This window comes from Zingiber officinale, chromosome 5B, assembly GCF_018446385.1.
Source record: "Zingiber officinale cultivar Zhangliang chromosome 5B, Zo_v1.1, whole genome shotgun sequence".
Lineage (NCBI taxonomy): Eukaryota > Viridiplantae > Streptophyta > Magnoliopsida > Zingiberales > Zingiberaceae > Zingiber > Zingiber officinale.
This window is the reverse complement of record NC_055995.1, coordinates 100788902-100860990: the sequence shown is the minus strand read 5'-3', so window position 1 is coordinate 100860990 and position 72089 is coordinate 100788902. Positions and strand designations below refer to the sequence as shown.

At 37.1% G+C, this 72089-nt stretch overlaps 2 protein-coding genes across 16 annotated transcripts; one reads left to right on the top strand and one right to left on the bottom strand.

Moving 5' to 3' along the window:
• The first annotated feature begins 41279 nt into the window (after positions 1-41279).
• On the top strand, positions 41280-61028 carry LOC121985192. 15 transcript variants are annotated; one of them, XR_006113083.1, is made up of 6 exons: positions 41280-41604; positions 47672-47723; positions 49422-54245; positions 54356-54448; positions 55911-56019; positions 56684-57257. XR_006113083.1 is itself a non-coding variant. In XM_042538492.1 (6 exons), exons 1-6 carry the CDS (start codon positions 41410-41412, stop codon positions 56315-56317), a joined length of 501 nt encoding a protein of 166 aa, XP_042394426.1. In that variant the 5' UTR covers positions 41280-41409; the 3' UTR covers positions 56318-56676. The 15 variants fall into 15 exon arrangements, 5 of the variants coding, with proteins under 5 accessions (XP_042394426.1, XP_042394427.1, XP_042394425.1 ...); XM_042538492.1 differs by lacking the exon at positions 56684-57257 and adding an exon at positions 56224-56676 and having other exon boundaries at positions 41280-41515; positions 54199-54245; XR_006113088.1 differs by lacking the exons at positions 55911-56019; positions 56684-57257 and adding exons at positions 59976-60197; positions 60275-60332; positions 60497-61028 and having other exon boundaries at positions 41281-41604; positions 49422-54448.
• Positions 61029-63370: 2342 nt separating this feature from the next.
• Positions 63371-64353, bottom strand: LOC121985191 (protein PAM68, chloroplastic-like). Its single transcript, XM_042538488.1, has one exon. It carries the CDS (start codon positions 64239-64241, stop codon positions 63663-63665), a length of 579 nt encoding a protein of 192 aa, XP_042394422.1. The 5' UTR covers positions 64242-64353; the 3' UTR covers positions 63371-63662.
• Between the last annotated feature and the right edge of the window lie 7736 nt (positions 64354-72089).

Genomic DNA, 72089 nt, shown 5'->3' with positions numbered 1-72089 from the left:
AGCTTTTATTACATTTTTTTTTTGTTCATAACTTCTTCTCTTAAAAGGCCAGGTAGGTTGTGACTACTCCTGCCATAAAGGACATGATAGCAGTAGTCATCATCAACCCAACCTGTATCGACTTGCCCAGATCATTCTGGGGTGGATCAGGCATTATCGGAGGTTGAATCTCCGATGCCTCTTCCGGGTCGATTATTGTCTCTTCATCCATTCCCTCGTCTTCTTCAACATGTTCGTCCGGTTCCATCGGGTCTTCTTTTAGTTCCCCCTCGAGGTTGTTCAGTCCCCACTCGAAGTCTATTATATCGTTGGGGTTGAAACCCATTTCCATGTATTCAGCAAGGTTAAATTCATCCTCGCCCATCTCAGAAAACTCGTTCTCTCCTTCATAATATTCCATAATTTCTGAATCTTCATCTTCATTATCGTCCGAATTCCCTTCCTCGATTTCCTCGAGATCTTCCTCTCCGAACTCGCCGTGTTCCGGAGATTCCGAGTCGCTCACATAGTTGTCGAAGTATTCCAGCATATTGGGTTCATCCGCGAACTCGAGGTATTCGCCAAAATATTCTACATCCTCGGGATCGTATTCGAACGGAATATAGTCCATTTCTACAAGATTTTAAAGATTCATTATTCCTCTTATGTTATAGCCTAAGGTTCTTGTATCTAGGCTACCATTCATGCATCCTAGAATATCACCTACTTATCATCATGCACCATTTTCTAGGGTATAACTTAAGGTATCCTTCCTAGGCTACCATTCATGTATCCTAGAGTATCATACTAATTTTTGCATATAAATAAATTAAGCAACTGTACTTACTTGGAGCGACAGGAAGGAGCTTGATGTGTGTGTAGTGAGCTGGCAAAACCTCGCTCTGATACCACCTGTAACGCCCACCCTTCTTACCCAAGGGCGGCGCTACGATCTTATACTACTTACGTACATGCTTTAGTTATACTATAACAGCGGAAAATTTTAAATCATTCCTTTTTCTTAAATAAGCATGATATCACATATTCTGATTAGTTCGAATGTGCATATATTGATCATATAATTAAAAATATTAATTTGTCCGAATCGTTCTTGCCGAGCCACCACCACACACATCACTATCTGCTCCTCCTGCTGCTCCGTCGTTCCGAATATCCGTCCTCCATATCTGCGGTACAAGGAAAGTAAGCTATGAGCACTCATGGCTCAGTAAGTTCCTTTCCTACTCACTAAAACCGAATTCATATCATTGCATATCAATATCATGCGAGGTATCATAAGCATACGACATACAAGGGTATCATATTCATATTCATATCATAATATCACATGACATTATATCTAATCATCAGATAATTCAAGCACATATGTAGGCAATGCATCATGAATTTGAAAACTTATACTTATAAGTACTTGAAATTAATATCATCATTAGAGGGGATCCCGGTTTGTACCACATACATAATGCGCGCGCTTCATAGGTAGGTCCAAGGTAGCAAGTCTTGAACCCTACCATGCATACATACTAGGCCCGAGTCTTACTCCATCGACCTAGGGCATTCGGAGGCCCATTACTGACGAGGCCCGAGTCTTACTCCATCGACCTAGGGCACTCGGAGGCCCATTCTTGTGAGGCCGAGTCTTACTCCATCGACCCCGGGGCGTTTACGGAGCCCACCCTTGGTACAAACCATACAAAAATAACTTATCATGCATAACTATCATATCATGTCCCTAACAATCTTTCATGCATTCCCTTTTTCATTTCTTTTTATTATGTATAGCATTTCCTATGCTATAACATATCATGGCATATTACATAATATAATTTCATTTCTTCTCATTATGTATAGCATTTCCTATGCTATAACATATCATGGCATGTTACGTAACATAATTTCATTTCTTCTCATTATGTATAGCATTTCCTATGCTATAACATATCATGGCATGTTACGTAACATAATTTCATTTCTTCTCATTATGTATAGCATTTCCTATACTATAACATATCATGACATATTACATAACATAATTTCATTTCTTCTCATTATGTATAGCATTTCCTATGCTATAACATATCATGGCATGTTACGTAACATAATTTCATTTCTTCTCATTATGTATAGCATTTCCTATGCTATAACATATCATGGCATGTTACGTAACATAATTTCATTTTTTTCTCATTATGTATAGCATTTCCTAGGTTTCTTTCCCTTTTTCTTTTATTTTCCTTCATGGCCGAAACCTACCAGTCTTTAAGCTAGGTTTCTTAAGTGGCCTAAAGCATGGAAAGCCTAAGTAAATATCATGGCAAAAGTTACTAAGAACATCATACACAAAATTGGATCATAAACAAGCTAGGACTCTTGTGATCTTACATGTCTTATATCATGTAACTAATTTTCTACATTCCAATTAAACCTGAGAGCATTAATCAACTTTCATATCATAATATCACAGAGGTTTTGAGCATATTAATATTTTTGGTTGAATTTCTAGGGCTAAATACTCCTCTGATCATGCATCATATGTGTATAAAAACATAGGGAAAAACTTTCTTACAAGACATAGAAAAATCATCATGAAGAGAGGACTTATACAAGTATTCCTAGATTGAAAAAAAAAAAACCCTTTTGAATCCGAATTTTCTTAAATTTGTTTCTAGCTTTAAAAATCCTCATAAAAAAAAAATCTGAAAATACATAAGAAGCCTTGTACTACAGGTGAGGGGAAGCTTACCTTCTTTGCTTAAGTTTCCTAGAGTTGAGAACTTGCTTGTGGACCTTTCTTCCTTGCTTGCTTTGCTCGGCACCAATGGAGGAAGAAGTGGCTAGGTCTTTTGGTGGAGAGGAGGAGGAAGAAGAGGAGGCTTCTTCCTCTTGTGTTGCTCGGCAACAAAAAGAAAGAAAGAAAAGAGGGAGTGTCTCGGCACCTCTAGGAGAAGAGGAGGAGAGTGAGTTGAGGATGAAGCCACCCCTCCATGCCTATTTATACTAAAATGAGGGGAGGAAAACTTGACTTGATTCATCCTCCTTATTTATTTCTCCTCTTTAATGATAAAAATATTCTAGAGAAATGCTTCTTGAGTTCTCTCTTTTCTTTCCTTTAATTAAAATTCCTATCTCTCCTCTTACAATATCCTCTCCTATCACACTTGGTTAACATATGCATGCATCCACAAGAGAACCAAGGATCAAAACTTGGTTATGTATATTTTTACTTCTTTTTACTTCCTTTTTCTTTTAAGTAAAAAGAATCCTTTCTTATTCTTAACTACTTAGTCCTTTCTCTCCTTATCAATAATTCTTCTATCCCCTTTGATATCCTATACATGTTCCTTACAAGAGGTCCAAGGTTCAATCCTATTTCTCTTCTAACATATTATTGATATTCTTTTGTACATAATAATTCATATATCACCATATTATGCATTATGCATAAATATTTCATACACATATATATTATCTCATATTCCTTCCTTTTTTTACATTAATTCCATGTATTATAAATATAGATGATTTATATTCTCAACTTTATTTTCTTTCATAAAGTTTTAATCATCTAAATCCTTCCCATCTTAATATTCAACTTAGAATATTTACACTTTCTTTTCACTACCTTCAAACTCTCATTATTCTTACTTTCTTATCTAGGCTTTCTAGGGGTGTTACATCCGACTACTCTAGTTTCCTAAGATTTTGTTGGTGGAAAACAAAAAAATATTATCCAATAATATATCAATGTAAGTTTGAAATATCATATCATACTAACAAATTGCATGAAGTTTTATTGTTACTATTAATTTATGTAATGAAAAAAGAGTACAATTGGAAAAGTTAATACAGATATAAAGTGATTTAACATTTACTAAATGAAAAATATATACAAATTTGTTAAAAATAAAAATATTTTTGTGTTATATTAACAACCCCTAAAAGTATCAATATTATTGATTTGTCCTTACTCCAAGACAACCACATGGTCAGGCAGGCTATAGAATAGAATTATGGCATCATTATTTTTTAATTTAAAAAGTGAATATAATTTGTCAAAAATACGAAAAAAATAAATATCATATTTTCAAATTTATGAAGTGACACTTATTTTTCAAAGATACTCTTCCAATCTTAATCAAAAGTATTTCACTATGCTACACAACTCAAAATTAAGAACTAAAACGATCTCAAAATTTTAAAATAAACATAAGTAAATTCTAAAAAAAAAAAATATTATTATAATCATATTCAGACTTTATGGCCGTTAAGTCAAAAGAATTTATTACTTGATAATTAGCCGTCAATTACTAATCTAAAAATAAATAAACTATTTAAAGTATGATATGAACATGACATATTCTCAATAAATATATTTATTTAAAGATCGACTTCCTCATTTATTTTTTATTTAAATACGAGCATGACATATTCTCAGTAATTATAATATTTAAAAAAATATTACAAAATTTAAAACCTCTAATTGCTAAATTATTTATTCTCAACCAATGTTTTTATAATTAGGTGAGGCAGTTGAAGAGAATCAGAGTAAGAAGGAACTGTCAGCGAACATCAGACTCGGATCAGCCATGCTTTTAATTGTCAGGCCTCAGCTAGGGATCCAAGTGAGTGTTTGTTTGATCGTGAAAAAAATTGCAGTAACTCATAATTAATATTTTTAATAATGGTTTTGATACAAATAGGCTCTGGCTGAGATGATGGATGCCAAAAATTGTGGGGTTGCATGGGACAACTTACTTAGCTACTACATTATGCTACCATTTATAGTTGTAATGTGCAATGGCCCATTTGACTATGTACGTGCAGGAAAGGAGGCAATTGCAGATTGAAAGAAAGAAGAACTCTTTACAAGCCATTTTGAGATATCGCACTGCCCATTTCTGTGCTAGAAAGTTTGACATTATGGTAAGATTGAAATTGCATTTTAGGTAGCAATCTATTCAATGACAATTTATTAAAATAATAATAATTCAATATGAACCAGAATATATAATTAACCATGCATTCAGCCAATGGCAGTCTTCTCGCATGCTAGAAAATTTATCTTTTTGATGAAGTTAATCATCTTCAATATTGAAGGTGCATTTCAAAGTGCTTAACAGCTCAGGGTCCTGAAAACAACTGTGGATAGCTACAACAATATGATAGCACAAATGTGAAGTCTGTGTGTTTTAAATAAGAACCACATTTACCTGAAAGAAATTTAGACACATTAAAAGCTTCATAATCTGTGCTATAGTGGAAACAATAATGTAAGATAAAAGATAGAAAAGGGAAAAAGGACTAAGAACCTTCTGCCATTCAGATTTATCATCCTGTTCTGGAGAGAAATACTGGGAATTGATTCCCATGCAAATTTTTTTATGAAAACTGACTCACTTGATAATCAATGTCTGATACATAAACAATTTTCCTAATGCTATCTTCCCTCTCAGCTCTTCTAGATCTATCATTCATCCTCCATCGCCCCTGATCATAGCCATTCCTCCTCTGGCAAGAATGAAAAAGGCAGGGCATTTCCATCAAAAAAAAAAAAGGGTTTAAAGACTCTGCTGTTCTATATAAAAGCAACTAAGAGAACATGATAGTGCAATAAATTTATATAATTGGAGAGGAAGAAATACCCTTCCAAAATTCAACCTCATCTACCTTCTTTTACTTCTTTAAAACGAGGAGAAATTTCCGATACAGAGTTTAAAAAAATAAAAATAGTAATTTGGAACAGAATAAACCCAAAACCTCTGTTTGTCTCTGACAAACAAAATATTTCTTCGATCGTAGACATTCGAAATAAAGGATACGAAATAAAACATGAATTCCACCCAAAAAGTTCTTAAAAAAAAAAAAAAAAAAATTACTTGGCGATTAGGCTGATTATACGCCGAACAATCACTACTGGAATCCCTACTGCTGCCTAGGGATGGCAATGGATCTGATTCGGATCGATCGGATTTTATATCCTCTGTATTTATACTCATCGGATATAGGATATCCGATGGGTATACCCATACCCATTAAAGGATCTGATTCTATATCCAAAACCCAGCCCTAATCTAAATTCTAGATTCGTCCTTGGATGTGCTTATCTAGATACGGATACAATGTCTTGAATGAAGTTTTCAACTAATAGACTGCTTCTTCCAAGTCACCTTCGGGGTTATATCCAATTATAGTTAGCTTCTTATATTTTTATTCAATTTTTAATTCAACCATAAGGTGATCTAAAGATTCTTTTTCTCCTATATTTCATATTCCATGGACATTTAAAATATTTCCAACTGGGAAGAAGTTTTCCTATGATGGCTAGAACTTTTCTGGTAGCCCAATTCACTTTATGCAAGTTCATGTAAAACGGTATAGAAAGCATGTCTTTATGCAGCAGGGATCCTCTGGTCCAGGATCCCTGGATCAGTTCTGATCCCCTGCTCAGTTATTGGCTGGATGAACTAGATCCCACCTGTTTAACAGGTGAGGTCTAGTTCATCCAGCCAATGAATGAACATGGTCTTTTCTGGTACAGAAAATTCTGGACCAGAAAATTTGGCCTCGTGTTTATGGGGCACATATCCTCTGGACCGTACTTAGCGTCCAGAGGATGGTGGGATCCATGGAATCCTACATCGCTGCTCCCTTGTTCTCGGCTCCACCCGCCTCCGCCTTGCCGAATTGCAGCTGCGCTCAAGAGCCCTCGAGGCTTCAACCCCTCGTCGTAGAAATCCGGCAAGAACCGCAAGAGTGATAAGAGGCCAGGATTCAACGAAGACGACGACGAAGAAGACGAAGATGAAATCGAAGACGAGGATGACAGCGGCGGGATCATTCCGGAGGCGGTGATGAATCGGATGATGCGTCGGATGGGAGTGTCGATTGGGATCCCGCTCTTCGTGGGCCTCCTCTTATTTCCCTTCTACTACCTGAAGGCGGTGGCAAAGCTGGACGTTCCCACTTGGGTTACATAAACATAAGGACAAGATCCTCTGGACCCGTACTCCTCGTCCGCTCTTGGATCAGGAGTTATTCATAGATGGAATTTCTTGAACCCTATCTATATAACAAGTGGGGTTCAAAGAATCCCACTAATAAATAAAATAGTTCATACTTTGGACTGTACTTTTTGTGTTAGGCAACGAAGCGGCTTATCCCAAGTGGAATCTTCTGATCCATAAATTACCGATTAGAAGATGTCCATTTTTTTTATTAACTAAATTGAATGGACCCCATTTATTAACCAATGGAATCCATCTAAATTAATCAATCTCATCCAGTGGACATCCGTAATTTACAGATCCAAGGATCCGTTCTCGGCTTATCCAATTATTCATCGAGCTTTTGAAGTAGGATGGACTTCGATGCTATGCTGTGTTTATTCAGATAGAATTTTCTGATCCACAAATTGTAGATTAGAAGATGAACCATTTTTTTATTGATTAACTTGGATGGACTCTATCTGTTGGGATCATCCAAATCAATCAACTCTGTGAAATGGATCATCCGTCCATAATTAGAGGATCCGTCTCGTGTTTATCGGATAAAAACAGGAAAAAAAAAAAAGGAAAACAAATAATGAAGAAATAAAATGAAATTTGATCGTGAAAATAAAAAATTGATGGCATCAATTTAACGTATTTAAAATTATAAAATTCTTTAAAAAATCACATTTAACTTTTACATTTTTCAAATTTTTTTAATTTTTTTATTTTATAACTCTCATCAATTATTATGGTATTGCATTCCGTAGGAGGTACTAATTTTAGAATTTATATAATATCAAAATGATATTATTTTTTTAATTAACATCATAGTTAGATTTTATGAAGAAATAAAATGAAATTTGATCATGACAATAAAATAATTGATGGTATTAATTTAACGTATCTAAAATTATAAAATTCTCAAAAAATAATTTAAAATTTTATTTATTTTTCATTTTATCCGTCATATTACATACCGTGACACATATTATTTTTTTAAAATTTATACAATATCAAAATGATATTATTTTTAAAATCAACATTAATTTTTAAAATCAACATTAATTTTTAAAATACAATACTATAAATACTATCGCGTACAGCATTACAATACTATTGTTATTTGAATATAATATCATATTGATACAAGGAGAAAGAGTAAAATGAATGTCATTTAGAAAATTGAAAGTTAGATGTCTTTTGAGATTTTAAGGGTCTCTTTTAATCAATTCTTGTCTATTCTATTATTAAAGTAAAACTTAAAAGAAATAAAATTAGGTAAAATAATAGGTTTAAAATGTATTAAGGAAAAAAATAAAATATTAATTTATGACCATGTCAGCTAATCCATTGGGTTGAATCTATTATGTCTTGTTGGTGTAAGATCGTAGAGTTTACGAGTCAACCATTAGGTCATCCTTTAAAGGGAATATTGATTGAAAAACCCACTCTAGTTAGGTGTCAAACTTAATTAAGAAACTGTTTACTGGCTTAAGGCTTAAGCTAGTGGACCACTCTAGTTGGATGTTTTTCTAAATATGAATTCTGAATCTTATGAACTCAGTAAAAAAAAAAATGTATAAGATTTAGTAATATTGAAATTACAACATAAATAGTAAAAAAAATATTAAAACGATGATAATCAGAATAAATGTGATATGAATATGACGGAATCGTCATCGTTTGAGTATTGTCTATGAAGTCTGATGATCTTGAGAAAAAAACCAATAGGTGAATGTTTTATAAGGACGAGATCTGAGACTATCCAATCGTACAGATATCACACCCTATATAAAACAACGAATCATATTTTGTTATAGCCTATTATCAATAATAGAACGAGTTAACAAATTTTATATGATATGGTGTATAAAAGAAAGTCCCGAGGGGGTTAGGAAGTTGAGAGTCAAAAGAACATGATAGTTAAAAGTCAAGGGGGCGTGACAGTCAAAAGTCAAGGTGACGTGGTAGTCAATAATCAAAGAGGGTGTCACAGTCAACAGTCAAGAAAGGATGAGAGTTATACCGTCCCACGTCACAATCGCATAATTCCTGATCGATCACTGCCAGGACGGTCCCCCAGATCTGAGACATAAGACAAGGTTTGGACTAGTTTTTGGCCTGCCCTCCGATTGATCAGATCTTCTCAGCTCAGGCTTTATAGATGGTCCTGGTGTTGGTTGCTACTCGGAAAACCTATAGGTTCCACTGTACAAAATTTTGTACAAAGGTCTGAACCTTTTCCTAGCTACCATGTGTTCTTTTAAATTAAATTTTGGATCGCCTGCGGAACTTAACACGTTTGATCCAAAACTTAATCTATTTGTTCTTTTAGGTTTTGACTTGGATCTCCTGCGGAACTTAACACGTTCGACCCAAGTCTCCTTAAGTTATTAATTCTATTAAATATTAATTTCCATAAAAGGTTCCCAGTACTGACGTGGTGAGGCACATGGCCTTCTTGGATATGGGAGCAACCACCACCGACTAGACAAAACCTTTAATAGAAAGCTAATATTTAATTTCCTAAAATAACTTTAGGTTAACCAAAGAGAACAATCAAATCACAAGGAAAAGAAAGAAACAAAAGAACACAACTTCGAAAAAACATATTCGAAATACTAGAACGTAAGCCTCTTGTATTTGGTATTATTTCCATAAATAACTAGCATGATGCGGAAATAGAAATTACTAGTTATACCTTGTAGAAAAACCTCTTGATCTTCTACCGTATTCCTCTTCTAACCTCGGACGTTGTGTGGGCAACGATCTTCCAAGATGAGAAACCACCAACCACCTTCTTCTCCTCCAAGCAAGGTTCGGCCACAAAAGAAAAGCTTCACCAAGGAGAAAACCAAAATACTAACCAAGCTCCAAGAGATGCTAGCTTTCTCCTTCTTCTTCTTCTTCTCCGAGTAGTATCCGGCCACCACAAGAACTCCAAGGAGAGGGAGGTTCGGCCACCACAAGAGGAAGAGAAGGAGATGATGGCCGGCCACACCAAGGAACAAAAGAGAGAGAGGAACAATAGATGTTGTGTCTCTTGAAGGCACCTCACCCCTTCTTTTATATTCCTTGGCCTAGGTAAATTAGGAAATTTAATTACAATAAATTTTCCTTAATTTCCTTGACATGATTTAATTGAGAAAAATAAAATAATATTTCCCCAATTAAACAATGATGGCCGGCCAAATCAATAGGAAGCAAATTGGACAAGTTTCAATCAACAATTAAAACTTTCCTTATTTGTTTCCGGAACTTTAAAAAAAATAACATTTCTCTTTAAAATCTCTTCATGGTTAATAAAAGGAAATATCTATAATTTTAATTTTATTAACATGTGAATAATTTTAAAGAGAAAATAAAACATCTCTCCAATCTACAAATAAGGAAAGAGATCTAATCTCTTCCTTTAATCTTTTGTAAATCTTTTACAAGAGAGATATTTTAATTTTAATTCTCTTTTAAATTAAATCTTCCACATAATAATAAACATTAAATTTTCTTTTTAATTAATTATGGCCGGCCCTACTAGCTTGGGTTCAAGCTAGGGCCGGCCACCTTAAACCCAAGCTTAGGCCGGCCCTAGCTTGGTTCCCAAGCTAGCTTGGCCGGCCCCCTTTAGGTGGGTATATGTGGGTATAGTACTCTATAAATAAGAGGCTACGATAGGGACCGAGAGGAGGAATTGGTTTTGGTCTCCCGATAAAATTAAGCATCTCATGTTCGCCCCGAATACACAACTTAATTTTATCAATGATAATTCATTCCACTAGAGAACTATCATTGAACTACCGCACCAATCCCAAATTACATTTTTTGGCTCCTTCTTATTATGAGTGTGTTAGTCTCCCTGTGTTTAAGATATCGAATGTCCACTAATTAAGTGAGTTACTGACAACTCATTTAATTAATATCTAAGTCCAAGAGTAGTACCACTCAACCTTATTATCATGTCGGACTAAGTCCACCTGCAGGGTTTAACATGACAATCTTTATGAGCTCCTCTTGAGGACATTATCAACCTAGTATCACTAGGACACAGTTTCCTTCTATAATCAACAACACACACTATGAGTGATATCATTTCCCAATTTATCGGGTTTATTGATTCATCGAACTAAATCTCACCCATTGATAAATTAAAGAAATAAATATCAAATATATGTGCTTGTTATTATATTAGGATTAAGAGCACACACTTCCATAATAACCGAGGTCTTTGTTCCTTTATAAAGTCAGTATAAAAAAAACGACCTCAAATGGTCCTACTCAATACACTCTGAGTGTACTAGTGTAATTATATAGTCAAGATAAACTAATACCTAATTACACTACGACCTTCTAATGGTTTGTTCCTTTCCATTCTGGTCGTGAGCTACTGTTTATAATTTATAAGGTACTGATAACATCATCTTTTGTATGTGACACCACATACTATGTTATCTACAATATAAATTAAATGAACAACTACAAACAAATGTAGATAATTAGACCAAATGTGATTCTTTATTCATAATGAATGTTTACAAAGCTTAGGCTTTCAGTATACACTCCAACAATCTCCCACTTATACTAATGACTAAGCTGCCATATCTTCTACCATACATCTGATTCACATTCCCTCCACATGCCGATCGAAAGCTTTCGCCGGAAGGGCCTTAGTGAAAGGATCTGCCAGGTTATCCGCTGATGCAATCTTGGCGATGACAACTTCTCCTCGCTTCACGATATCTCGTATCAAGTGGTACTTGCGCTCTATATGTTTACTCGCCTTATGAGCTCGTGGTTCCTTCGAGTTTGCAACTGCACCGCTATTATCACAATAAATTGTGATGATCTTGGGCAAACCAGAATCACATCTAAGTCCATTAGAAAGTTCCTGAGCCATACAGCTTCTTTAGCTGCCTCGAGGCTCACATACTCAGCTTCCATGGTTGAGTCCGAAAGCATTTCGCTTAACACTCCTCCATGAAATGGCTCCACCTCCTAAAGTAAACACATAGCCTGATGTAGACTTACTATTGTCCCTATCGATTGAAAATCAATCCGTGTAACCCATGGGGAGCAAATCATCTGCTTGGTAAACTAGCATATAATCCCTAGTCCTTCTCGGTACTTTAATATATGCTTTATGGCAATCCAATGTCCTTGTCGGGTTACTCGATATCTGCTGACCATGCCCACGGCAAAACAGATATCGGTCTCGTATATAACATTGCATACATTAGGCTTCCTACACCGAAGCATAAGGAACTGCTTTCATGTCCTCTATCTCTTTTGATGTCTTTGGAGACATCTCTTTAGATAGAGCTACTCCATGTCTAAAAGGTAAGAAACCTTTCTTGGAGTCTTGCATGCTAAAACGAGCAAGGATTGTATCTATATATGAAGCTTGGGATAGACACAACATTCTTTTCTTGCGATCCCTTATAACTTTGATCCCAAGAATGTGTGCACATTCTCCTAAGTCCTTCATATCAAATTGTTTGGACAACCATACCCTTACGTCTGATAATACCTTGACATTGTTACCAATTAACAAAATATCATCTACGTATAGTACAAGAAATACCACCACGTTTCCGTTACACTTCTTGTATACACAAGACTCATCCGGACACTAAATAAATCCATATGACTGGATTACTTCATTAAATCGGATGTTCCAAGATCTTGAAGCTTGTTTCAGTCCATAAATGGACCGATTGAGCTTACACACTAGATGCTCTTTGCCCTTTTCAATGAACCCTTCTGGTTGCTTCATATAGATGTTTTCTTCAAGACTTCCATTAAGGAGAGCTGTCTTGAGATCCATTTGCCAAATCTCATAATCCATATGAGCAGCAATGGACAAGAGTATCCGGATAGATTTAAGCATGGCTACCGGTGAAAAAGTCTCCTCATAGTCGATTCCCTCTTTCTGAGTATACCCTTTCGCAACAAGCCTTGCTTTGAAGGTTTCTACCTTCCCATCTGTCCCTCTTTTCCTTTTGTAGATCCACTTGCATCCAACGGGTTTTACACCATCAGGTGGTTCTATAAGCTCCCAGACCTTATTAGAGTATATAGACTCTATTTCAGAATTCATTGTCTTTTGCCAAGATACTGCATCTATATCCTGGAGTGCTTCATCATATGTTCGGGGATCAGGTTCATGTTTACCCGGGATCAAGTCCGAAGACTCTCCCAAAAACATGAATCTTCAGTGCCTCACAACCCTCCCACTCTGACGAGGCATCCGTGGTTGTGTATCATGTGTGACACGTGTTGCGTCTCTTGTGGTACTTCATCTTGTCCTGTTGGTACTGAAGTAGACATGTCCTCTCTAAGTTCTTCTAAAGCGACTTTACTTCGGGCTTGTGATCCATTATATAGTCTTCTTCTAAAAGCGGGCATTGGTGCTAACAATGACCTTCCGGTCTTAGGACTATAAAATAAACCACCTTTCGTTCCTTTGGGATATCCTACAAACACACGAACTTCTGACGAGATTCTAACTTATCGATCTGGTTTGACACATGTGGACTACCCCAACCGAATATGTCTTAGACTGGGTTTCGCCCATTCCACAATTCTATGGGAGTAGAAGTGATTTAGAAGGTACTAAGTTCGGAACATACTCTGCTGTTTCAGAGCATATCCCCAAAGCGAATTTGGTAATTGAATAACTCATCATCGATCTAACCATCTCCATAAGAGTCCTATTCCTTCGTTCTACCACACGTTGGGGTGTTCCGGTGCAGACAATTGGGATTGAATCCGACTTCGATAAGTAATTCCTAAACTCTCCTAAGAGGTATTCGCCACCACGATCGGATCGTAGTGTCTTGATACTTTTACCTAATCGTTTCTCCACATCAGCCTTGTATTCTTTGAACTTGTCAAAGCATTCGGACTTGCGGCGCATTAGGTAAATGTATCCATATCTTGAATAATCGTCTATGAAAGAGACAAAATATTCAAAACCTCCTCTTGCCTGGACAGACATAGGACCACACAAATCAGAGTGAACCAACTCTAACACTTCTTTGGCTCTATACCCTTGGCCTTGAACGGCCTCTTGGTCATTTTACCTTCAAAGCAAGATTCACAAGTTGGAAAATTTTCCAACTCTAATGAACTTAAAAGTCCATCGGCTATAAGCCTCTGAATCCTACTTAAGTTAATATGACCAAGCCTTAGATGCCAAAGATATGCTTGGTTCATTTCAAGGTTCTTTTCTCTTATTAGAATTAGAAGATGAATTATAAATTTCCATGTTTTGCTTTGTGGAAGAATTTGGATTTAAAATATACAAATTGCCAATTAATGCACCAGCAGATAATCACTTTATTTCTTTTAATAACTACATCATTCTTGAAAGAAACTGAATATCCATCTAAAACAATTTAGAAACTGAAATTAAATTCTTTCTAAAACCGGGTACATAAAGACAATTTCTTAAAACCAAATTTCTATTTCTACTAAAAGATAAGTAGGCGTCTCCCACTGCAACAGCTGCCACCTTAGTAGCATTGCCCATGTAGACGGTAATCTCCCCTTCGGATAGTCGTCGGGTTTCCTGGAACCCCTGCAAGGAATTGCAGATCAGTGGCTCCCGTATCTACACCAGGTGCTGGTAGATAACACCGCTAAACATGTTTCAACAACTAGAGTATGAGATATACCTTTGTTTTGGTTCTTACGAGGACAATCCGCCTTCCCTGACTCCTTGCAGATGAAGCACTTGCCCTTGGCTTCTTCATTCCACTTTAAATCCCGTACACTGAGATTTATTCACTTTCTTTCTTGAACCAGTTTGTTTCTTCTTCTTCTTACCTTTCGATTTAGAAGTAGAACCATTTTCAATAGTGAATTTGAGCATTGTGACGAAATAACCCTTATGCTGCTTGTGTCAGTAGTTCCCCTAATGAATAAATCCTTTTATTCATATTATAGTTCAAACGGAACGCTCAAAACTTCTAGGTAGGGTTTGGAGGATCATATCGATCTGGGTTTCCCATCAATTTCTCCTCCAAGGATCCAGTATTTCGTTCGGATAAGCCATCATGTTTAGGATATGATCCCTTACAGGAGTACCTTGCATGGTGGCTGTCATTATCTTTCTCATAGCTTCTTGTCTAGAAGCCCTATCACGATGACTAAAGAGTTCCTTGAGATTGTTCATAATATCATAAGGTAGTTGGTAAATCTTGATGTTGCAATACATTTGACATTGAAGCCAAAATGTAACACCGCGCCATCTCATCCGCTTTTACCCATTTCCTATGATATTCAATCTCCTCTTGGGTAGATTCACGATGGGTGCATCAGGGCAATGCTCGGTCAAGACAAATTTATAGCTTTCAGCAGTAAGAACAATGTCCAGATTTCTTTTCCAATCTATGTAGTTAGGTCCAGTAAGTCTATTTTGTTGAAGTATGATGGACAGTGGGTTGAAAGACATCCTAAGAATCACAAATAACTTTTGGTCAGAACTCTAAATTTAGAATAATATTGATTCCTCAAACAATACTATTTTAAATTAACCAACACCTTAAAACACCGTGAATTTTGTATGCCACGTTAGTGTGGACGTATACAAATTCAACATTTGTAAAAGGAGGGTTTTAACCCATTAATTTTATTATCTTGTCAACCTAACTTTTTGACAAATAAAATTAATAGTTGATATTATTTGGTCACACAAATAATAGCAGTGACTCCGTTGGGGAGGATACTATTAGATGTGTCTAAGTGTACACCATTACTTGACACTAAGTCCATTAATAAGATTATGCCCCTTCCGTTGGGGAAGATCACACGCTCTTAATTAACTTCCTATAGTCATCCATAAATGGAAGTCTGTTCTAGTGATCCGCAAACAAGCTCATCCGTTATGGAGGAAGGCACTCAGAGCCAACGCGCAAGCTTGTTTGCATCACTTACAAACCAGTAATGGAGACCATGGGATTTATTTAAAAATCCCTCTCCCACTTAGTTATTTATAAATGAGGAATTTTAACTATGCTAGCCTACTTAAACTTGTAAACTAACATGCACACACAGCACAATATAAAAGTAATAAATAGAAAATTTAATTTTCAACTATTATGGCTTTTATCTCTAATTGTCCTCCGTGTGTTGTCATCCCAAGCTGCTGCCATATTTGGCCACCGCCACCGGGTCTAGCTGTCGCATCCATCTTGCTCCTAGTTCCGCTGCGCCTCTGGTCCTTAAAAGGTTCCACGCTTTGCAAGATTCGATCCGCGACATAAATAGAATTTTACAATTTTGATCCTATATTCCATAAAAGGAATGTACATGTATCTAGATCAAAAATAAAATCCTAATAAAACTAAATACAGCTCCTGCTGTATTTTAATACAATCATGCACACACATATAAATTGCCCTTGACATGTCCAAGGGTCCAATCACACACATAATTGACTAAAAGCCATAATAGTTGGATCCTGCATCCACAAAGTTAGCACATTCTACTATTATCCTGCCTAAATTATGTATGACATGTGCATAATTAAACTAAATACCAAATACACAGAGGCAAAACCCTAGCTCTGATACCAATTGTTGGTTGCTACTCGGAAAACCTATAGGTTCCACTGTACAAAAATTTTGTACAAAGGTCTGAACCTTTTCCTAGCTACCATGTGTTCTTTTAAATTAAATTTTGGATCGCCTGCGGAACTTAACACGTTTGATCCAAAACTTAATCTATTTGTTCTTTTAGGTTTTGACTTGGATCTCTGCGGAACTTAACACGTTCGACCCAAGTCTCCTTAAGTTATTAATTCTATTAAATATTAATTTCCATAAAAGGTTCAAGATCGACGTGGCGAGGCACATGGCCTTCTTGGATATGGGAGCAACCACCACCGACTAGACAAAACCTTTAATAGAAAGCTAATATTTAATTTCCTAAAATAACTTTAGGTTAACCAAAGAGAACTATCAAATCACAAGGAAAAGAAAGAAACAAAAGAACACAACTTGAAAAACATATTCGAAATACTAGACCGTAAGCCTCTTGTATTTGGTATTATTTCCATAAATAACTAGCATGATGCGGAAATAGAAATTACTAGTTATACATTGTAGAAAAACCTCTTGATCTTCTACCGTATTCCTCTTCTAACCTCGGGACGTTGTGTGGGCAACGATCTTCCAAGATGAGAAACCACCAACCACCTTCTTCTCCTCCAAGCAAGGTTCGGCCACAAAGAAAAGCTTCACCAAGGAGAAAACCAAAATACTAACCAAGCTCCAAGAGATGCTAGCTTTCTCTCCTTCTTCTTCTTCTTCTCCGAGTAGTATCCGCCACCACAAGAACTCCAAGGGAGAGGGAGAGGTTCGGCCACCACAAGAGGAAGAGAAGGAGATGATGGCCGGCCACACCAAGGAACAAAAGAGGGAGAGGAATAATAGATGTTGTGTCTTGTGAAGGCACCCTCACCCCTTCTTTTATATTCCTTGGCCTAGGTAAATTAGGAAATTTAATTACAATAAATTTTCCTTAATTTCCTTGACATGATTTAATTGAGAAAAATAAAATAATATTTCCCCAAATAAACAATGATGGCCGGCCAAATCAATAGGAAGCAAATTGGACAAGTTTCAATCAACAATTAAAACTTTCCTTATTTGTTTCCGGAAATTTTAAAAAATAAAATTTCTCTTTAAAATCTCTTCATGGTTAATAAAAGGAAATATCTATAATTTTAATTTTATTAACATGTGAATAATTTTAAAGAGAAAATAAAACATCTCTCCAATCTACAAATAAGGAAAGAGATCTAATCTCTTCCTTTAATCTTTTGTAAATCTTTTACAAGAGAGATATTTTAATTTTAATTCTCTTCTAAATTAAATCTTCCACATAATAATAAACATTAAATTTTCTTTTTAATTAATTATGGCCGGCCCTACTAGCTTGGGTTCAAGCTAGGGCCGGCCACCTTAAACCCAAGCTTAGGCCGGCCCTAGCGGCCCTAGCTTGGCCGGCCCCCTTTAGGTGGGTATATGTGGGTATAGTACTCTATAAATAAGAGGCTACGATAGGGACCGAGAGGAGGAATTAGTTTTGGTCTCCGATAAAATTAAGCATCCCATGTTCGCCCCAAACACAACTTAATTTTATCAATGATAATTCATTCCACTAGAGAACTATCATTGAACTACCGCACCAATCCCAAATTACATTTTGGGCTCCTTCTTATTATGAGTGTGTTAGTCTCCCGTGTTTAAGATATCGAATGTCCACTAATTAAGTGAGTTACTGACAACTCATTTAATTAATATCTAAGTCCAAGAGTAGTACCACTCAACCTTATTATCATGTCGGACTAAGTCCACCTGCAAGGTTTAACATGACAATCTTTATGAGCTCCTCTTGAGGACATTATCAACCTAGTATCACTAGGACACGGTTTCCTTCTATAATCAACAACACACACTATGGTGATATCATTTCCCAATTTATCGGGTTTATTGATTCATCGAACTAAATCTCACCCATTGATAAATTAAAGAAATAAATATCAAACATATGTGCTTGTTATTATATTAGGATTAAGAGCACACACTTCCATAATAACTGAGGTCTTTGTTCCTTTATAAAGTCAGTATAAAAGGAACGACCTCAAATGGTCCTACTCAATACACTCTGAGTGTACTAGTGTAATTATATAGTCAAGATAAACTAATACCTAATTACACTACGACCTTCTAATGGTTTGTTCCTTTCCATTCTGGTCGTGAGCTACTGTTTATAATTTATAAGGTACTGATAACATCATCTTTTGTATGTGACACCATATACTATGTTATCTACAATATAAATTAAATGAACAACTACAAACAAATGTAGATAATTAGACCAAATGTGATTCTTTATTCATAATGAATGTTTACAAAGCTTAGGCTTTCAGTATACACTCCAACACCTGATGCTTTACTAAAATAGTTCTCGACCGGCTCCCAACAGTCAGATCGTGAAAGTTGGTTTCTTCGCCATAGTTTCAGATAAAACTTGGTCGTCCCCCTACAGCTCATCCTCTTCATCAGGGCTTAATCATGTAGTACACTTGAGCGGTCAGCCTGAGCGGCCTTCAGCTAAACCTGGGTTGGACGGATAGCACTAAACGACAACAACATCAGAGAATCATAACCTTCTTTCAGAGAATAACTATCATCCGCAAGGGAATGTTCCAGTGGTCGGTCACTCCCTGAGAATAGAACCTTCCTTCTACCAATCAGAGGCTGTCGTACATCCCCTCTTACCCAACAGGTCCTAACACCCGACATTCTCTGACATCGGTCAGGCTCAAGAGGTATGCGTAGTTATATAAAAATGGAGATCCTCTCTCGAGCAGGTACGCGCACATTCGCACTCGTCTTCTATAGTTCTTTTTCCTTCGTACACTGCTCTTCCGGGGAAAAAGTATCTGACTTGAGCGTCGAAAGGCCTGCGCGGGGGGCTTTCTCCTTGGTTTATGGTCTCTAACACTCTGTGTGCTTGTATGAGTGTGTGTAGAGCCCAAGTACCACTGGTTTCGTGACCACTGTCCTTGAGTTCCACATGGAGGTCCGCTTTTTCGACGCACATACACAGGGTACGTCAGAGTCGCCTCTCCGTCAACACCAGTGCCATCTTCGCCAGCCTTCATCTGACTCAAATTCCGGACATGATCGATTTGGCGTCGTCTGTGGGAACCTTCTTCACTTGTCTGGAACGTGACGATGAAGGACACTGGTAAAATCAGCATCACCATGACAGCCGGAGAGTACGAATTGTTCAAGGAAGGTAAGAGGAGAGCGGCTTCCGAAAGGCACACCACCACTTTACAACCACACAAGATGCCTGCAGTTTCAAAGGATCAGACCCACGCTTCAGACAGGGGGTCTAAGAGAAAACAACCCGAGGATTTCCCCCGAGCTTTCTATCGCACCCCCTGTCCAGATTATTACAATAAGAAAGAACAGCACCAAGCCTCCACGGCTGAGAGTTCTCTGCCCAGAGATTCGAAGAAGGGGAAGACCATAGTTGTCAGGGAGGAGCCGAAGGAGTTGCCCGAGGAATTGCAAGTGTCCTTCTCTTTGAGGGTGCTCGAGGAAAGACTGTCGAAGGAGTATAAGCCCTTAGTCATCGGAGAATATAATGGTAACAAGGATCCAAAAGATCACCTTCATAAATTTTGGAACACTGCGTTGTTGCACCAGTACAGTGGCGCAATTAAGTGCCAAGTGTTTTTAAACACTCTATCTGGCTCGGCACAAAAGTGGTTCGACGGATTGCCTGTCAGATCCCTCACCTACTTTCAAGATTTTAAGAACGCTTTCCTGCGCCATTTCTCCAGTAGCATGAAATATCTGAAGACTAACCATTACCTATTCACTCTCAGGCAGGGGCCTGCAGAACCCCTAAGGTCCTACATAAAACGGTTCAACCAAGTAACCCAGGACGTCCCATCTGCTACATTAGATATCTTGATGAGCATCTTCTCTCATGGTCTGGTGGAAGGGGAGTTCTTTCGAGCCCTCATTTGAGTGTGAAGAATTTTGATAAGATGCTTGGAAAAGTAGCTAGCTACATTAATGTAGAAGAAGCTCAGGCAGCATGAAGGAAAGTAGACAAAGCGCCTACTCTTGCCAATAAGTCGGAGAGAAGGTAACCCCAATTTCCTGCTCGACCCCTTCCATGCTCCAAGGATGCCTGACCAGGATTTCCTCCCGGTCAGGAATCTAGGGTGGCGCAATGAGTCGAAGTTGTCTAAGCCCCTAAACCCGATCAATGGGGGCTCCGTTATTGTACCTACCATAGGTCTCACACTTACACAGGAGATTGTGTCCAGTTCGCCCGAGATTCTCGGTGGGCAGCCGAACTAGACCTGATCGTCATAGTGAAGGTCGAGGCCCTTAAAGCCCAGAGAACCCAGGATGGAGGAATCCATGTTATTCAAGAGGAGCATCTACCTATAGATGAAGAATCCATTCCATGGAAGGAGGTCTAGCTTTATCCTGATTGTCTTGAGAGCATCACTCGCGTCTCAAGCAACTTGTCATTCGAAATTAAGATGGATCTGGTCGAATGTCTGGTGTGCAATAGGGACGTCTTCGCCAGGTCTCCAAAGGAGCTGCCGAGAATTAAGCCCAAGGTGGTTGAGCACAAGCTTTACCTCCTGCCTGATTCTCGGCCGGTCAAGAAGAATAAGAGAAATTTCTCGACCGAACAAAATAAGATCATCCGAGCTGAAGTTGATCAGCTCTTGAAAGCAAGACACATTAGAGAGGTACAATTCCCACCCTGGTTCTCTAATGTAGTCCTAGTGTTCAACCCTAACAATAAGTGTAGGGGTCTGCATTGACTTTCGGGATCTCAACCAGGCCAGTCCCAAAGATTGCTACCCCTTACTGAGGATCGATCAGATGATGGATTCAACCTCGAGCTACGAAAGAATCTACATGCTCGATGCTTATCAAGGATACCACTAGATTCTGCTCGCCCGGGAAGACCAGGAAAAAGTTAGCTTCATCACGACAGATGTACCTTTCTGTTATATAGTTATACCATTTGGTTTGTGAAATGTCGGGGTTACTTACCAAAGGATGATGGACAAGATCTTCTAAGAGCAAATCGTATGGAATGTGGAAGTCTATGTAGACGACATATTGATCAAGTCTATTGTGGCAATAAACTTGATTGTCGATGTGGATAAGACCTGTGGCATGCTGAGGCAGTACAAGCTAAAGTTAAATCCCTTAAAGTGTTTGTTTGGAGCTCAATGAGGGAAGTTCTTAGGATATCTTGTTATCGAGCGAGGAATTGAGACTAATTTGGAAAAGGTCCAAGCACTCTAGGATATGCATGTTGGAGTATATACTAAAAGCCTAGCTTTTGGTATAAACATTTATCTAGAAATAAGAATCACATTTGTCAAATGTCTACATTTATGATAAATGTAGTTGTTCAATTAATTTATATTGTAGATGACATGGTGTGTGGTGTCACACACAGAAGATCATGTTATCAGTACCTCATAAAATTATAAACAGTAGCTCACGACCATGATGGAAAGGAACAAACCATTGGAAGGTCGTAGTGTAATTAGGTATTAGTTTATCTTGACTATATAATTACACTAGTACACTCAGAGTGTATTGAGTAGGATCATTTGAGGTCGTTTCTTTTATACTGACTTTATAAAGAAACAAAGACCTCGGTTATTATGGAAGTGTGTGCTCTTAATCCTAATATAATAACAAGCACATATATTTGATATTTATTTCTTTAATTTATCAATGGGTGAGATTTAGTTCGATAAATCAATAAGCCCGATAAGTTGGGAAATGGTATCACTTATAGTGTGTGTTGTTGATTATAGAAGGAAACTGTGTCCTAGAGATACTAGGTTGATAATGTCCTCAAGAGGAGCTCATAAGGATTGTCATGTTAAACCCTGCAGGTGGACTTAGTCCGACATGATAATAAGGTTGAGTGGTACTACTCTTGGACTAAGATATTAATTAAATGAGTTGTCAGTAACTCACTTAATTAGTGGACATTCGATATTTTAAACATAGGGAGACTAACACACTCATAATAAGAAGGAGCCCAAAATGTAATTTGGGATTGGTGCGGTAGTTCAATAATAGTTCTTTAGTAGAATGAATTATTATTGATGAAATTAAGTTGTGTGTTCAGGGCGAACACGGGATGCTTAATTTCATCGGGAGACCAAAACCAATTCCTCCTCTCGGTCCCTATCGTAGCCTCTCTATAGATAAAGTAGTGTATCCATCTAAGCTCATCTTATAGTCCATGTTGTTGACATTACTATCCAAGAATGCTTCATGTTGTTGTGATCAACGTGAACAGCAAGTTCATATTTACTTGCTGTGACATATCGTTTGCTTAAAACGTGAGAAGTTTTTTTTTTAAGCAACTCATGTTTTGGTTTGGCAATTAAGTCACGTTTTTGCTTGGCAATGAAGTCAACGTGAGAAGCTTGCCAATTGCCAACGTGATCACATGGAATTAAGATGAAAAGAATTTTAATTAAAATATTTCTTTTTGTGGAGAGATGTTTTAAAAGGAAGTTTTAGTTTTAATAAAAAAATTTCTTATTTGTAAATCATCCACATGTTTAAAAGAGATATTTTAATTTATAATTTTCCTTTTTATAAACCAATCATGAAGGGATAAAAATTATTGGAAAAATTTTATAAATTTCTGGAAGCAAATAAGGAAGTTTTAATTTGTGTTTAAAATTATATTTGCTTGGAGATTTGTATAATGGCCGGCCATTGTAAATTGAGAAGAGAAAAATTATTTTTAATTAAATAAATTTTCCTTTTCATGGCAAAAGAATTAAGGAAGTTTATATTTAAATTTCCTTATTTGCCAAGACCAAGGATTATAAAAGAGGGGGTAGAGGTGCCTTCATGAGGAAGAACTCTATTCTTTTTCTTCCTCTCTTTTCTTCCTTGGTGTGGCCGGCCCCTAGAGGTTCCCCTTCTCCTTCTCTCTTCTCCTTCTTGTGGCCGAGACTTCACCATCTCTTGGAGGCATAGAAGTGGTCGGATCTAGCTTGGAGAAAAGGAGAGAAAGGAGTCTTGTTTCTTGCATCCCTTGGAGCTTGGTTGGTGGAAAAAGATTTTCATCTTTTGGAAGCTTTGTGCTTGGCCGAAACTTGAAGAAATGAGAAGATAGTGCTTTGGTGGATTCTCATCTCGGAAGATCGTTGCCCACACAACGTCCGAGGTTAGAAGAGGAATACGGTAGAAGATCAAGAGGTCTTTCTTAAAGGTATAACTAGTAATTTTTGTTTCCGCATCATACTAGTTATTTTTGGAAATAATACTAAATACAAGAGGCATACGATTCTAGAGTTTCGAATTTGTTTTCGATATAGTGTTCTTTTGTTTTTCTTTCCCTTGTGATTTGATTGTTCTTTTCGGTTGACCTAAAGTTATTTTAGGAAATTAAATATTAGCTTTCCTTAAAAGGTTTTGTCTAGTCGGTGGTGGTTGCTCCCATATCCAAGAAGGCCATGTGCCTCGCCACGTCAGTACTGGGAACCAATTTTGGAAATTAATATTTAATGGAATTAAATAACTTAGGTGATTTGGATCAAACGTGTTAAGTTCCGCAGGAGATCCAAGTCAAAACCTAAAAGAACAAATAGATTAAGTTTTGGATTAAACGTGTTAAGTTCCGCAGGCGATCCAAAATTTAATTTAAAAGAACACATGGTAGCTAGGAAAAGGTTCAGACTTTTGTACAAAATTTTTGTACAGTGGAACTTCTAGGTTTTCCGAGTAGCAACCAACAATGCAGACTCCCAGAAATCTAAAGGAAGTCTAGAAGTTGGTGGGGAGAATTATCGCACTCTCCAGGTTCATAACCCAGGTTGCAGATCGAGCGCTGCCCTTTTTTAAAGTGCTCCGGAGAGTTGTCAAATTCCAGTGGGATGAAAAATATAGCAGAGATTTCAAGAAGCTGAAGCAGCACTTGGAGACCCCGCCCTCCTTATTCAAACCTATGGCAGGGGATCTACTCAGGGTGTATTTGTCAGCTACCCTTGAGCCATGGGGACAGTTTTGGTGAAAGAGCAAGACAATGCATAATGTCTGGTGTACTTCTTCAGTTATTTATTAAAAGGGGTCGAGTCTCAGTACACGGTCCTCTAGAAGTTGGTTTACGGGTTGATCCTCATGGTTCGCCGCTTGAGACCTTATTTCCTGGCACACCCAATTACCATGTTGACCAACAACACCATGGGGAAGGTCCTCATCAACACAGAAGTGGCTGGCTATCTCATCAAGTGGTCAACCGAGCTGGGGGAGTATGATATACAGTATCAACCTCGGCCAGCAATCAAAGCGCATGCCTTAGCAGACTTCTGATAGAAATCAATCAACAAGATTCTGAGGAAACATGGAAGATATACATAGATGGGTCGTCTACCGAACAAAGAAGCGGAGTGGGGATACTCCTTATATCCCCTCAAGAAGATATCATGCAACTAACCATGAGGTTAAACTTCAGAACTACCAACAATGAATCAGAATATAAGACGCTTTTGGCTGGACTACAGACAACTCTGTATGTAGGAGCCACACGAGTAATCATTTACTCAGATTCTCAATTGGTGGCTCAGCAGGTACCCAGTAACTTTGAGATCAACAATGAGAAGTTACAGCTTTACAGAGAAGCGTATCAGAAGATGAAGGAAGGCTTTAAGGAAGTCACTGTAACTAAAATTCCTAGGGCATACAATCAAAGAGTAGATGAATTAGCCAAGATGACCAGCTATTTAACCACTTGGGTCATGGAAAAGTCAATAACATAGAGTTTCCTGATAGTTCAGATCTACTTGTAGAACAACTTAGAAGAACTGATCGATTAGAGATCCTCAATAATCCTTTATCTTCAGCAAGGTATCTTACCCGTCGATGCTGAAGCAGTCAAATTAATTAAAAAGAGAGCTCATGCTTACACACTGATCAGGGGCAATTATACAAGTGGGCATTTTCTCGGTCGTTCCTCAAATGCTTGGGCCCGGACGAGGCAGAGTATACCCTGCTTCAAGCTCCTCAATTGGAGCACTGTTGGGGTGGAGTTAGAAGGATGGGATTCCAGGTCCTCAATGCGGTCCTTCAAGATTTTATTCTGTCGATACATATCCATGACCACTTGGCTTAAGTGTAACCCCGCGATAAAGAACTAGCAATAAAAAATGTCAGCCGAAATCAGAAAAGAAGAGTAATAAAGGAGGGTGAGGGCTTACCGTAGCAGTATCTTCAAAAAATACGTCTACTTGGGCAAGAAGTGGAATGACATCTATCTATTCCATAGAATCCACCCAGCATCTCCTAGCATCCCCCATAATAAAATTACACCCGCATGAAGAGAGGGGGTCAAGATGTAGCCCCCGTTGGGAAGGAGTAGAGACATGAAAATGAAATATCCGAGACTTGGAGGATTCATGAGCAGTCCCCCTGGGAGCACGCCTTGAGGAAGTAGAAGGTCGAGAAGAGGAAGGCCCGGGAGAGGGGGGCAGCTGATGGGGATCGCCTCTCTATAGCGCTCTCTTCTTGGTCGACCGGGGCTTTCGCTTGGTTAGAATCTGTTTGAACTTTCAAAGGAACAGTAGAGCCGCTCGATAGTCTTGGCTCTGGAGTGGAGGTTGGAGCCAGCCGGGGTATATGGGTCGTAGAGGAGACCCCGGCTACAGGGGAGGCTCTCGCAGGTCTGCACCTCGGGTGACGAGTAAGTGGTTGTTCATCTGAATCTGACTCCTCTTCCGAAGTTAGGAGGCGACAAGTGGGAGGAGCAGGCAGATTGCATCGAATATGATTTGGAGTAGAATGGACGGACTATGTCACCTGAGGGGTGGAAGGACAAGAGGTAGAAGGTGTCGCACCCATCCGAGGAGCAGTCAGAACGGAAGACGAGATGTCTCTCTCACTCAGGACTATGCGCCCTCGATGATTTATTTCCAAAGCACTCGGTGGGAAAGGCCTGATTATAGACGACTGGGCAATAATATCCACTGCAACAAAGTGAGGATCAGAAAAGAAGGCGAAAGCAATCTAGGGCAAGGATAGTACTTACCTAAAGAGTGTGACAGCTTTGAAGGAACGAAGCTCAGCCCAAATAGATACAAAATGTCTTCCGTCAATAACATGTGCAGGTCAAGGCGCTAGCCCATTAGTTGCGCTAACGCCTCCATAAATGGCGGGTCCGAGTGATAGCCTCCCAAAAGAGGTGCAGAAGCGAGAGCTGGGTGGTACCTTATAGGCCATGCAACAACAGAAGGGAAGTGCAGAAAGAAATACTTCTCTTTCCACTCCAGCTGGGAGGATGGTAGGGGAACGAATAGAGTTGTCTTGGTGCGAGCTTGGAAACTAAATAGACCCTCATTGTGGCATCGAGAAGTGAAAAAAAGCAGTGAAACAGGTGAGGAGTTTAGTGGATGTCACACAAGTTACAAATGAGGACGACCTGCATAAGATTTCGATGGAATTAGGGGTGAGTTGATTGAGGGAGATGCGGAAGTAGCGACTCACGTTGGAGAAAAAGGTTGGATGGGTGTTACGATCCGCAAGTGTACGGAAATGTCGCAAGTAATATAAAAAATTATCGTATCCACAGGGACTGGAATAAGCACTAGAAATATCTCAAAGCGAATTAGCTAAACAACTAATCAATTGGTTTCAAATGCTAAGGATGAAAAACAAATCTAAAATGGAAGACTAACAAACAAGAATTTGGGGGTTTGAGTAATGATAAAGGGAGGTTCTAGGAGTTTTGGTTTCTTTGTAAGATCTCTTGGATGTATATGGTTTACCAATTCTTATTTCTCAATTGTCTAAGGATTGTAGAAGGTTGCCGGTTCTCTCTTACAATAGATCACCGGCTTAAGACTAAAATTGTACTTAAATGCAATCAATTAGATATGAACCTACGTTGTCCTTACACAGGATTGCACCTATTACTATGCTTCCCTCGGATATCAACATAGAAGTTCATATCTTCTTAACCCATAAAGATACAAGGATTGAATCATAAAATCTACCATACCCTCTTGAATATTCTCATTTCCCCTTCAAGATTATCCCCCAAACGTCCTTACACAGACTTGCACCTGTCACGTGGATCCCTCGGAAAATCGAGTGAGGGTTTATCCCTACTAAGTCTATAAGATATCCAAACGATCAATCAAGAATGAGAATTAAGCCCTAATCACAATTAATCATTCAAGATCCAATCGATACAAACTAGGCAACATCATAGAAAACAAGAAATGGCAAATCCACAAGAGTTTACATCAATTTATCTCACAAATACTCCCTCAATCCTAGAACAACGAGATCTACTCCATAAAACGAAGGAAAAAGACCAAAGATAAGAATATTATAAGCATTCTTCAATCTCAATCCAAGAAGAGGAAAGAAAGAAAACTTATCTACAATATACCTCCATTTTCGGATCCAATCCTCGCTTCCGGAGTCGAATTCGCCAAGATCTCCCTTTAGATTGCCAAAAAATCCTCCCAAGAATGGGAGGAATCCACCAAATCTTGCTTTCTCCCAAAGGGGAGAAGATCTCCTTTCAAATCTCCAAGGAGGCCTTAAATAGAGGGAAGCTTTTGGGCGCCACACGACCCCGAGGCATGGCCGTGTGAGGTTCACACGGCCAAAGCCTTTCCCCTCTCTGCCATCTATACACGACCGTGTGTGGTACACGGCCGTGGACAACTCTCTTCAAGACCTCCAAGCACGGCCGTGTAGATCCACACGACCTGGACTGCCCCAGCTTCTGGAAACTTGGCACGACCGTGTGGTGCACACGGCCAAAACACTTTTAAGCTCTGGGAACCCTGCACGACCGTGTGGTGCACACGGTCAGGGCCTTCTTAGTATCTGGAAACCTTACACGGCCATGTAGATCCACATGGCCATGTAAGGATTGAACTATGGTTTGCTTCAAAACTTGACACGGCCGTGTGAGGTTCATACGGCTTGGACTTCTTCCTTTGCTGTTGCTGTCACACAGCCTTTGAACTCCACACGGCCAGAGCTTCCTACCAATGCAGGGCCGTGTCTGGTACACGAACAGGTGCTTTCTCGCTTGCTTAGCTCATAAGTTTTATCCAAGAATGCAGAATCTTCACCGAATTCGACTCCTGCGTACAGAAAATGCACAAAAACATATCTCCGAACAAAAAGAGTAAATATGCTAAAAGGAAGACTGAAAGTACAAAAATGCATAGATCAAGCATGCTCAAAATATGTAAATGTGCGTCAAAACATGCATAAAAGTATATAAAATCTACGCACATCACACCCCCAGACTTAAACCTTTGCTTGTCCTCAAGTAAAATGCTGCAATTTAAATTCATATGTTCTACAACGCATTCATAAACCCTAATGTACTTTCCTAACTCTATCAAAGAGTTTCAATAACAAGCTTAATCATGGAAACAAATCAAGTATTGCTCAAGCTTAAGCATCCTGTGCACAGTGTAAAAGTAACTCAAAACCCTTCAAGTTTCAATCTATGTCCTAGTCAAGTCGTCATCAAATTTGAATTCCTAATGTTTCTGGTGAGAGACAAGTAACTAGTGATAGACACTTACTTGCTACTCACTTGGTTCATATTTTCCAATCAACCCAAGGTCTCAAAGGTGTGCTCAATCTCAAGAGAAACTAAGCAGTCATTTCCCCAGTAACCTAACTCGGTCTCAAAGGGGTAACTTGCTAGATTCCACTCACGACAACTATTTTTTAATATCCCATATTCATTTCTTTTTTCATTGCTTTTTTCATTTTTTTTTTCATAAGCATTTGCATTGTGCAAATCTTATTTCACAAGTGTACTTTTAGCACAAATGTTGGGATATTTTTATTTTTCCAAATGAGCTTTCATGAGTTAAGCCTCATCCAGTAACCAAAATGAAGTTTGAAAAATCACCATGGAAACCAAGTACTAAGCAAACAAGATGAATCATGACTATTTCAATGATATCAACCATTCAAGCATCAAGTCAAAGTGTAGTGAAAATAAGATTCTTAAGGTCAAGCCAAGACTAAAGCTCATCTCCATATGATTCTTAGCTTATTTCATGCTACCCAAGATAGAGAAAAGAGGTGCATAAAGATTACTACTAGCATCATTTACAACATCATGAACCTAGATAATGAACGTGCTAACATTTTATCATGAAGACAAGAAAGCATATAAGTGAAGTTTTGATGTTCTCAAGATGTATGCCACAAAAAATCAAAACAAAATGCAAGACATAAGCAAAAACAAAAACAAACAAAGCAAATCAAATGCATCTAATGCATCTAATGCATCCCCCCAGACTTAAACTTTTCATTGTCCCAATGAAAACTAAAAACAATGTGGAGGAGATTTTAAGAGAAGTTACCAAGTGATGAGCTCTAAATGGTTGACATTCATGTTTTTAAAGATACTCCTTCATCCAATACTCACATTCCTCCACAACTTTGAATTCTACAACAATAAGATAGACAAGAAAAATTAAGTAGAGGATACATGTTTATTATAAAGAGAGAACTAAAGACATAAAAGAAAATAAGGAAAATGAACTTGGGTTGCCTCCCAAGAAGCACTTGTTTAAGGTCATTAGCTCGACCACCTCATTAAATTCATCTAAATCTTGCTATTGGAGGGGTAAGATATTTTAGAACCCTCCTACCAAGGGCTCTTATTATGGAGAGAGCTTTCAATATTGGAGTTAAAAAGTGATGTATCGCCCTCTCCATCTTCGTCTTCTTTAAAGTTGTTTCGGGTGGTCGAAGACGGTTCAGTATGAGCTTCCAATTATTGGCCTCTCGAAAACCTACACACCCAAAAGAAAAGCAAACCTCCCACAAGAATGTAATATAAGAAGGAACTAAAACCATACTAGTATGAATTGAGTATGTATCAAAAAATAAATCACATCCAACAAAATCAATTATAAGTACATCTATGAAATTTTCTAAAAGATCACTAAGAATACTAACCTTGCATTGTTGAGATGTACCTGAAAGTTCTAAATAATGGGATGTGACTTCTTCAGAATTATGTAGTGGCTCTAGCTCTGACTCAAATTGTGGTGCTTTTGAAAATGGTGATTCTTGGGGCTTTGCTTCCATTACACAAGTCCCTACACAATTATCATCAACCAATTCCATTCTTACACATCCCATAGTATCGATTGGTTGTGTGACCAAAGGAGGTGATCCTTGGGACATTTCCTCCATAGTACATGTCCCTACACTTTTATCCATCACATCATCATCATAAGTAGTGAAGAGTCCACTAACATCAATATCATCAATAGAGGAATTTTGTAGTAGTAGTCGTAAAGCTAAGATTTCCCGTTGTACCATTAGCTCTTCAGAATCTTGTGTTGTGGTCTTCATCTGATTGAGAACAAGAGTATTTGAGTTTTGGGAGTCCTCCCAAACAATTGGCTCATCTAATTGTGAATGATGTGGTCCATCTAATGAAGAATCATCCTGAAATTCTCACAAACTCTGATTTACTTGGGAAGTATACTCAACATTTTGTATGTAGTTGTAGTCCGAATTTTGTTGATTCATCCAAAAGTGATTATAATGTTGAGGAGGGTCAGAGATATGCTGCTGGAATAATGACTGCTCACTCTGCTCTGAAATTATCTGGGGTTGAAGGTTTTGAAATTCATGATCTTCCCAGTCATAGTCATAAGTGTCAGGAACTTGCTCATAGGTATCTTGATGTTGAGGTTGTACCAAACACTGAAGTTCTGGAGTTATAGCAGTCTTTTGGAAAAAGTGGCAAATAGCAGCTGGATGAGATGTGTTACCACACACTCCACAAAGGAACTCAAATTCATAGTCTTCTGAGTCATAATTTTTATATATGGAAGAACTTGCTCTTGTATTCATGGGTGTGAAAAATTCTCTTGAAGCCCTGCTTGACATGTTAGTGTTCAAAGACATCTAAAAAAAATTACAAGAAAAACTAAAAATGTAGAAATAAAGACAAGAAATAAAATGCATTATGAAAAACAAGAAAGAAAATGCAAAATTTAAATTGCAAGGAAGAAAGTGCATACTAAAAACAAGAAAGAAAATACAAAAGGAAAAAAGAAAAATGTCTAGAATAATTCATATGCTAATCAACTAACAAGATATGTTTATAAAAGAAAAGCAGAGAAAAATTTAAAGGAAAAAAAAAGAATAGAGAAAAGCTAGACTAGAATGCTAGAAATCAAGAATGCAGAATTAGAATAGCAACAAGAACAATTTACAAAAAGTAGAAAAGAATACAAGAAAAACAGAATTCTAAAGATTAGTTACAATTATACTAATGATAAAGAAAGAAAAGTTATGTTTAGTCTAACTCAATTGATAATCTCTAATGTTATAGCGCATTCCCCGGCAACGGCGCCAAAAACTTGTTACGATCCGCAAGTGTACGGAAATGTCGCAAGTAATATAAAAAATTATCGTATCCACAGGGACTGGAATAAGCACTAGAAATATCTCAAAGCGAATTAGCTAAACAACTAATCAATTGGTTTCAAATGCTAAGGATGAAAAACAAATCTAAAATGGAAGACTAACAAACAAGAATTTGGGGGTTTGAAAAATGTGGAACCGCCACATCAGCGGCCCCCCTAGAGCCGGTCCCACGGATATGGAGGGAGGTAAATGCAGGTACACAGGTGGAAAGTGCATAGCGGAGACGTTAACCCCAGGCAGTGACACCCCGGGGATCGACCCCTAGACCTTTCAGCCACAGAACCATGCACTCCCCATCTGTGCTACGCCCTGGGGACATTTGGGGGGTTGAGTTATGATAAAGGGAGGTTCTAGGAGTTTTGGTTTCTTTGTAAGATCTCTTGAATGTATATGGTTTACCAATTCTTATTTCTCAATTGTCTAAGGATTGTAGAAGGTTGTTGGTTCTCTCTTACAATAGATCACCGGCTTAAGACTAAAATTGTACCTAAATGTAATCAATTAGATATGAACCTACGTTGTCCTTACACAGGATTGCACCTATTACTATGCTTCCCTCGGATATCAACATAGAAGTTCATATTTTCTTAACCCATAAAGATACAAGGATTGAATCATAAAATCTACCATACCCTCTTGAATATTCTCATTTCCCCTTCAAGATTATCCCCCAAACGTCCTTACACAGACTTGCACCTGTCACGTGGATCCCTCGGAAAATCGAGTGAGGGTTTATCCCTACTAAGTCTATAAGATATCCAAACGATCAATCAAGAATGAGAATTAAGCCCTAATCACAATTAATCATTCAAGATCCAATCGATACAAACTAGGCAACATCATAAAAAATAAGAAATAGCAAATCCACAAGAGTTTACATCAATTTATCTCACAAATACTCCCTCAATCCTAGAACAACGAGATCTACTCCATAAAACGAAGGAAAAAGACCAAAGATAAGAAGATTACAAGCATTCTTCAATCCCAATCCAAGAAGAGGAAAGAAAGAAAACTTATCTATAATATAGCTCCATCTTCGGATCCAATCCTCGCTTCCGGAGTCGAATTTGCCAAGATATCCCATTAGATTGCCCAAAAATCCTCCCAAGAATGGGAGGAATCCACCAAATCTTGCTTTCTCCCAAAGGGGAGAAGATCCCCTTTCAAATCTCCAAGGAGGCCTTAAATAGAGGGAAGCTTTTGGACGCCACACGGCCCCGAGGCATGGCCGTGTGAGGTTCACACGGCCAGAGCCTTTCCCCTCTCTGCCATCTATACACGGCCGTATGTGGTACACGGCCGTGGACAACTCTCTTCAAGACCTCCAAGCACGGCCATGTAGATCCACACGGCCTGGACTGCCCCAGCTTCTGGAAATTTGGCACGGTCGTGTGGTGCACACGGTCAGAACACTTTTAAGCTCTGGGAACCCTATACGGCCGTGTGGTGCACACGGCCAGGGCCTTCTTAGTATCTGGAAACCTACACGGCCATGTAGATCCACACGGCCATGTAAGGATTGAACTATGGTTTGCTTCAAAACTTGACGCGGCCGTGTGAGGTTCATACGGCTTGGACTTCTTCCTTTGCTGTTGCTGTCACACAGCCTTTGAACTCCACACGACCAGAGCTTCCTACCAATGCAAGGTCGTGTCTGGTACACGGCCAGGTGCTTTCTCGCTTGCTTAGCTCATAAGTTTTATCCAAAAATGTCGAATTTTCACCGAATTTGACTCCTGCGTACAGAGAATGCACAAAAGCATATCTCCGAACAAAAAGAGTAAATATGCTAAAAGGAAGACTGAAAGTACAAAATTGCATAGATCAAGCATGCTCAAAATATATAAATGTGTGTCAAAACATGCATAAAATATATAAAATCTACGCACATCAATGGGAAAATGAAAACCTGCTATAATCTGTTCCTTGAAGAAAGTCACATAACCCTATGGAGGCTGGAAGAGTCGATAAACTTCGAAGGGTATAATAATGTGCATAGCAGTGGACATTTCATAGGTGAAGCGAATATCGTCTAGATCTATGTCGCTAAATGTCGAGACTTCAGGAGCATACCCAGGCGCTAAAGGATCCATGAAGAGGTTATGGAGGAAGGATGAGAAAGCAGAATCAGGAGAGAAGGGAAGACGACTCTTGTTGTCTGCGAGAAGTTAAAGAGAGAAGACGACGGAGGCTATGCATAGCCAGCAGAAAGAGCGCTAGGCGCAGTGCCTCGGCATCAGCACCAATCTGACGATTCATAGAAGAAGTGAGTGGTGTTAGCCAAGGTCAAGGAAGTTGTACTGTCCGTTGGATCGTCATAGAATATCGTGTAAGAGTTATCTTGCTAGAAAAAGGCGAATCGAGGGGCCACATGGTAAAAGAGAGTGGAAGCCTTTATGACAACTTAAATAGATGAGGCTATAGTAACTCTCGCCTAGGAAGGTTGTTAGGGTCGAAATGTGCTAGAGGAGGGGGTGAATGGCTCGTCGCGCTCATCGTAGCTTGCTTCTTGATGATGATATGCAGCGAAATGTACGAGAAATAAAAATACAATGCTAACACAAGGATTTACTTGGTATTCACCTCAAGAAGAGGTGACTAATCCAAAGATCCACATGCGACACACTCTCTACTAATGAAATCACTCCTTTACGATAACTACCGAAGGCGGAGAAGCCTTACAACACTCTTAGTACAAGAAGAAAGAAAGGGAAGTAAATACAATTGAAATCTTACAAGATTTACACTGGAAACCCTAACCCTAGCTTCTTCTTCTTGTTGTAACTCGCCTCTTGACTTGGACGTGCACCAACACTTGCCTCCAAGAACCTTCAAGAACTGGCGGTGAGAGCTTGGAGAGATTGGCAAAGATGTCACTGTAATCGCATAGAGAAGAAAGTCAAAGCACTGTAGAGAAAAACGCTCGTCAACGGCTAAAACCTGTGCAATGGTCGAATTCCAATTGATTGAATTGCTCCCAATCGATTGGGGAGGCTTTGGATCGATCGGTTGATCGATCCAGAGCGCATTTGTGCTCTCTAGAACTCGCATGAATCGATTACTCGATAGATTCACTAACCCTCACGTAATTCCAGCCTTTGTCCGCGATTTCCAGCTTCTCAATCAATCACCCGATCTATTGGGAGCCTCCAATCGATCGGGTGATTGATTGGGAGGCGTTCTGTGCGCCAGCGATTCTTTCCCAATCGATCACCCGATCGATTGGGAGAAGCTTTTGTCGCGGGACTCATCCAATCTATCAACCGATAGATTGGGCATGAGTCAATCGATCGGTTGATCGATTTGGCTCACACATGATTTGTCAAATCAAGTCTAAAGTCCCTAAAACTAATATCTGGTCAATCATGACATGTTGGAACATTATACCTAGCATTCAGTCACCCTCGACCTGCTAGGACTTCCTCACCAAGTGTCTGGTCAAACCCTTTGACCCACTTGGACTTTTTCTCCTCGTGCCAAGTGTCCAGTCAACCTTGACCCACTTGGACTTATCAACACCAGATGTCTGATCAGCCTTGACCACCTAGATTTCCCGTGCATGACTTCACTCATCAGGACTTTAACTTCTGCCTAGCTTAACTCACTAGGACTTCCCATCTGTCTGGCTTCACTCACCAGGACTTTCATCTAGCTTCACTCACTAGGATTTTCAGACTGCCTAGCTTTACTCACTAGGTTTTTCATCTGACTTCACTCACCAGGATTTCATGCTGCCTAGCTTCACTTACTAGGTGTTTCACCTGGCTTCACTCACCAGGATTTTCCTTCTTCCCGGCTTTACTCACCAGGACTTCCCAATCAAGTATCCGGTCAATTTTGGCCTACTTGACTTTTCTTCACATCAATCTGGTCAAACCCTAACCAGAAGAGAATTGCTCCAGAAATCTCCCCAATTAGATGATTGCACCTGCAATCTCTACGTACTGTTAGTCTATGTATTGTTAAATATTGAAACTCAAATAACAAGACTCAAACTTGAACTAACTCAAGCTTGGTCAACTTGGTCAACCTTGACCCAAGGGATATTGCACCAACAATCTCCCCCTTTTTTATGTTTGACAATACCTTTAAGTTAGGTTAATCTCATAACCTCAACTTCCTTCATGCCCATGTATGAATGAGGGTTCCCTTCATTATCCCCTTTTCCTAGAGGGCAAACTCCCTCTTTAGATAATAAAAGTCTAACTTACCACACATTCTCCCCCTATTAGCATACATAAAAAACTCTCCCCCTGAAGAGTTACTCACCGTCGTTCACAACTTCACTTGTTGTGTTTAACACGATAGTGAATGTCTCATACTCTTCATTATCCTTCAATGTTCACCCTTGAGCAACAACCAATTCAACAATGAAGGTCTCATACCCTTCATTGTGTTTCAATGCTCACTCTTGAGCACGAACAACTAAACAATGAAGATATTCACTCCCCATTATATTTAAAATGCTCAACCTTAAGTATTTACGCTAAAGAAGGTTGACCACCTTCCAAGGTGTATGAAAAATAGATTTTCATGTTCTTAAAGAGTAACTCCCCCTAAAGACATGCCCATAACTTCTGTCATTGCATTAACAATGACTTGGAATCCCTAAATATTTAGGAAACCCAACTTCTGAGGCTTTAAGGTTCAAAAATTCAAAATTGAAGTCAAACATTAACCTTAACTACTACTTAGTCTCCCTCAACCAATCCATTCTTGTTTTCATCATGAAAACCTCCTTTAAATGTATATAAATGTGTTTTGAGAGGTTAGAAATGGTTACATAGACTAAAAATAGTTTAAATAACTGAAAGCAGGCTTTCTCAACTAAAAACAACATGTCAATCAATCAATGAATCAATTCACACAGTGTGGATCGATCGGACAATCGATCTAGCGAGTTTCTGCTCACGAGAAAACCCCTCTCAATCGATCGCCCGATCGATTGAGGCACTCCCATCGATCGGGTGATCGATTGAATGCCTGATTTTCTGAAGTTTGATTTTAGTGAACTTTAGAAACTCCCAAAAAATCTATAAAATTCTAAAAATCATGACAATTTATGTAGACATTACTTAGGGTATACGCTATCAAATAAAAATAATTTTCTAAGAAAATATCTCCTATTTTCAAAGATTGACACAAACTTGAAACTTGTAAAAAATTTAGTATTTTCTTCAAGTTTGTGTCTAACTTTTCAATGATGATTACTATCAAAAGATAGTCTTCACCAAGGTTTTCCAAAAGCATTTTAAAATGATTTTCAAAATTAATATCCAACCATGTTCTTTGGGCTCAGTGCACATGACTTGTACATTAGCTTTCCCAATGATTGGAATACACATAACTATGTGTTTTGATAAACATAAAACTCAAAGAATACACTAAATCAACATCTTGAGTTTTGTTCATCATCCTAACATCTCATTTGTATCTAATGCGCACTAAATCACATACAAGTCACCTTATAGGTCTTTGTGAGACGTAATGTTTGGTTTTGCCCTAAACTAGAGATCATGCATATCTACCTAGGTATTTTGAATTATGAACATCCACCTAGGATGTACTTGTTAATAAATGTCATTTGTCCTTACTTGTAAGGAAATTAAACTAATGCATGATGATTTATGGCATACATTAAAATAAATAATTTTCAAAAGAAAATTTCCTATAACTACATGATGTATGTATGACATGACATGATATTTTTGTGTTTTTCATATTTAAAACATGAATGCAACAATATGATGTCATGACATATGATGGGCAAACAAAACATGGTAATTTAGCTTAAACAAAGGACCTAGATTATCTATCTAAGTTTCCTTAAACCTTAGTTAATCTTAAAATTAAATCCTAGATTGCCGAAAATGTCAAATTCTCAATTTTGACATTTCTTTTGCTTTTCTTAATTTGTGTCAATTTAAATTAAGCATAATTCCTTTAAAAAATGTTAAAATCCCAACTTGACATTTCTTTACACTTGATTTCTTGTGCCAATTGAAATTATATCAAATTTCTCACCTTATGACACATTTTACTCTTTTTAAGAGTAAATGAAAATCTACTTCATTTTCAAAGGTTAATAATAATAACCTTGAAAATGCTCTCCGAGTGTTAACTTCATCAAAGTTGAGTTAACTACCATTCCAATTAGAGATGACACTCTCTAACCCATCTAAGGGGTAGAGAAAATGCTCCTAGGAACCCAAAACCTATTGGTACTCCTTGGATGCTCTATGTACTCACTAGGGATAACTTCCCTAGATACCTTCCTAATGACCTTGTTAGGCTTTTTAGAAGTCTTGGTCACCTTTTCTAGGTCAACTCTAGGGATTGCTTCCCTTGTGACCTTCTTAGTGACTTTTTTAGACTTCTTAAAAGTCTTAGTCACATTTTTTGTTGCAAAGATACTTCTATGAATAACTTCCCTTGTATCCTTGACTTGACCCCTAGACCTAAGGTTAGTTCCATAGCTATATGAATCCTATGGTAAGAAGTTACATTCTTCTTAGCGTTAGGTTTGTATCCCAAACCTCTATGGCCATTGGATGACTTTTGCACTTCTAGACTTAGGTTATGCTCTTTTTGCCCTTTTAGGATATTTTCCATCCTTTTTAGAGTCTTTTCCATTTTATCAAGCCTTGACCTCAAGACTTGATTTTCTTCCCATAAATCCCTATATTTTTGTTTTTCATTAAAACATTGACCATTTTTATTTCTAGGCTTATAACTAAAATTCTTAGATTATTGCCTAAATTTTTATCTACCTTCCTAATCCTAGGTGTGGTAGTCTTAGCATAAAGAGCCACATGTTTTTTCTTAATGCTATCATGCTTTTTATTTTTTATAGTAAATAGCATTAAAATGAAATAAATTTGAACTAGCATGCTTTTTACTATAATTTAAGAGAATAGGCTCAATAAATGATACCTTGGGTTTTACCTTGGAAGCTCCCCCTTGACTTGTGCTTCTTCCTTTAACCTTGACCGCTTTCTTCCCCTTTGGATATTGGCTCTGATAATGTCTTTTTTGATGACACGAGAAGCACACAATGTGCTCCTTACTCTTCTTTGTTGTGGGGACGGTCTCTTTGGGCTTCTCCTTGCCCTTAGGTGCCACTTGACCCTTTTTCTTGGCCAATTTAGTACACTTACTCTTGTAGTGCCCATGTTCCCTACACTCAAAACATATAATATGATTTTTTTTTTAATTGAAACATTTATACCTTCACATATAGGGATGACACTTGATTCTCCATTTGATTCTTCATGGCTTTTGGAGGTTGCACCTTTTTCTTCACTTGACCCGGAGGTAGAGACCTCTTCTTGATCCGGTGTCAATGATCTACACTCCCCCTCAATCCTAGAGGTGGAGGCTTCATCATCATCATCCTCATTTACATGAAATAAGGAGTATGCCCCCTTCTTATCTTTTTCTTTGCATTTTGTAGAGGATGAAGCTTCTTGTTCTTCTTTTTCGGAAGTTGAGCATCTCTCAACTTTCGAGTCCTCTCCTTCCTCCTTTTGGTCTTGATTCAATGAATCACCCTCATTTGATTCTTCTTGGTTTGGTACAATGGAGGGGATCTCATGAACCTTTGTCAATTTACTCCAAAACTCCTTGGCATCCTCGAATTCTCCAATTTTAGCCAAAATATTGCTTGGTAATAAATTGACCAATAGCTTGGTCACTTTATCATTTACCTCGCTCCTTTGAACTTGCTCTTGGCTCCATTTGCCCTTCTTGAGGATCTTGCCTTTTGTATTTCTTAGAGCTTCGAAGCCTTCCATTAGAGCAAACCATTGCACTATCTCCACCATGCCCAAATTTTTTATCCTTGATTTCCAAAGATCGAAGCTTGTTGAAATGAATGGTGGAGGCACCCTTGTGTCGAATCCGAATCCATCTCCGAATTCCATTTGAAGTTTAGCTTGATGAAATCTTTGACTTGAAGAATTTGCTCCAACTCCTTCATCCTCTAGCTTTGTTGCCCCTTCCGGTGATGATTCTGGTGAAGAGCGACCTCGCTCTAATACCACTTGTTATGGTCGAAATGTGCTAGAGGGGGGAGAGGGGGTGAATAGCTCGTCGCGCTCGTCGTAGCTTGCTTCTTGATGATGATATGCAGCGGAATGTACGAGAAATAAAAATACAACGCTAACACAAGGATTTACTTGGTATCCACCTCAAGAAGAGATGACTAATCCAAGAATCCACACGCGGCACACTCTCTACTAATGAAATCACTCATTTACGGTAACTACCGAAGGCGGAGAAGCCTTACAACACTCTCAGTATATCCTTACCCTTAGCCATAAACCCCCTTTGAATTTTGTATCGGCTTAACTCTTACATTTTCGATCCGAGCTGAAGAAGAAAACAAAAATAAATTAAATAGAAGTTACTAACTAGAAATAGAATTTCCTAAAAATTTCGTTGCAATTATCATTAAATTCTTATTTATTCAAATTTAAAAATTAATATTAATGTAATTGTAATTAAGTAAAAATTTTCATTTTATATTTTATAGAGTAATAAAATAATAATTTTATTTTATGAAGTAATAATTAAGTAATACAATTTCTTTCTAACTATCAATTGTTCCTTATCAAACAAGCTTGAACACCCTAAAGCTCGGCTTGTTTACAGCCCTATATGCAGTCTCCTAAATATTTATGGTTTAATTTTCAATTATAGTGCACTGCAGAGTATTTTCCTTTCGTGAGATGATAAATTTGCGATGTTAGACTGTTGGACCGCTCGTTATGAGTATTCGGATTTATCTTGATGGTCGATGGTAAATTTTCGTAAAGTGAGACTGGTATCCCTAAAATTAATTGGTTTGAAGGGCTGGATATTTGATGTTAACTAAAAAAAAAAGTATATCCATACAAAATGCTCCACAAGGCATGATGCAGAGTGTAGTGACACTTGGTGTCATATCAAGACCTACATGCGCTTCTAGAATTTATCAGATGACTAGTAGGTGAGTCTGAGTTGTCCGCTTCTAAATATCCGGATAAATAAAAAAACAAAAAAGTTAATTAGTACCAATATTACTATCAAAATTGTTTAAGTTGATATAATTTGACCGAATTTATAAGCTTATGTAAAACAAATTTTACACTTGTGCATCACTAATTTCCTTAAATATCAATAATAAATAGTATATAATCGGATCTGAACCAAACGGATCATAAATGGGCCGTAAACTGTGAGAGAAAGACATCTAAGTGAATTTCCCTGTTTTCACTCCTCTTTCCATCTCTCTTCATATATACTGGTCTTTCATTTTTTTTCTAGCCCTAAATCCTAATCCATTCCCGAGCTTATCTTTTCCTTACCCACGCGCTTACTTTCCGTCGGTATCCGCCGCCGCTGCCCTTATGTACCCTGCAAAGTCGGTCACCTCCCGCTTCTGTTGTACCGACTGGCCTCGTTGCGTGTGCCCCTCTCCTTCATCGATCTGTGGCCTTTTGCTGGCTGAGTCGGGTATCAATTTTGATTTTTGCTGAATTTATTTCTTTTGGTGGATTCGTGCATTCTGCGGATGACATCCTCAAGTGTTTGAGTTTCTCGAGGTTAGTGCTGTTTGTTTTGTAAGATTCAGATTCGGATTAATTCTAACATGAGATTAACATATCTATTCAAGAGTAATATCTGTGAAAACTAAATCAGCATATTAAATCTTAATTGAATTTCACGTGACATTTAACAAACATATAAAAAAAATTCATAAGTCCTTCGTTTTATTATTAAAAGATGATTATATTACTTTGAAGATGAATTTTTATGATCATGATATAATTAGAAGCATGACAAAATGCATCCGTATCTAAAAACTAAAATTTAAGTTTTGCTCTTTTATAGCTTTATTAGCCAAACTGTGAGAAACATATTACATCTGTGTGCAAGTATGGAAATTCATTAGTCACAGTAAGAAAATTGGTTGCTTCAAATACTCTTCAACTATTTCTGGACATGTATTCATACTTAACACATCTCATCGTAAAGAATTCTTGTAGAATTTTTTAGTTTGAACAATTTTGGCTATTGTTGTTTCTTCACTATTGCCCATAAAAGAAAGAAGTTAAGCAAAAACCAAAATTTTACGATCCATGTGATGCACAAGCATAAATTTTCTTTTGATTGGTCAAAAAATAGTTTCGTATTTCATTTGTAATATGTTTCAAAATATTTATGAGTATGTTATAAATATTGATTTATAAAAATAGATTCGAAAATGAATCGTTACTCACAGATATTTTATTTTGTGTGAATTAAAATGTGCATGAAAATTTTACCTGAGAGTGAACTACAATGAAATTTTCACTAAGTAAATGACGAGAACATTTCTCTTAGAATATTTATAAACAAGTTGGGATTAAAATGAATTAATGCATCAACATTTCTTAAAGTAAAATGCAAACAAAAATGTATAGCTTCAATCTTTTGAACCCCGATCTTAGGAGGAACGGTCTTATTTATCAGACCATATGAGACGACCTCTTCGGGGGACATGTTGGTATCATGTTCTAGATCCAAACAATGTGCAACACTCTTAACAACAGTATGATTAGTGAGGTCGGTGTAATTCTAAGATACCATCTTCTTAATTGTTTTAAACTCTTTCGTCTCGATCTTCGTTTGGCTGTCATTGTTAGACGATGTCTCGAACGATGTTGTCTCGAACGATGCTGTCTCGAACGATTCTGTCTCGATCATGTAGAGCTTATGAACTATTATCCTAGAGTTTGAGAAAGAGTACCGGCTAGCAGCTATAATAAGGGAGGCCATTGAGGAGGCTTCTACAATGCAGAAGGTGTATATTGGACAGGTACACAACTTCATTACATAACATACTCCATCTAATATACACCTTCTGTATGGAAGAAGCCTCCTCAATGACTTCCTTTATTTTAGTTGTTGGCACCCTTGCCACCCATACTCTTTCCTAAACTCTAAGATAATGGTTAATAAGCACTATATGATCAAGACAGTATCATTCGAGACAACATCGTTCACGTCATCATCTGACAATAATAGTCAAACGAGGATCGAGTCGAAAGAACTTGAAACAATTAAGAAGATGGTATCTCATAATTGCACTGACCTTACTAAGCGCTATTAAGAGTTTTGCAAATTGTCTGGATCTAGAACATGATATCTACATGTCCCTTGAAGAAGCCATCTCATTTGGCCTGATAGATAAGATCGTTCTTCCTAAGATCGCAGTTCAAAAGATTGAAGCTATGCATTTTTTTTTACATTTTGCTTTCGGAAATGTTGATGCATTTTAATTCTAACTTGTTTACAAATATTCTATGAGAAAATATTCTTGTCGTTTGCTTAGTGGAAATTTGTGATTCACTCTCAAGTAAAATTTTCATGCCTATTTTAATTTTCGCACGGAATAAAATATTCGTAAGGAATGATTCATTTTCAAATATATTTTTATAAATTAATCTTTATAATATACTCATCAATAATTTAAAGAATATTACAAATGAAATACGAGACTAGTTTTTGACCAATCAATAGAAAATTCACTTGCGCATCACTTGGATCGTAAAATTTTGATTTTTGTTGAATTTCTTTCTTTTGGTTGATGCAAGCATTCTGCTTATGACATCCTCAAGTGTTTGAGCTTCTCGGGGTTAGTATTGTTTGTTTTGTAAGATTCAGATTCGAATTAACTCTAACATTAGATTAACATGTCCGTATGGGAGAAGCCTCCTGTCTCTTTTATTTTAGTTGTTGGCACCCTTGGCACCGGTACTCTTTTCGAAACTCTAGAATAATGGTTCATAAGCCTTACATGATCAAGATAACATCGTTCAAGTCACCATCTAACAATGATAGTCAAACGAGGATCGAGACGAAAGAACTTGAAACAATTAAGAAATGATATCTCAGAATTACACCCACCTCACTAAGTATATTGTTGTTACGAGTATTGCAAATTGTCTGGAGCTAGAACATGATACCTACATGTCCTCCGAAGAGGTCATCTCATTTGGCCTGATAGATAAGATCATTCTTCCTGAGATCGGGGTTCAAAAGATTGAAGCTATGCATTTTACTTTAGGAAATGTTGATGCATTAATTCAATTTAATCCCAACTTGTTTATAAATATTCTAAGAGAAAATGTTCTAGTGAAAATTTCATTGTGGTTCACTCAGGTAAAATTTTTATGCATATTTTAATTTTCACACGGAATAAAATATCCATAAGTAATGATTCATTTTTAAATCTATTTTTATAAATCGATCTTTGTAACACACTCATTAATATTTTGAAGCATATTACAAATAAAAATATATTTTAAAATGGATAATTACTTCTGGATATTTTATTCTATTTGAAAATTAAAATGTGCATGAAAATTTTATCTAAGAGTGAACCACATTGAAATTTTCACTAAGCAAACGATGAAAACATTTTTTTATAGAATATTTGTAAACAAGTTGGGATTAAAATGCATTAATCCATCACATTTTCTAAAGTAAAATGAATATATTCAATCTTTTGAACCGCGATCTCTGGAAGAACAATCTTATTTATCAGGCCAAATGAGATGACTTCTTCGGGGACATTTAGGTATCATGGTCTATATCCAGATCATTTACAATACTCTTAACAGCAACATGCTTAGTGAGGTCGGTGTAATTCTAAGATACCATCTTTTTAATTATTTTAAATTCTTTCGTCTCGATCCTCGTTTGACTGTCAATGTTAGATGATATTTCGAACGATGTTGTCTCGATCATGTAGGGCTTATGAACCAATATCATAGAGTTTAATAAAGTGTATGGGTGGTAGGGTGCTAGCAGCTAAAATAAGGGAGGCTATTGAGGAGACTTCTACCATACAGAAAGTGTATATTGGTCAGGTACACAACTTCATAACCTCCAACATACTCCATCCAATATACACCTATATGGGAGAAGCCTCTTGTCTTCTTTATTTTAGTTGTTGGCACCCCTATCACCGGTACTCTTTTCTAGACTTTAGGATAATGGTTTAAAAGCCCTACATGATCGAGACAGTATCGTTCCAGACAACCTCGTTCAAGTCATCATCTAAGAATGTCAAACGAGGATCGAGATGAAAGAGTTTTAAACAATTAAGAAGTTGGCATCTCAGAATTACACCGACTTATCTAAGTATATTGCTGTTAAGCGTATTGCAAATTGTTTAGATCTGGAATATGATACCTACATGTCCCTCGAAGAGGCTATCTCATTTGGCCTGATAATAAGATTGTTCTTAAAAAGATTGAATATATGCATTTTACTTTAGGAAATGTTGATGCATTAATACATTTTAATCCTAGCTTGTTTACAAATATTCTAAGAGAAAATGTTCTCATTGTTTGCTTAGTGAAAATTTCATTATGGTTCACTCTCAGGTAAAATTTTCATGCATATTTAAAATGAATCATTACTTATGGATGTTTTATTCTGTGTGAAAATTAAAATGTGCATGAAAATTTTACCTAAGAGTGAACCACAATGAGATTTTCACTAAGCAATCGACGAGAACATTTTCTCTTAGAATATTTATAAACAAGTTGGGATTAAATTGAGGAGGTGTAATTCTGAGATACTAACTTCTTAATTGGTTTAAGCTCTTTCGTTTCGATCCTCGTTTGACTATCATTGTTAGATGATGACTTTAACGATGTTGTTTCGAACGATACTGTCTCGATCATGTAGAGCTTATGAAACATTATTTTAGAGGTTGGAAAAAAGTACCGGTTGCACGGGTGCCAACAACTAAAATAAAGGAGACAGGAGGCTTCTCCCATACATACATGTTAATCTCATGTTAGAGTTAATCTGAATCTGAATCTCACAAAACAAACAGTACGAACCCCGAGAAACTTAAACCCTTGAGGATGTCATAAGCAGAATGCTTGCATCAACCAAAAGAAAAAAATTAAGCAAAAATCAAAAATTTTCGATCCATGAGATGCGCAAATGGAAATTTTCTTTTGATTGGTCAAAAAATAGTTTCGTATTTCATTTGTAATATGCTTCAAAATATTGATGAGTATATTATAAAGATCGATTTATAAAAATAGATCAAAAATGAATCATTGCTTTCAAATATTTTATTCTATGTGAAAATTAAAATGCGCATGAAAATTTTATCTGAGAGTGAACCACAATGAAATTTTCACTAAGCAAACAACGAGAATATTTTCTCTTAGAATATTTGTAAACAAGTTCAATTAAAATGCATTAATGCATCAACATTTCCGAAAGTAAAATGTAAAAAAAAAATACATAGCTTCAATCTTTTCAACCGCGATTTCAGGAAGAACCATCTTATCTATCAGGCCAAATGAGATGACCTTTTCGGGGGACATGTAGGTATCATGTTCTAGATCCTGACAATTTGCAATACTCTTAAAGTATGCTTAGTGAGGTCGGTGTAATTCTGGGATACCATCTTCTTATTTGGTTCAAGCTCTTTTGTCTCGATCCTCGTTTGACTATCATTGTTAGATGATGACTTAAACGATGCTGTCTTGAACGATACTGTCTCGATTATATAGGGTTATTAATCATTACTTAGAGTTTGGGAAAGAGTACTGGTGGCAAGGGTGCCAACTGCTAAAATAAAGGAGGCTATTGAGGAGGCTTCTCCAATACAAAAGGTGTATATTGGATGGAGTATATTACATGTTATGAAGATGTGTACATGTCTAATATACACCTTATGTATGGTAGAAGCCTCCTCAATGACCTTCCTTATTTTAGCTGCTAGCACCCTGTTTTTTTCTCAAACTCTAGGATAATGGTTCGTAAGCCCTACATGATCGAGATAGTATCGTTTGAGACAGCATCATTCAAGTCAACAGTTAACAATGACAGTCAAACGAGTATCGAGACGAAAGAGCTTGAAACAATTAAGAGATGGTATCTCAGAATTACACCGACCTCACTAAGCATACTGTTGTTAAGAGTATTACAAATTGTCTGGATCTGGAACATAATACCCTACATGTCCCTCGAGGAGGCCATCTCATTTGACCTAATATATAAGATCATTCTTCCTAAGATCGTGGTTCAAAAGATTGGAGCTATGCATTTTACTTTAGGAAATGTTGATGCATTAATTCATTTTAATCCCAATTTGTTTATAAATATTTTAAGAGAAATGTTCTCGTCGTTTGCTTAGTGAAAATTTCATTGTGGTTCACTATCAGGTAAAATTTTCATGCGCATTTTAATTTTTACATAGAATAAAATATTTGTAAATAATGATTCATTTTCAAATCTATTTTTATAAATCAATCTTGATAACATACTAATCAATATTTTGAAGCATATTATAAATGAAATACGAAACCATTTTTTTTAACCCATCAAAAGAAAATTTACACTAGGGCTTCACATGGATTGTAAAATTTTGATTTTTGCTGAATTTCTTTCTTTTCATTGATGCAAGCATTCTACTTATGACCCCCCCCCCCCCCCCTAAGAGACCATTTCATTTGGCTTGATAGATAAGATTGTTCTTCCTTAGATCGCGGTTCAAAAGATTGAAGCTATATATATATTTTTTTAATTTTGCTTTTAGAAATGTTGATGCGTTAATGCATTTTAATCCCAACTTGTTTACAAATATTCTAACAGGAGATGTTCTGGTCGTTTGCTTAATGAAAATTTCATTGTGGTCCTATCTCAGGTAAAATTTTCATGCACATTTTAATTTTGATACAGAATAAAATATCAATAAGTAATGATTCATTTTCGAATCGATCTTTATAACATACTTATCAATATTTTGAAGCATATAACATGCTGCATATTACAAATGAATTACGAAACTACTTTTTGACCAACTAAAATAAAATTTACACTTGCGTATCACATGAATCATAAAATTTTGATTTTTGCAGAATTTCTTTCTTTTGGGTGATGCAAGCATTCTGCTTATGACATCCTTAAGTGTGTGAGTTTCTAGGGTTTAGTACTGTATGTTTTGTGAGATTCAGATTCGGATTAACTCTAGCATGAGATTAACATGCTCCAAAAGTGATAACCGCGTAGATTAAATTAACATATTAAATCATAATTCAATTCCGCATGGCATTTTACAAAAATGTAAAAAATTTAAGACAAAAACTCAAGGCTCATAAGTCCATCTTTTTATTAATAAAAGATGATTTTATTACTTTGAAAATGAATTTTTATGATCATGATATATATGACTAGAAGCATGACAAAATGATGTTGATATAGTGCATCCACATCTAAAAACTAAAAAAAATTCGTTTTTCTCTTTTATAGCTTTATTAGCCAAAATATGGAAGTTCAATAATCATTCAGTGATGCTTCAACTATTTGTGCATATACCATGGAGGTGCTTGCTCCTCGTCATTAATAATTCTAGAGCCTCACTGAATGGATTAGAATATTTTATATCTTTTGTGCTACCTACAATTCTAGAAGAACATTGTTCAATGCTGAAACCTTACTGAAAAGTTTTGTTTTTATTTCATTTTTCATACAAATACTGACCAGTGACCATACAATTTAAGTCAACGCATTAATTCACTGCAACCAATTTGAGCTTAGAAGCATTTTCCAGATTTGGGCCTTAATTGAGCTAATCACCTGCATAGTGGCTGCAAAAGTAAACAAACTAACTTTTGTAGCTGGTTGGTATATGGCGTTGAGGATGGTTCATCTTGTTGTCTGGTGCAGCGGGCATGGGAACTAGATCCTCCATCTGTGAAAAAACATCAGTGATCAATTTTGGATCACTAGAAGCTACGTTGGAGGGTGATAATTGAAAGGAGGGATTGGATCAGGACGCTTAGATGGGTTGTTACTTGATTGGGCAAGAATATCTAGGAGAAGAAGCATCATCACTCGTTATTCGTTTAATTGCATCATTCTCATCTCATAGCTAGTCACAGTTCTTGCAGTGAGGGACTTAAATTCTTGATTATCTTGAGAACAGTGGTGCTTATACAATTATTTTTATTAAAAAATTTCAAAAAGCATACTATCTGTGTATTGTTCCTAAAGATTTTTTTGCTGACACAAGGTTTTATTATGCAACTTGGCCTTAGTCTTATTGTAGCTACAGGGAAAAAAAAGGAAACTTCCAAGTATATAGCATTCGAGATCTTCTCATTGTGGCTTTATCCTTCTTTGACTCGGTTGACCATATTTTTTCAAAATATTGTTGCTGTTTCTTAAGTTATTACTCTTGCTACTATTATGACTACTATGATACTGTTTAATCTGTTGGTTTGTTCCATTTATCTTGCATATTCTGCTTCCTTTTGTCTGTACTTCATAATTTATATACTGGAATAATTTGTAAATCTTAGTCCAAAACATTGTTACTTGTTTTGTGAATATTCTAATGAAGGATATTGTGGGTTAATTACAACTCCATGCTGAAAATGTGCAAGATGCTGCTCAGCTTGCTGAGTTATTTGGAGTTGTGTGCAAAACCAATTTGATGCTCAGAGCCTAGTAGTGTTTATTGGTCAAGCAAGGACTGTTGATAAAATTAGTGTGTTAGTGGGCATGTTTTAATTGAGCTAGTGGAGAGAAATAATAGGGTAATGGTTGTAATGTGGTGTTAGTGGGTCAATGAGTTGACAAGTTGAGATTGTGGTGGAAGATAGTGATTAATGTTGTGGTGTTAGTCAAGTTAGTGGGTTTTTTAATGTGATGTATTAACCTATAAATAGGATATGTAATGATCAATAAAAGTATGTGAAAAACTTATTTTTTATCCTCCTTGTGTCCTTGACTCGTCTATTTTTTCTTATCAGTGGTATCAGAGCGAGGTTTCGAAGAGAGTTATGTCTTCTTAAAGTTTTGTACAACCTGCCATTCCTCGATTTGATGGTAACTATGACCATTGGAGCATGCTCATGGAGAATTTTTTAAGATCCAAAGAATATTGGATGGTCGTGATTTCTAGAGTAGCAGAATCGATAGAAGGTGTTGCGCTAACAGATGCGCAATTGAAAGATCTTAAAATAAAAAAGAATGATCTCTTCCAAGCTATTGATCGCTCAATCTTGGAAACCATTCTCTGCAAGGATACTCGCAAAGATATCTGAGATTCTATGAAAAAGAAGTACCAAGGTACAACAAGAGCTAAGAGGCAGCAGCTTCAAGCACTTCGTTTGGAGTTCGAAATGCTCCGAATGAAATTAGGAGAATCAGTTTCAGATTATTTTTCAAGAACGATGACAATTGTCAACAAAATGTGGATCCTGGCGACAAGATAGAGGATGTTCTCATCATTGAAAAAATTCTTCGATCTATGACACCAAAATTTAATTTTGTTGTCTGTGCCAATGAAGAAGCAAATGATGTAAGTCTACTTTCAATTGATGAATTACAAAGTTCATTATTAGTACATGAGCAGAAAATCAATCAATGTGAAAAAGAGGAGCAAACATTGAAGGCTTTATCAGAAAATCACTCAACAAATGGTAGAAGTGATAAGGGATGAGGAAGAGGAAGAGGAGGTAGAAACGACAATGATCTTGTGAACCAACAACAAAATCAACACCAAGAAAGCTATTTTCAAAGATGAGATAAAGGACGTGGAGGCCATTATTCTACAACTAATAGAACAAAGTTAGCAGACAAGTCTAATGTTGAATGTTACCGATGTCATAGGTATGACCATTATAGATCAGAATGTTATACTAATTTGAAGAAACAAAATGAAGATTAGACTAACTTTGCAGAAGAAGAAGTGTCCCTTTTAATGGTATGCCATGAGAAAGAGAAAACTCAATGGAATATATGGTATTTAAATACAGGCTGCAACAATCACATGTGTTGAGAAAAAGATACATTTTCAGACTTAGATGAATCCTTTTGCAGTTCTGTCAAATTTGGCGACAACTCTACAATTTCTGTTAATGGGAAAAGGAAAGGTAACCATACAAGCAAAAGTAGACTCTACTCATATTATCTCTAAAGTTCTTTTTGTGCCTGATTTAAAAATTAGTTTGCTTAGTGTGGGTCAATTACAATTAAAAGGATATGAAATTGCTATTAAAGAAGGAGTTTGTCGGATTCAAGATGCAAAGTTGGGCTTAATTGTGCAAGTTAATATGACAACAAATCGTATGTTTCCGCTTTAGCTTCATACTACACCACATTCATGTTTTTTAGCAAAATTTGATGATGAGGCATGGTTATGACACTTTCGCTATGAGCATCTAAATTTTAGTGGTTTGAAAACACTAAAATAGAAGAATATGGTGATCGGTCTTCCTCAAATTACATCTCTTTCTCACGTTTGTGAAGAATGTGTTGTTAGCAAACAACATCGTAATCAATTCCCATAAGGAAAATCTTGGAGAGCAAAGGCGGCATTGGAGCTTATCATTCAGATATTTGCGGACCAATAACACCGCATTCTAATGGAGGTAAAAGATACATAATTACCTTTATTGATGATTATAGCCGCAAAATATGGATTTATTTGTTGCAAGAAAAATCCGTAGCCTTTACAACTTTAAAAAATTATAAAGTGCTTGTCGAGAAAGAAATTAGCAACTCTATTAAAGTTCTACGTACAGATGGTGGTGGAAAATATAACTCACATGAATTTGCAAATTTTTTTGAGAATCATGTAATCAAGAGACAACTTACTACAACTTACACACCTCAACAGAATGATGTATGCGAGAGGAAGAACCACACTATTATGAATATGGTGCGAAGCCTTCTGACAACAAGTGGTATTCCTAAAAGTTTTTTGCCAGAAGCAGTTAATTGGAGCATCCATATATTGAATAGAAGTCCTACATTATCTGTTCAAAACATGACACCGGAGGAAGCCTGGAGTGGAAAAAAAATCGACTATTGATCATTTTTGGATTTTTGGGTGTATTACTTATGCTCATATTCCAGATGAAAGGAGAAAGAAGCTAGACAACATAGGTGAAAAATGCATTTTTCTTGGTATGAGCAATACATCAAAAGCTTATAGATTATATAATCTTTGCACTAAGAAAATCATTATAAGTCGTTATGTTATTGTTGATGAAAAAGACACTTGGCCATGGAATCAAAATGACATTAAAAAAATTTATCCCCGTTGATTTTGATGATGAGGAGAAAGTACAATAGCTATGGAGGATGAGCAACATGAGGAAGTCTCTCAAAATATTCCTATAGCAGATCAAAGTTCGGTTGAAGCAGAATCACAAAGGCCACAACGTGTTCAAAGAAGGCCAACACGGATGTCTGATTATGAGGTGACGGGAATTGATCAAGTGGCTGTTAAAGAATTAAAATCGAGAAAAGCTATGATGGAATTACAGCAATTGAAAAAAATAATACATGGGAGTTTATGTGATCTTTTTAAAGAGCAAAAGACTATTGGTGTAAAGTGAGTTTACAAGACAAAGCTAAATGAACATGGTGAGATTGACAAGTACAGAGCACGCTTGGTGGTGAAGGGCTATAAACAAGAGTTTGGTGTTGACTATAAAGAAGTTTTTGCTCCTGTAGCAAGACATGATACAATCAGAGTGGTGATAGCAATGACGACACAAAATTCATGGCTTATCTTTCAATTGGATGTAAAATCAGTATTCCTCCATGGAGATTTGAAAGAAGTGACATGTATCAATCAACCTCCGGGTTATGTGAAATTTGGTAATGAGCATAAAATTTATAGATTAAAGAAAACTCTATATGGATTAAAACAAGTCCCACGGGCTTGGTATAATCGTATAGAAACTTATTTTTTAAAGGAAGGCTTTCAGAACTGCTCTTATGAACATACTCTTTTTATTAAAATTGATGATTGAGGAAAAATATTGATAGTTTGTTTATATGTAGATCACTTAATCTACATTGGAAATAGTACATCTATATTTGGAAAATTTAAAAGAATCTATGACGAAAGAATTTGAAATGTCTGGGTATGATGCTTTATTTCTTTGGTATTGAAGTGGTGGAAGCTTCTGTTGAAATTTTTATTTCTCAAAGAAGATATGTGCAAGAAATTCTGGACAGGTTTCAAATGAAAGATTGCAATCCTGTAAATACTCCTTTTGAGTTTGGAGTGAAGTTACATAAAGATATTGGAGGAAAGAAGGTTGATGCCACACTTTACAAACAGATAGTGGGGAGTTTAAAGTATTTGACAGCGACGAGACCTGATATTATGCATGTTGTAAGTATAATTAGTAGATACATGGATTGTGCTTCAGAAATGCATCTCTTAGCTGCAAAGAGAATTTTTCGATACTTGCAAGGTACTAAAGAGTTTGGGTTGTTTTAAAAAAGAGAGAAAAGTCAGATCTATTTGGTTTTACAGATAGTGATTATGCAGGAGATCTAGATGATCGAAAAAGTATATCTGGGTACATTTTCATGTTGGGTACCGGAGCTATTTCATGGTCTTCGAAAAAACAATCAATCGTTATATTATCATCCACAGAAGTTGAGTTTGTTGCTGCAACATTTTGTGCTTGTCAAGCTATTTGGTTAAAGAAGATTCTTACAGAATTATATTTCAAAGAGGATGAACCTATTTGGATTTATTGTGACAATAGTTCGACAATAAAACTTTTTAAAAATCCAGTGCTACATGGTCGAAGTAAACACATTGATGTGAGGTATCATTTCTTGAGAAATCTCACAAATGATGAAGTCACTAATCTTGTTTACTGCAGAAGCGAGGATCAAATTGCTGATATACTAACCAAGCCTCTCAAATTTGCTACATTTCAAAAGCTCAGAGAGCTATTTGGTGTTTCTACATAGAGTTTAAAATTTTGACTCTTTTTAAACTGATTATTACATTTGGAATATCAGTTTAAGGGAGGGATTGTTGATAAAATTATGTTAGTGGGTATGTTTTAATTGAGTTAGTGGAGAGAAATAATAGGGTAATGGTTGTAATGTGGTGTTAGTGGGTCAATGAGTTGGCAAGTTGAGTTAGTGGTGGAAGATAGTGGTTAATGTTGTGGTGTTAGTCGAGTTAGTGGGTTTTTTAATATGTGATGTATTAACCTATAAATAAGATATGTAATGATCAATAAAAGTGTGCGAAAAACTTATTTTTTATCCTCTGTCCTCGACTCGTCTATTTTTTCTTATCATGGACAACTTCTCTTGCTGAATGAGTGAACTCAAAATCTCCCCATCTTTAGGGCTCAACATTCCTCTCGGCTTCATTGTTTGCTCACAGTATTGGATAGTATCCTTTAGATCTGAAGCTGCATATGTATATATGTATAAGATTTTAACCCGAAGTGATTTTTTTTTTAATTCTGTTCTCTTCTAAAATTTCTCTTAACAAGAATTTAGCAGGTTCGACTGGCCACAAGATTTGCTGCTGCAAAGTAAATTGGGGATATTGCAAAGTCACACCTTCAAGAGTTGCACTCCCTTCTAAAAAAGGTATCGACACTTTCTTGCTTTATTGATTTTCTTCTTTATTTATTACCAAATCCTACTTCTAATTGTCATTTTATCATTAGATTAAACCTCGCAGCTTGTTGTTTGTCCATTTTAACATGCTTGATATGTCGAAGAAGTTAAATGCTATTAAATTTTTTCTGTTTCCTTTTACCGTAGAAGAGTTTACTTAGGTATTTGCCTTTATGTAACTTGAAGTCCAACATGAAAATGGTTCTTTATCACATTGACATTTTTTTATTTTAATTACTAAATGATTAAGTTTCTTTCTTTAATTATTTTGATATCGTTCTTCTTTTCTTATCTTCAGCATTTCTGGACATATATTCATACTTAACACATCTCATCGTAAAGAATTCTTGTACAATTTTTTAGTTTGAACAAGTTGGCTATTGTTGTTTTTTCACTGTTGCCCCTATTCGGTATTATTAGGATCATCACATGGACAAAGAAACAACTAAGGTTAAATGTTCTTTAATGACATTATCTTGGTTCTTATCCTTCTCTTAGTGTGGCATCATATCCATCTTATCATTAACCTTTGTGTTCTCAATCTTTCATTTGCACCTGCTGAGTACTCAACAGTATGAGATAGAATTTTATGTTTCTTTTGTCTTTCATTTTGCATGAACTTATGTTTTTTTTGGTATGAAAAATTGTGTTTATCTTGTGTCTATGCACTTGTTTTAATTTTAGATTCAGCTAATCCAATTATTTGGATGGCCACCTTTGGTGAATATGGATTCTTGATCCGCCTCTTTATCAATGCCTTGTCTGTTCCTTCTACATGGTTGGTCACATTCGACTTGCTATTTTAAGATTGTAAAATCTATTTATGGAAAATAGTAATATTTTTTTTGATCGAATCTGACTTTTATTTACCATTTGTAACCTTGGCGTATCTATTTTATTCCATGGAAAGTGGATTTTCTTGCTCAGTTTCTCAAGTTTATATAGAAATGCATTAACTCCTTTCTTCATCGTCATTTGATTTAGATCTTCCGCTAATTGATTTATATGGATCTTTGTTGTCTTCATCATCAATATAGCAACTGTGACTAGCTTTGTATCATATGCCTGAAGCCTTAAACATAATTGTTATCTTGTCAAAATTCTTCTTTATGCTGCAGAGTGTATGACATTCTTTGCTGTGTTGTGTCCGTGTCAGTTTTTTTGTTTTTCCTAGTCATTTATGCACTTCCCTTTCTTTTGGCATCTCATTAACTTAGTATCAGTACCAGAAATTTATCACTAATTACCTACGACATTAAGTAGGATTTCTTTGCTAGTTATCTGCAATTAATAATGGATTGTTGATGATATACTCATTTCATTCTACTGATTGATGATGATGTACTCATTTACTCTATTGATCAATAAAGATATATTTATTTATTGATTGATGCCTTGGCGCGATGGTAAATTGCTGCCCTGTAAACTATAGGTCATGGATTCAAGTTTTGGAAACAATCTCTTGCTTTAAGGCTGCGTGCATGGCCCATATTGGTCGGAGCTTCGAACACCGGGCTATCCTTTTTATCGATTGATGAATGGTATACTTATATTGGCTGATTATGATATGCTAATAGATCACCTCCACTCCATGCACTTCTTTTTCCATATAAGAGAGCTCACTTGATTAGCACCTGATTGCTTTTAGCTATCAATTGTGGTTATTTGTAGATTTTTTTTTGGAGTCTTTCAAGTCAAGCTTTTGTTAAGTGTGAATTGCCTTTTAATTATGTGCATCTTTTCAGTGCCTCTGCCTGTGCTGCTGGCTCTGCATGCAGTTTGTTTTCCTGCTTCGACACAAACTTTGCACCATTTTGGTTTATGATTGAGAATGTTTGAGAGACACATTTGCTTATTCAACATCATGTAACCTTGAAATTTAAGATTATCCACCATACTCCAGCTGGGCTTATTGCTCTATGCAAATTGATTATGATTGTCATTGGTATTGAGAAGTGAGAATTTTAGTGTCTAAAAGAGCAACCTGGTTCAGTAAATTAAATGTCAAATCTTATTGCATATCCTATTGTTCTCATGTCTTCTCATACCCAATATTATCTTGGGGTTTGGATATGATCAGTAGCATGGTTTGGGTGGACAACTTTATTTTTACTCGAATCGATATGCATTTGACTGTTTTATAACCAAAACTTTTAAGAAATGGTTAGCAAGTTCAAATCAACTGATTCTTCTTGAACAATGTAGGTTTCCCAATATCAACGAAGCAAGAACTGGGATACAAGAGTTGCTGTCTGCTCATGCTGTTGGAGCAATTGCTGAGAATGTTAAACACATCTCTTAAGGAGCTTCTAAAAACCCTAGAAGCAGGGTTGGCAGAAGTTGGATTTTCTGATGCCTCAAGAGATCTTGGAGTGCCCTGCTCTTAAATTATAACGTGCGTGAAAATTGTACTAAGAGTGAATGAAATTTTCATTAAACGACAAGAACATTGTAAACAAGTTGGGATAACGCATCAACATTCATTTTCTAAAGTTGAAATGCAAAAAAAAAATGCAGAGCTGAACACTGTTACTGGAAGAACGATCGTACTATTTTATCTATAGAGCCTCTTCGGGGACATGTAGTGCAAAGCTTCAATCTTCTATGGGAAGAACGATCTTGGGTTGGATATGATCTTATCAATAAGACCATACGAGATTGCCTCTTCGGGAGACATGAAGACATCATGATCCAGATTCAGACATTTAGCAATGCTCTTAACCACGGTGTGTTTAGTGAGGTTGGTGTAGCTGTTAGATACCATCTTCTGACTCGAAACTATTCAAAAGATGGTATCTGACAGCTACACCAACCTCACTAAACACACCGTGGTTAAGAGCATTGTCGAGTGTCTGAATCTGGAACATGATGTCTTCATGTCTCCCGAAGAGGCAATCTCGTATGGTCTTATTGATAAAATCATATCTAACCCAAGATTGTTCTTCCCATAGAAGATTGAAGCTCTGCACTACATGTCCCCGAAGAGGCTCTATAGATAAAATAGTATAATCGTTCTTCCAGTAACAGTGTTCAGCTCTGCATTTTTTTTTTTGCATTTCAACTTTAGAAAATGAATGTTGATGCGTTATCCTAACTTGTTTACAATGTTCTCTTCGTTTAATGAAAATTTCATTCACTCTTAGTACAATTTTCATGACTCGAACGATGCGGGCTCGATCGATTCTGGCTCGGTCAATGCTTGCTTCGATGTTTTCTTGGCCAAATAAGGTTTATGGATCATTATTCTGGAGGTCGGAAGAGAGTACCTGTGGCCGAGAGTGCCCGCAGCCAGAACCAGAGATGCCATGGAGCCGGCTTCTCCCAGACAAAAGGTATAAATCGGACAAGAACATAGCTTCATGATCTCCAAAATAGAGAATGTTTTTAAAACTTCTCTTCTATCGGAACTGATGAGGAGACTAATAGGTCGCTCAGCGTTTTTAATCTGCATATTTATTATCAAATTTACGGCCTTGGAAGCCGTATTTTTTGCGCTTTTTACAGTAGATAGAGTTTACTTAGGTATTTGCCTTTATGTAACTTGATGTCCAACATGAAAATGGTTCTTTATCACATTTACATTTTTTTGTTTTAATTAGTAAATGATTAAGTTTCTTTCTTTAATTATTTTGATATCATTCTTCTTTCCTTATCTTCAGCATTTCTGGACGTATATTCATACTTAACGCATCTCATCGTAAAGAATTCTTGTAGAATTTTTTAGTTTGAACAAGTTGGCTATTGTTGTATACGGTATTATTAGGATCATCACATGGACAAAGAAACAACTAAGGTTAAATGTTCTTTAATGACATTATCTTGGTTCTTATCCTTCTCCTCTCAGTGTGGCATCATATCCATCTTATCATTATCCTTTGTGTTCTCAATATTTCTTTTGCACCTGCTGAGTACTCAACAGTATGAGATAGAATTTTATGTTTCTTTGGTCTTTCATTTTGCATGAACTTATGTTTTTTTATATATATGAAAATTTGTGTTTATCTTGTCTCTATTCACTTGTTTTAATTTTAGATTCAGCTAATCCAATTATTTGGATGGTCACCTTTGGTGAATATAGATTCTTGATCCACCTCTTTATCAATGCCTTGTCTGTTCTTTCTACATGAATGGTCACATTTGGCTTGCTACTTTAAAATTATAAATCTATTACTGGAAAATAGTAATATTTTTTTTTATTGAATCTGACTTTTATTTACCATTTGTAACTTTGTCGTATCTATTTTATTTCATGGAAAGTGGATTTTTTGCTTTATTTCTCAAGTTTATACAGAAATGGGCATAATTGTTATCTTGTCAAAATTCTTCTTTACGCTGCAGAGTGTATGACATTCTTTGCTGTGATGTGTGTCAGTGTCAGTTTTTTTGTTTTGCCTTTTCATTTATGAACTTCCCTTTCTTTTGCCATCTCATTGAAAAAAGAAACTTAGTATCAGTACCAGTAATTTATCACTAATTACCTACGACATTAAGTATGATTTCTTTGCTATTTATCTGCAATTAATAATGGATTGTTGATGATATTCTCATTTACATTCTACTGATTGATGATGATATACTCATTTACTCTATTGATCAATGAAGATATATTTATTTATTTATTTATTGATGTCTTAGCGCAATGGTAAAATTGTTGTCGTGTGACCTAGAGGCCACAGATTCAAGATTCGGAAATAGTCTCTTGCTTTAAGGCTGTGTATAACACCATACATTGACAGGAGGTTCGTGCATCGGACTGTTCGTTTAATTGATTGATGGATGATATACCCATATTTGCTGATTATGATATACTAATAGATCACCTCCACTCCATGCACTTCTTTTGCCATATAAGAGAGCTCACTTGATTAGCACCTGATTGCTTTTAGCTATCAACTGTAGTTATTTGTAGATGTTTTTTGGAGTCTTTCAAGTCAAGCTATTGTTAGCTGGTGATTTGCCTTTTAATTATGTGCATCTTTTCAGTGCCTCTGCCTGTGCAGCTGACTCTGCATGCAGTTTGTTTTCCTGCTTCGACACAAACTTTGCACCATTTTGGTTTATGATTGAGAATGTTTGAGAGACACATTTGCTTATTCAACATCATGTAACCTTGAAATTTAAGATTATCCACCATACTCCAGCTGGGCTTATTGCTCTTTGCAAATTGATTATGATTGTCATTGGTATCGAGAAGTGAGAATTTTAGTGTCTAAAAGAGCAACCTGGTTCACTAAATTAAATGTCAAATCTTATTGCATATCCTATTGTTGTCATGTCTTCTCATACCCAGTATTATCTTGGGGCTTGCATACAAACTTGAAAAATTCCCTTTATAAGCCTATTTTAGTTTAAAGAGGATCTGAAATGATCAGTAGCATGGTCTGGGTGGACAACTTTAGTTTTACTCGAATGGATATGCATTTGACTGTTTTATAACCAAAACTTTTAAGAAATGGTTAACAAGCTCAAATCAACTGATTCTTCTTGAACAATGTAGGTTTCCCAATATCTCCGAAGCAAGAACCGGGATACAAGAGTTGCTGGCTGCTCGTGCTGTTGGAGCAATTGCTGAGAATGTTAAACACATATCTCTTAAGGAGCTTCTAAAATCCCTAGAAGCAGAGTTGGCAGAAGTTGGATTTTCTGATGCCTCAAGAGATGTTGGAGTGTCCTTTTCAAACATATGCCCCAACACTACCACAGGACTCTCCTTTAAAAGGTTTTATTTGTTGGTGTTCATTTATTGATTGATCTTGGAATATGAAATGTTGTACTTTATTTCTTTGTTTCTTGCAGTTTCGACATTAATAAGGTGTTGGAATTTGGATCTCCACTGTTGGCATCAGATGGACAGGTAATGGTGCTTTATTTAAGCCGTAACCTGCTTAAACCCAAATGTTACCTTGCTTCTACCCTTCTTTACTTGTAATTCATTTGTTTTTGCCTTTAATTAAGGTTTCATTCATTTAAGGAATATTTATCTATTTAATTACGGTTTTTCTTGGGATAAATACAAAGGTGCCAAAATGAGGTTTTTGATCGCATTCCGAACCTATTCTGGTGCTGAATTTGGTTCAAAACGAGCAGTGGCAACGATGGTTAATTCAGATTCCGATGCCGTCAGAGGGAGAGGAGATGTTGGCTAGGCAGAGCAGATTGCTGGTGAGTGGTTGCGATGGAAACAAGGTTGTGGTCTTATCGATGGACGTCAGACAATTTCGTTGGCACTGGCTCAAATGAAGGAGGGACCTGCTACAACGTATATCTCACGAAGGGTGTGAGGTACCAGGCTGTGCGGGGAAACGGGGCCAGGGTGAGAGAGTTCAGTTAGAACCCAAATTAATTAGGAGCAGCCCCCAGCACCAAAATTGAATTCTGAAATCACCTAGAAGATTGGGATGAAATTGATGAAGTGAATGAGATAAATATCTTATGAAGAGAGAATAAAATCTCACTTAGAGGAAAAACTCTCACGGAGAAAAATCACACACGAAATATTAGAGAAAATTGTTAATTAAAAATTGCACTAATACATGAGATGCTAACTGTATCTTGCCTCTTTTCTCAACTTAACATGTGGATTGACATAACCAAGGTTTAAAATTTAAAGTCACGCAGGAGTTTCGATATCGCATCATATTATATCGATATGATTTTGATGCTTTTTTAAATATAAATTAACTAATTAAAAAAATATTTTTATTAATATTTAATTATTGTACTATTAAGTATATTTGAGATGTTGTATGTTGAGTTAAGTCTTGATGTCAATTTTTTTAATTTATTTTAAAGGCATCTAGTCTTAAAAACTTGCATTTAAATGGCAATGAAAATTGATCTTCAATTTTACAACAAGTTCGAGACTTTACATTTATAATGGTCATGAAAATCAATTTTTGATTTAGATATTATATATATATATATATATGTATAATTTTTAGATGATGACTTTAATTTCAATCTATATTGACATCATAAAAGTTAAAAGTTATAATATACAAAAAAAATTAATGCCATATCTTATCTTATTTAAATTTTTTATATTCTAAATACTTTTCCAAAAATTAAATTAAACTAATATTTTAAAAAATTAGGATGTAAAAGTCAATTTCACTCTGCCGCAGCAACGCACAGACGTTGTGGCCCAAATGCTCAATGTCTTTTATAACAGAGGAAGTGTTTTTGCACTTAGTGTTTACCTCAAATCAGATTCCTCGTCACCGTGTTGGCTCAATGTTGGAGCAATAGTGGTCTATCGGTTGGGCATGAGGCGTTCTCCTTGTCGTGGGTGGGCCTCGCTCGAAACTTCGATTCCTTCCTCTTAAGACGTTTAGCCTCGTAGAAGATTCCTTGACTATGGGGGCTAAATGTTTTGCCTCAAGAAGATCGTCAGTGACGGTGGGGGCTAAATGTTTAGCCACAAAGCAGATTCCTCGTCGTCACCATGGTGGCTAAATGTGCACATTCTTTATAGTTACTAAGGCTCAATGTTTGCTTCAGATTACGAGCTCGCTTCATTAGCGGCAATGCGTTCGCTTCGTAAGCCACAAGGTGCGGTGAACATTTTAGGAGAGGAAAGTAGGGTTTTGCCCTAAAATCGGTATGGCTCTTTTTCATAATTCTTTTCCATTGATCGATTCGTTTGTGTTGATTAATTCATGGGCAACCATGGTCTACATGCTTGCAAAATTTGGGAATTTGTGGATTTGATTGATTAAGTTTCTAAATCTTCCAGTCAGGTTTCACAGTATTTTTGTTAAATTGAAATTTCCATGAAACTGAATCAGTCGTTCTTGATTTTACCTAGTTTTTTTTTATTTTCTTTGCAGTTCATTGCAAAATGAAATAGTGTCATTGTAATTTTAATGTGATCTAGGAAAAGAAGGTGGATTAGATTTGAGTGGTAAAGGGGTGTATATATAAAAAGAATTAATATATGATGAATTAATAAAAAAATTCTTTAGACTAGGTTGAGTCCCTTAACAACCCTTAAAAAGATATCTCAATAATCTCGATCTCAAATTTAGATCAGTTAGTTCATTTGTTGATGAGTTTTAATGGACAATGATTCAAATTGGTGAAGCACATCACTGATTTAATATTATCGTTCACATATTTTTTAGTCTACCTATCTTTTATCCTTGTTTTTTAAGGCTAAGATGAGAGTTACATCATTTATTTTTTTTAAGATGATATTATCCGACTTAGTTAATTACCTACATGGATCAGGATAAATTATCCTACTTAGTTAACATTTTGAGTATGTCCAACTTCTCGTTCATCAAATGACCAGGATTAAAATCTCAAATGGAACAAATATTTTAGAGGTCGATTAATTTATTCGGTAGATGAATCAAAAGAGAAGATCATTTGCCCTCAGAATTAACGAGGCGATCGAGTGTAAATATTTAGATTATAAAAAATAATAATAATACCAACTTTTAGGTCCAAATTTTCTGAGCTTAGCATTGGCTTATTTTTAAAGGCAACTTTGTTTTAAACATGGTTACCAGATCAACAATTTCTATAAAATTGTTAGAAATAGGATTTTGAAAATTTAACAAGAGTAGATTTTAACTGACCAACCCAAAACCAAAATATAAAAGTCTAAATCACTGCTGAAATTCAATTTAAAAAGTAAAACAAAGATAAATTTTAGAGGCCATCTGGTTACAGCATCTATATATCATATTCAACTCTCTCTAGAGAAATTATTGTCACGTCTACCCACCAACTTGAAAAAAAAAAAAGCGATAATTTTCTCTCGTGATCTAACACCAAAATAGTCCAGCGTAGGTGCACTCCAAGATGCTGAACATCACAAGCTTTTGATGAAAGAAGACACTCGAAAGAATGAATTGTAGTTCTAGATCTAAATTGAGACTAATTCAATAGCCATTAAAGGACAAGACACTCTATAAATAGATCTCTAGAACGAAACCAAGTGTTGCTTCAAGTTCACACTCAAGTGTACAATTGAAAATAGAGCGTCGAGAAATACCAAATCAGAGCGTCGACGTAATACGATTGAAAACAGTTTTGATTAAATACCAAAAATGTCGACGCCAATTACGAAGCGAGTGGAGAAATCCCATGAAACAAACGATGGAGCTCAACAGGAAAAAGGAAAGTAGTGGAAGAAGACAAGAAGTAGTAGTAGTAGTACCGCTGGAGCGGTGGCTAGCTATTTCCCTTTTAGGCGGCCGCCGCCGCGTAGCGACTGCCAGAAGACAGGCCAGTTGCGCTGGGCTTCGGTCCAGCCCAGAAAAGAACCCTCCCGGAGCGGATCCCAACTGGCGGAGACGATCCCGTAGCTGATCCCCAAGAGGGACGCCCCGAAGAAGAAGAAGGAGACGAGGACGGGCACCCAGCTGGGAACGTCCAGCTTTGCCACCGCCTTCAGGTAGTAGAAGAAGGGAAAGAAGAGGAGTCCCACGAAGAGCGGGATCCCAATCGACACTCCCATCCGACGCATCATCCGGTTCGTCACCGCCTCCGGAATGATCCCGCCGCCGTCCTCCTCGTCTTCGATTTCGTCGTCGTCGTCGTCTTCGTCGAATCCTGGCCTCTTATCACTCTTGCGGTTCTTGCCGGATTTCCGCGGCGAGGGGCCGAAGCCTCGAGGGCTCTTGAGCGCCGCCGCGGATCGGCGAGGCGGAGGCGGGTGGAGCCGAGAGCGAGGGAGCAGCGATGGATCGGAGAAGCGGTAGGGGGATTGGAGAGGGGCGAGGGCGGGAGGGCGGAGGAAGTAGAGGGCGTTCATTCCGGAGCCGACGAGGTTTACTAGGTGGCTTCTCTGCTGGTGGCAACGAGGAGGCTTATCCAGTCATTCATCGAGCTTTTGAGGTGGGATGCGCAGCGCATGCGGCTTCGATGCTCTGCTACGTTTATTTGGGCACACAAGAAAAGAAAAGAAAAGAAAAATAAAATGAAATTTGATCTTGACATTAAAAAAATGTAAAATGATATACATTTTAAACAAATCTCAAGAAAAAACTGTGATGGATTCATAGAAATGAAAATGATGGCTCTAAATTTAATTTATGTACCCATGTTTTTTCTTGAAATTTTTTCTCATTACTAAAAAAATTATAGCGTCAATTTATTAAAGGGTGTATTTAAAATTCTAAAATTCTAAAAAATATATATTTGGCTTTGAAATTTCTTATAGGACATTTTATTTTATTTTATCTTTCTCACCAACTACTACTAAGTAAACTACGCGGTATTGCATAGGATAGACCACTAATAATATTGATTTTAATATTTATATAATATTAAATAATATTATTTTTAAAAATTAGTATTAAAATATAATATCACAGTAACATGGATTTTTAAAATGTAATATCACAATAGTATTATTGTTCTTTGTAACACCATAGTAATGAATAGGAGGGGTAAAATAAAAAAATAAATAAAATCTAAAAGTTAGATATATGTCTTTTTGAAAATTTCACAATTTTCAATCTGTGTTCTGTTTTAACAGAAATAAAAAATAGGTAAAATAATAGGTTTAAAATGTATTAAAGAAAAAATAAAATATTAATTTATGAGTATGTAAGTTGGTAAAAGATGACTATACGCATTCTTAATGTCCTTATTAATTAACGCACAATTTATGACCATGTAAGCTAATCCATTGGGTTGAAACTATTATTTCGTGTTGGTGTAAAATCACAGAGTTTATAAGTCAATCCATTAGATTAAGTTGACTAGTTGGATCCTTTAGAGGCGATGATGGAAAACCCCACAGTAGTTAGGTGTCAAACTTAATTAACGAACTGATTACTGGCTTAAGCTAGTGGGCCTAATGGAACTTGTAGGATGTTTTTCTATATATGAATTCTAAATTTGATGAACTTAATAAAAATAATAATTTTTATTGAATCGTGTAGGTAAAATTTAAAATTATTAAATCGCATAATCACATAGAATAATTTATAAATGACCAAATTAGATACCCACTTCTATTTTTATCCTTGGTAGTGGTCCTAGTCGAGTTGATTTTTTATTGATTGAATCAATTTTTTAGTCGATTTTGACTAATTTATGTTCAAAAAATCATTTCTCTCAATATATTGAGTCAAATTGATATTTAATAGCATTTTTTTAACCAAGAGAACTAGACAGATATATAGGAACTGATTTCATGTAGGGGTTGTAAACGAGCCGAGCTGAGCCGAACAATAAGAGGCTCGAGCTCGGGCTCGGTTCGTTATCCCTAAACTCGAGCTTGACTCAAGTTCAATTTGAGCTTTAGTTCTTAAGCTTGAGTTCGGCTCGTAATTAAATTAAATAGCTCGAGCTCGATTCGAAAAAAAACCTCGTTTAAAAATTAAATGAGCTTAGTTAAGCTCATTTAACATAATTATCTATAATAATTAATAATAAATTATTATATTTATTATTTATATGATATTTAATTATATAATAATAATAATAATAATAATAATAAGATATATATATATATATAAAATAATAATAATAATAATAATAATAATAATAATAAGATAAACAAAACATGTAACGAACATGTTCGCGAGCTTCTTAACAAACACGTTCGTGAGCCTCTAAATGAACATATTCGCAAGCTTACGAACCAAATACTGTTAAGCTCGAGCTCGACTCGATAATGTTTTCGAGCTCGAAATCAGGCTCGAGCTTGGCTCGTTAACTTAATCAAATGAACTCGAACGAGCTTTTTTTTTAGTTGAGACTCGAATAGCTCACAAGCGGCTTGACTCGTTTACACCCCTAGTGACATTCCAAGGTCACTAGGTCCATCAGCTAGTTTCGGTCAAAATCGGTTAATAGACTTAGAGACCTCAGAATGATATAAAATCAGTTCCTATGTGTTCGTCTAATTCTTCTGATTATAAAAATACTATCAAATATCAATTTGATCAAATACATTAAGAACAATGATTTTTAAATATGAATATATCCGAAAAATTAATTCATATTTAAAAAAGTAGTGCTCCTAATATATCGAGTCAAATTAATGTTTAAAACCATAAATATAATCATAAGAACTAGAAGAATTTATAGAACTTAATTTTACATCATTCCGAGTTCTCTAGATCCATCAATAGATTTCAACCAAAATCGATTGATTGATCTAGAAATCTTATAATGACATGAAATTATGGGGTTGCATGGGACAACTTACTTAGCTACTACATTATCCTACCATTTATAGTTGTAATGTGCAATGACCCGACCCATTGGACTATGTCCGTGCAGGAAAGCAGGCAATTACATATTGAAAGAAAGAACTCTTCACAAGCCATTTTGAGATATCGCACTGCCCATTTCTGTGCTAGAAAGTTTGACATTATGGTAAGATTGAAATTGCATTTTAGGTAGCAATCTATTCAATGACAATTTATTAAAATTATAATAATTCAATATGAACCGGAATACATAACCATGCATTCAGCCAAAGGCAGTTTTCTTGCATGCTAGAAAAATTATCTTTTTGATGAAGTTAATCATCTTCTAACGTGATTATAATATCTACATCCTTTAGGGACTACTCTAAATAGATAACCTAACTTATGGTGGTACATTCATTCTCAAGAGACCTATCTTGTAATGATTGATCAATCTGCATCATTATTACACGTAATGAGGGCTTTCTCTCCCTTTAGCTGCTATAACAATTAGTGGGGTCTCAATAAATTAGTCACTTTTGGCTGGACCTATATCCTTTTTAAATTCACTAAGATTCTTAGTGGTTGGCATTTTTTTCAACAAAGTGTCGTGCGATCTTTCTACGGATTGTAAGTCTATTCATTTGCATAGAATATAGTTACTGGTTATGACTGGTTTGGACCTCACAGGTCATCCGAGTTGATATGTGATGGAATGCTTACCACATAAGGTCACGGGGTCGAAACTCAGAGTAGTCGGGACGTTAATCCTCGGTCCCTGTGCAACTCACCCCACCTGCCACATGCTCACTTAGGATGCTGTGATTTACCTCCCTCGTGATGACCTTGGGTCGGGTGCGGCGGGAGCGTTGAGGACGAGCGATTTTGCCTTTTTTGCCACATGGTTATGACTGGTTTGACTGGAAGCATCTTCTTTGCATAGAATAGGTTTGTTCCTTGTGAGAGAGCGCTACCTAATCTACGTGGGACTATATTACCAATAATATTCAAATCTCTTAGATATATCTTTAACCCAACTGTATGGGGATCCACATTGTAAAACTTTAGTATCAATTCACTCACCTTCTACTAGTAGAATTTTGGCTTTTTACTTCGCCACTCTTTACTTCGGCGATTGTTAATTACGAAGTAATATATAACAATCAACTTCATTAATAATACTAGCGAAGTAAAATATTAATTTTTACTTCGGAATTTAAAAAACAAGGGTTTCACTATTAATTTTAATAATATTTTACTTCGGTACATTAATTTTGATAAAGTAAAAAAAATTAAAATATATATAAAAAAAAAATTTGTGTGAAGTAAAAAGATGAACCGGATGAGAATTAATTAGATGTATAATTTCCATCTCACTTCTAATTTTTACAAATCTTAATTAACATTATAATTGCTAAAATAAATAACCACTCCAAAATATTCCAAACCATAGCAGTACTCGTGCGTCTCCAACCTGTTGGGATCGGAGATGGCTAGAGGGGGGGGGGGGGTGAATAGCCTCTTTGAAAACTTAAACACAATCTTTCTTAAAGAAAAACTTGTTAGCACAGCGGAAGTAGAAAACTAAAACGGAGGAAGAAAGACACACACAGCAGACACACGGATATACAAGGTTCGGGGATAACTTGCCCCTACTCCTTGGCGTGTCCGTAAGGAGGACGACTCCTTGATCTTTCGGTAGATCACACCCCGGACAAAATCCGGCTAAAGATGTCTCCTTCTCGGTGGAGCAACCTCTCAACAGAGTCTCAGTTGATTATAGAATTAAGCACAAGACTTACAGTGGCTGAGAAGAATAATCAGATGAGCTTACAGCCACGCGGCGAAAAACAGAGCAGAGAGCGCACAACAACCTTCTTAGCAAGGAGCTCATAGCTTCACCAACTTGCTTTCTCAAAGGATTGATCGCAAAGAAACAGAGAATCGGTTAACTTTTCTGAACCTCTCTTCTTCCTTCTTATGTCTCTCTGCTTCACTGGCTCGAATCACCGCTGCCTGCAGAATCGCTGCTGTCAACTAGGCGTAGCCAATCACCTCTCCTCCTCATCTGGTTCTCTGAACCCATGCCAATGGAAATCACTGGCATCTCTGGATACGAACCAATGAGTAGAGGTCAAACTGAGCGCAACCCAATCGCAATCAGAAACCCAGTGAACGTTGATGCCTCAAATGCATCTGTTGCAGCAAATCACAGTGTAAAGAGCACTTGTCTTCTTCTCTTAATGAAGCTTAATTTGAATTCAACCATGAGAGTGTGACCTGCAACCTGCAAGCTAAAAAGACTCACAGCAGATGGTTAAAAACAGATGGGTGAAAACAAATACGGCAATCAGAAAAAGTGCATGCAAAACAAACAATACGTGGGTGATGCGGGACCGATCCTGCTCGATCAGCTGATCGTGCGGCGGGCCGATCAGAACTATCGATCGGTCTCGGCCGATCGAGATGTCGCACGTCTGACTTGATCGATGCGGACCGATCGAGCACTAATCTGATCGGTCCCGAGACCGATCGATGTCGCTCTTCCCAGCGCTTACGACTTCACGATCGGTCTCGGGCCGATCGGTAAACTCCGATGAGCTGCGATCGATTTCGATCGGTGCGATCGATGTCGCTCGAGCCAGCGATCGATTCGATCGGTCGGCGGACCGATCGAGTGTCACCCACGCGATCACTGGCTGGATCGGTCTTCTGATCGAGCTACCGAGCCCTCTCGACCTAGTCCGGAGAAACGAGCTCCTAGCCCTCTCCGACTTCATCTGGTCCTAGAGAACGAGCTACCGAGCCCTCTCTGACTTCACATGCCAAGCTTCCTTCTTGGACTTTTCAACACCAGATGTCCGATCACCCTTGATCCATCTGGATTTTCCCTTGCCTGGCTTCACTCACCAGGACTTCCAATCTGCCTGGCTTCACTCACCAGGACTTTCCAACTGCCTAACATCCCAGTTAGGACTTTCTCAATCAGGTCAACCAAGTCAACCTAGATTAGTAATCAATCTGAGTTAAATATCTGATACAAACTTAAATCAGTGTCAACAGCAAAACAACATCCAGGTCAGACTGTATCAACAATCTCCCCCTTTTTGTTGTTTGACAACACGATTTAAGTTTAGATCAGAAATGCTCATATACCCATAATTTTAGGGAAATCAGGATCCTCCCCCTAAGACGGATATACCTTAGTTATCTTCTCCCCCTTTTTCATATTGACTCGATGAAGTCAATTCATCGCTTAACTTAACTTAGTCAAATAGGTGCGAATTAGGTAAGAGGATTCAAAACGACTCAAAGTCATCCTCTCCCCTAAAATCAACCTTTCATTCATTTCTAAACTTAGTTATCTTCTCCCCCTTTGTCAAACACCGAAAAGGAGCGAACAAGGTAAGATAACTTAAAGAGCTCCCCCTTAATCCATACTGTCTTCTGCTTAATCCCCCTAGAATTCCTTCTAAGTGTATTTTAGGACAGTAAATGAATAAAGAAATAAAAGACATATGAAGAGTATAGTAACAACCAAGAAAAGAACAGCAAATATATAAGGAAGAATGAGTAGCATAACAGTAAGTCGCATACAACCAGGTCAGACATAAGTATCTAGCAACCATCATCCAAAACATACAATCAATATGATCATCAAAAAGTATCAGTCATCTTCCTCAAGACGAGGAACATCTCCAGTGTCGGCTGGAGGAATATCTTCCGGAGGCGGGATGCTGCTGCTCGAAAGTGTATGGTCCGGGTGGTGCTGCGGAGGTGGGTATCTGGCCATCCACCCTCGAAGCAGTTGCTGAGTCACCAACTGCTGGCTGCGCAGATCGTCGTAGCGCTGGTCAATCCGTATGCGTAGTCCATCGAACTCAGCAGCCATCATCTCCTCGTGGCGATCAAAGCGACTCTCCAGCTCGGCGATCTGCCAGCGCAGATCAGGATCGGCCTCTCCATCGTCAGCAGCAGGAGGAGCAGCAACAGGAGCAACCTGTCGTCGAGGTAACTCACCTAGTGCCCTCCCATCCTTCCACCTAACTGCCCCATCCTGTCCTAAGATTCCAGACTTGGAAAATGCACGTTTCCCAAGTCGACAATCCTGCCTAACCATCTTGACCATCCTCCCCCTAGAGACGTCAACACCCAGGGTCTCAAGCCAATCAGTAATTACATGCCCATAAGGCATATAGATGGTGTAACCGCTTGGCTCGCTATGGGATATGATAGAAGTATAGACACTCGACATGACATCAAAGTCAAGACGCCTACGCAACCCGTAAAGCATCAGACAATGATACGGTCGAATCTCTGCCAATGGTTTAGAAGTAATAGGTAGTAGACAGTTTGTGACAATTTTGAAAAGAATGTAATCAGGAGCAGAAAGGCCAAGGGCTGCAAATATAGGAAAGTCGACATCTAACTCATCTAATCCATCCGGTCTCGGATGTCCAAAGAAGTACTCATAAATCGAGTCAGATGAGACATCAAGAGGATGAGGCACGGGTTTAGGCAAAGCAGGATAGAATGAGAACACCGTCCCCGAACACAAACGACAGCCTAAATAATCAAAGAAGGCAATTAAGCTGAAATCAACGGTTTGCTTAGCCACTCTTGATCTATAACTACCATCAATAGTCTGATGAAGGTTGTTATAGAATTCAGAAACTAGGTCAAGGTTGATATCCTTCTCTAAATATACCAAGGAATCAAGTTTATAGTAGGCTATGGTCTCCGTAATCGTTGGACAAAACTCATTCATGTATTTTTTATCGACTGATCTACATGGGAGCAACTTGAAGGTCCTTTCCTTAAAGGATTGTTCAAACTGTTGGTTGGGAAATCTTCCTGAACTGGATGGTTGAGGTCGGGAAGGAGCAGCAGGAGCTTTGGATTTGCATTTCTTGGTTGGTTCCTTAGAGGTTCCCTCACCACTAGTGGGTTTCTTCCTAACAATTAGGACAATGGGAACAAGGAAAGAGCACCGGTCATGGGCAAACCACCGAGCACAAACCACAGTGACAGTAAGAACATGATAACATGACCTGCCAAAGACAATAAATAGTAGAGATCGAGAGATTACCTCGGTGCCATTGTGACCTTCGGCTTTTAGAAGACGATGGGTCGAGAAGACGGGAGGAAGAGAGGGGCGTCGGCTAGGTTATGAGTCGGTCGGCTAGGGTTTTGAGAAGGAACAAGATCGGGAAGAGAGGAGGTCGGGAGGATTTAATGAGGGGATAGTGCACAGTGTGATCTGATCGGACGGCTGTTCGATCAGGAGAAATCCTGATCGATCAGATCCACCCGAGTGAATCGGCGACACCTGATCGGTCAGTGGACCGATCAGGGGGCTTTCTTCGTGCGCTGATCGGTCACTGGACCGATCAGATACCAAACAGAGAGTTTGGCTTCGTTCTGGATCGGTCGACAGACCGATCCAGACTTTCCTG

Bases quoted from the DNA above. Each gene is read 5' to 3' on its own strand.
- LOC121985191 (XM_042538488.1), bottom strand. From the start codon at position 64,241: ATGAACGCCCTCTACTTCCTCCGCCCTCCCGCCCTCGCCCCTCTCCAA.
- LOC121985192 (XM_042538490.1), top strand. From the start codon at position 56,831: ATGCCTCAAGAGATCTTGGAGTGCCCTG. The intron at 56,859-57,614 runs CTCTTAAATTAT...AAATTTCATTCA, and splicing joins AGAGATCTTGGAGTGCCCTG to CTCTTAGTACAATTTTCATG. The intron at 57,811-59,975 runs GTATAAATCGGA...TGAACAATGTAG, and splicing joins CGGCTTCTCCCAGACAAAAG to GTTTCCCAATATCTCCGAAG.